The sequence below is a fragment of the Hordeum vulgare genome, chromosome 6H (genome assembly GCF_904849725.1).
Source record: "Hordeum vulgare subsp. vulgare chromosome 6H, MorexV3_pseudomolecules_assembly, whole genome shotgun sequence".
Lineage (NCBI taxonomy): Eukaryota > Viridiplantae > Streptophyta > Magnoliopsida > Poales > Poaceae > Hordeum > Hordeum vulgare.
Window position 1 is genome coordinate 449,217,289 of NC_058523.1, and position 72,089 is coordinate 449,289,377.

A 72,089-nucleotide genomic window follows, 5' to 3' on the forward strand; every position below is an offset into this window, starting at 1 on the left:
ACCCAACGTTCACATACAATGGGTGCAAAACAGTTGCGCACGCGGAACACTCGGGTTAAGCTTGACGAGCCTAGCATGTGCAGACATGGCCTCGGAACACATGAGACCGAAAGGTCGATCATGAATCATATAGATGATATGATTAGCATAGGGATGCTTACCACTGAAACTATACTCAACTCACGTGATGATCGGACTTGGGATAGTGTAAGTGGATCATGAACCACTCAAATGACTAGAGAGACGTACTTTTTGAGTGGGAGTTTAGCATATAATTTGATTAAGTTAAACTCTAATTATCTTGAACATAGTCTAAGTCCACTTTGAATATATTTGTGTTGTAGATCATGGCTCACGCGACAGTCATCCTGAATTTTAATACGTTCCTAGAGAAAGCTAAGTTGAAAGATGATGGAAGCAACTTTGTAGACTGGGCTCGTAATCTTAAGCTAATCTTACAAGCTGGGAAGAAGGATTATGTCCTTAATGCTGCGCTAGGAGATGAACCACCCGCTACGGCTGATCAGGATGTTAAGAACGCTTGGTTAGCACGTAAGGAGGACTACTCAATAGTTCAATGTGCAGTCTTGTATGGCTTAGAACAAGGACTTCAACGTCGCTTTGAGCATCATGGAGCATTTGAGATGTTCCAGGAGTTGGAGTTTATCTTTCAGAAGAACGCCCGGATCGAGAGGTATGAGACCTCCGATAAATTCTATGCTTGCAAGATGGAGGAAAACTCGTCTGTCAGTGAACATGTGCTCAAAATGTCTGGGTACTCAAACCGTCTAGCTGAGCTGGGGATTGAACTCCCGCAAGAAGCTATCACTGACAGAATCCTTCAATCACTGCCGCCAAGCTACAAAGGCTTTGTGTTGAACTACAACATGCAAGGGATGAACAAGTCTCCCGGCGAGTTGTTTGCGATGCTGAAAGTCGCAGAGTCTGAACTCCGTAAAGAGCATCAAGTGTTGATGGTGAATAAGACCACTAGTTTCAAGAGAAACGGCAAAGGCAAGAAGGGCAATTCGAAGAAGAGCGGCAAGCCTGTTGCCAATCCGCCGAAGAAACCCAAAGCTGGACCTAAGCCTGAAACGGAGTGTTTCTATTGCAAGGATATGGGTCACTGGAAGCGCAATTGCCCCAAGTATCTGGCAGATAAGAAGGCGGGCAAAGAAAAATCAGGTATATTTGATATACATGTTATTGATGTGTACTTAACCGGCTCTCGTAGTAGTGCCTGGGTATTCGATACCGGTTCTGTTGCTCATATTTGCAACTCGAAGCAGGAACTGCGGAATAGACGAAGGCTGGCGAAAGATGAAGTGACGATGCGCGTAGGAAATGGTTCCAAGGTGGATGCAATCGCCGTCGGCACAGTGTCACTTCAACTACCATCGGGATTAGTGATGAACTTAAATCATTGTTATTTAGTGCCTGCGTTGAGCATGAACATTATATCTGGATCTTGTTTATTGCGAGACGGTTACTCTTTTAAGTCAGAGAATAATGGTTGTTCTATTTCTATGAGTAACATATTTTATGTTCATGCACCGAATGTGAGAGGATTGTTCATATTGAATGTTGATAGCGATACGCATATACATAACATTGAGACCAAAAGAGTTAGAGTAAACAATGATAGCGCCATATTTCTGTGGCACTGCCGCTTAGGTCATATTGGTGTAAAGCGCATGAAGAAACTCCATGCTGATGGACTTTTGGAGTCAGTTGACTTTGATTCACTTGACACGTGCGAACCATGCCTCATGGGCAAGATGACTAAAACTCCGTTCTCCGAAACAATGGAGCGTGCAAGTGACTTATTGGAAATCATACATACCGATGTGTGTGGTCCGATGAGCGTGGAGGCACGCGGCGGATATCGTTATTTTCTCACCTTCACTGACGATTTGAGTAGGTATGGCTATGTCTACTTGATGAAGCACAAGTCTGAAACATTTGAAAAGTTCAAGCAATTTCAGAGTGAAGTGGAAAATCATCGTAACAAGAAGATCAAGTTCCTACGGTCTGATCGTGGGGGTGAATATCTGAGTTTCGAGTTTGGTGATCACTTAAGAAAATGTGGAATTGTTTCACAGTTGACACTGCCTGGAACACCACAGCGTAATGGTGTGTCCAAACGTCGTAATCCTACTTTGTTAGAGATGGTGCGATCTATGATGTCTCTTACTGATTTGCCATTATCATTTTGGGGTTATGCATTAGAAACAGCTGGATTCACTTTAAATAGGGCACCATTGAAATCCGTTGAGACGACACCATACGAACTGTATGGAAAAAGGCCAAAGTTGTCGTTTCTTAAAGTTTGGGGATGTGATGCTTATGTCAAAAAGCTTCAGCCTGAAAAGCTGGAACCCAAAGCGGAAAAGTGCGTCTTCATAGGTTACCCAAAAGAGACAGTTGGGTACACCTTCTATTTCAAATCCGAGGGCAAAGTGTTTGTTGCTAAGAACGGAGCTTTTCTCGAGAAGGAGTTTCTCTCAAGAGAATTGAGTGGGAGGAAGATAGAACTTGACGAGGTTATCGAACCTATCATCCATCTGGATGGTGGCGCAGGGCAAGGGGAAACGTCTGTCATTGCGACGCTGGTTGAGGAGGAAGTTAATGATGATGATCATGAAACTCCAGTTCAAGTTTCTGTTGAACCACGCAGGTCGACGAGATCACGTGCTGCTCCAGAGTGGTACGGTAATCCCGTCTTATCAATCATGTTGTTAGACAACAATGAACCTGCAAGTTATGAAGAAGCAATGGTGGGCCCAGATTCCAACAAATGGCTAGAAGCCATGAAATCCGAGATAGGATCCATGTATGAGAACAAAGTGTGGACTTTGGAGATACTACCTGAGGGCCGCAAGGCTATTCAGAACAAATGGATCTTTAAGAAGAAGACGGACGCTGACGGTAAAGTTACCGTTTATAAAGCTCGACTTGTGGCAAAGGGTTTTTTCACAAGTTCCAGGAGTTGACTACGATGAGACTTTCTCACCCGTAGCGATGCTTAAGTCCGTCAGAATCATGTTAGCAATAGCTGCATTTTTCGATTATGAAATCTGGCAGATGGATGTCAAAACGGCGTTCCTTAACGGTTTCCTTAAGGAAGAGTTGTATATGATGCAACCCGAAGGTTTTGTCGATCCTAAGAATGCTAACAAGGTATGCAAGCTCCAGCGATCCATTTATGGACTGGTGCAAGCATCTCGGAGTTGGAACAAACGTTTTGATGAGGTAATCAAAGCATTTGGGTTTATACAAGTGGTTGGAGAATCTTGTATTTACAAGAAAGTGAGTGGGAGCTCTGTGGCGTTTCTAATATTATATGTGGATGGCATATTACTGATTGGAAACAACGTAGAGCTTTTGGAGAGCATAAAAGGTTACTTGAATAAAAGTTTCTCTATGAAGGACCTAGGAGAAGCTGCTTACATTCTAGGCATTAAGATCTATAGGGATAGATCAAAACGCCTGATAGGAATTTCACAAAGCACATACCTTGATAAAGTTTTGAAAAGGTTCAAAATGGAACAGTCCAAGAAAGGGTTCTTGCCAGTTTTACAAGGTACAAGATTGAGTAAGACTCAGTGCCCAGCAACTGATGAAGATAGAGAGCATATGCGCTCCGTCCCCTATGCTTCAGCCATAGGTTCTATCATGTATGCGATGTTGTGCACTAGACCGGATGTTAGCCTGGCCATAAGTATGGCAGGCAGGTTCCAGACTAATCCAGGAGTGGATCACTGGACAGCGGTCAAGAATATCCTGAAGTACCTGAAAAGGACTAAGGAGATGTTTCTCGTGTATGGAGGTGATGAAGAGCTCGTTGTAAAAGGTTACGTCGATGCAAGCTTTGACACAGATCCGGACGACTCTAAGTCGCAAACCGGATACGTATTTATTCTTAATGGGGGTGCAGTAAGCTGGTGCATTTCCAAGCAAAGCGTCGTAGCAGATTCTACATGTGAAGCGGAGTACATGGCTGCCTCGGAGGCGGCTAAGGAGGGTGTCTGGATGAAGCAGTTCATGACGGATCTTGGAGTGGTGCCAAGCGCACTGAATCCAATAACCTTGTTCTGTGACAACACTGGTGCCATTGCCTTAGCAAAGGAACCACGGTTTCACAAGTAGACCAGACACATCAAACGACGCTTCAACCTCATCCGCGACTACGTCGAGGAAGAGGACGTAAATATATGCAAAGTGCACACGGATCTGAATGTAGCAGACCCGCTGACTAAACCTCTTCCACGGCCAAAACATGATCGACACCAGAACTGTATGGGTGTTAGATTTATTACAATGTAATTCACATGGTGATGTGAGGGCTAGATTATTGACTCTAGTGCAAGTGGGAGACTGTTGGAATTATGCCCTAGAGGCAATAATAAATATAGTTATTATTATAATTCCTGTATCAACATAATAGTTTATTATCCACGCTATAATTGTATTGAATGAAGACTCATTTACATGTGTGGATACATAGACAAAACACCGTCCCTAGCATGCCTCTAGTTGGCTAGCCAGTTGATCGATGATAGTCAGTGACTTCTGATTATGAACAAGGTGTTGTTGCTTGATAACTGGATCACGTCATTGGGAGAATCACGTGATGGACTAGACCCAAACTAATAGACGTAGCATGTTGATCGTGTCATTTTGTTGCTACTGTTTTCTGCGTGTCAAGTATTTATTCCTATGACCATGAGATCATATAACTCACTGACACCGGAGGAATGCTTTGTGTGTATCAAACGTCGCAACGTAACTGGGTGACTATAAAGATGCTCTACAGGTATCTCCGAAGGTGTTAGTTGAGTTAGTATGGATCAAGACTGGGATTTGTCACTCCGTGTGACGGAGAGGTATCTCGGGGCCCACTCGGTAATACAACATCACACACAAGCCTTGCAAGCAATGTAACTTAGTGTAAGTTGCGGGATCTTGTATTACGGAACGAGTAAAGAGACTTGCCGGTAAACAAGATTGAAATAGGTATGCGGATACTGACGATCGAATCTCGGGCAAGTAACATACCGAAGGACAAAGGGAATGACATACGGGATTATACGAATCCTTGGCACTGAGGTTCAAACGATAAGATCTTCGTAGAATATGTAGGATCCAATATGGGCATCCAGGTCCCGCTATTGGATATTGACCCAGGAGTCTCTCGGGTCATGTCTACATAGTTCTCGAACCCGCAGGGTCTGCACACTTAAGGTTCGACGTTGTTTTATGTGTATTTGAGTTATATGGTTGGTTACCGAATGTTGTTCGGAGTCTCGGATGAGATCACGGACGTCACGAGGGTTTCCGGAATGGTCCGGAAACGAAGATTGATATATAGGATGACCTCATTTGATTACCGGAAGGTTTTTGGAGTTACCGGGAATGTACCGGGAATGACGAATGGGTTCCGGGAGTTCACCGGGGGGGGGCAACCCACCCCGGGGAAGTCCATAGGCCTTGGGGGAGACACACCAGCCCTTAGTGGGCTGGTGGGACAGCCCACAAGTGCCCTATGCGCCAAGGAGAAGAAAATCAAGAGAGAAAGAAAAAAAAAAGGAGGAGGTGGGAAGGAAGGGGGACTCCCTCCCACCAAACCTAGTCCAACTCGGTTTGGGGGGGGAGAGTCCTCCCCCTTGGACTCGGCCGACCCCCTTGGGGCTCCTTGAGCCCCAAGGCAAGGCCCCCTCCCTCCCACCTATATATACGGAGGTTTTAGGGCTGATTTGAGACGACTTTTCCACGGCAGCCCGACCACATACCTCCACGGTTTTTCCTCTAGATCGCGTTTCTGCGGAGCTCGGGCGGAGCCCTGGTGAGACAAGGTCTTCACCAACCTCCGGAGCGTCGTCACGCTGCCGTAGAACTCTTCTACCTCTCCGTCTCTCTTGCTGGATCAAGAAGGTCGAGATCATCGTCGAGTTGTACGTGTGCTGAACGCGGAGGTGCCGTCCGTTCGGTACTAGATCGTGGGACTGATCGCGGGATTGTTCGCGGGGCGGATCGAGGGACGTGAGGACGTTCCACTACATCAACCGCGTTCTCTAACGCTTCTGCTGTACGGTCTACAAGGGTACGTAGATCACTCATCCCCTCTCATAGATGGACATCACCATGATAGGTCTTCGTGCGCGTAGGAAAATTTTTGTTTCCCATGCGACGTTCCCCAACAGAACATTATATCTGGATCTTGTTTATTGCGAGACGGTTACTCTTTTAAGTCAGAGAATAATGGTTGTTCTATTTCTATGAGTAACATCTTTTATGGTCATGCACCCAATGTGAGAGGATTGATCATATTGAATCTTGATAGCGATACACACATACATAACATTGAGACCAAAAGAGTTAGAGTTAACAATGATAGCGCCATATTTTTGTGGCACTGCCGCTTAGGTCATATTGGTGTAAAGCGCATGAAGAAACTCCATGCCGCTGGACTTTTGGAGTCACTTGAATTTGATTCACTTGACACGTGCGAACCATGCCTCATGGGCAAGATGACTAAAACTCCGTTCTTCGGAACAATGGAGCATGCAAGTGACTTCTTGGAAATCATACATACCGATGTGTGTGGTCCGATGAGCGTAGAGGCACGCGGCGGATATCGTTATTTTCTCACCTTCACTGAAGATTTGAGTAGATATGGTTATGTCTACTTAATGAAGCACAAGTCTGAAACATTTGAAAAGTTCAAGCAATTTCAGAGTGAAGTTGAAAATCATCGTAACAAGAAGCTCAAGTTCCTACGGTCTGATCGTGGGGGTGAATATCTGAGTTTCGAGTTTGGTGCTCACTTAAGACAATGTGGAATTTTTTCACAGTTGACACCGCCTGGAACACCACGGCGTAATGGTGTACCCGAACGCCGTAATCGTACTTTATTAGAGATGGTGCGATCTATGATGTCTCTTACCGATTTGCCGTTATCGTTCTGGGGTTATGCATTAGAAACAGCTGCATTCACTTTAAATAGGGCACCATCAAAATCCATTGAGACGACACCATACGAACTGTGGTATGGCAAAAGGCCAAAGTTGTCGTTTCTTAAAGTTTGGGGATATGATGCTTATGTCAAAAAGCTTCAGCCTGAAAAGCTGGAACCCAAAGCGGAAAAGTGCGTCTTCATAGGTTAACCAAAAGAGACAGTTGGGTACACCTTCTATCTCAAATCCGAGGGCAAAGTGTTTGTTGCTAAAAACGGAGCTTTTCTCGAGAAGGAGTTTCTCTAGAGAGAATTGAGTGGGAGGAAGATAGAACTTGACGAGGTTGTCGAACCTCTCATCCCTCTGGATGGTGGCGCAGGGCAAGGGGAAACCTCTGTCGTTGTGACACCGGTTGAGGAGGAAGTTAATGATAATGATCATGAAACTCCGGTTCAAGTTTCTGTCGAACCACGCAGGTTGACGAGACCACGTGCTGCTCCAGAATGGTACGGTAATCCCGTCTTATCAATCATGTTGTTGGAGAACTATGAACCTGCAAATTATGAAGAAGCAATGGTGGGCCCAGATTCCAACAAATGGCTAGAAGCCATGAAGTCCGAGATAGGATCCATGTATGAGAACAAAGTGTGGACTTTGGAAGTACTGCCTGAGGGCCGCAAGGCTATTCAGAACAAATGGATCTTTAAGAGGAAGACGGACGCTGACGGCAATGTGACCGTTTATAAAGCTCGACTTGTGGCAAAGGGTTTTTCACAAGTTCAAGGAGTTGACTATGATGAGACATTCTCACCCGTAGCGATGCTTAAATCCGTCAGAATCATGTTAGCAATAGCTACATTTTTCGATTATGAAATCTGGCAGATGGGTGTCAAAACGGCGTTCCTTAACGGTTTCCTTAAGGAAGAATTGTATATGATGCAACCTGAAGGTTTTGTCGATCCTAAGAATGCTAACAAGGTGTGCAAGCTCCAGCGATCCATTTATGGACTGGTGCAAGCATCTCGGAGTTGGAACAAGCGCTTTGATGAGGTGATCAAAGCATTTGGGTTTATACAAGTGGTTGGAGAATCTTGTATTTACAAGAAAGTGAGTGGGAGCTCTGTGGCGTTTCTAATATTATATGTGGATGACATATTGCTGATTGGAAACAACATAGAGTTTTTGGAGAGCATAAAGGATTACTTGAATAAAAGTTTCTCTATGAAGGACCTAGGAGAAGCTGCTTACATTCTAGGCATTAAGATCTATAGGGATAGATCAAAACGCCTGATAGGACTTTCACAAAGCACATACCTTGATAAAGTTTTGAAGAGGTTCAAAATGGAACAGTCCAAGAAATGGTTCTTGCCAGTTTTACAAGGTACGAGATTGAGTAAGACTCAGTGCCCAGCAACTGATGAAGATAGAGAGCATATGCGCTCCGTCCCCTATGCTTCAGCCATAGGTTCTATCATGTATGCAATGCTGTGCACTAGACCGGATGTTAGCCTGGCCATAAGTATGGCAGGTAGGTTCCAGAGTAATCCAGGAGTGGATCACTGGACGGCGGTCAAGAATATCCTGAAGTACCTGAAAAGTACTAAGGAGATGTTTCTCGTATATGGAGGTGACGAAGAGCTCGCCGTAAAAGGTTACGTCGATGCAAGCTTTGACACAGATCCAGATGACTCTAAGTCGCAAACCGGATACGTATTTATTCTTAATGGGGGTGCGGTAAGCTGGTGCACTTCCAAGCAGAGCGTCGTAGCAGATTCTACATGTGAAGCGGAGTACATGGCTGCCTCGGAGGCAGCTAAGGAGGGTGTCTGGATGAAGCAATTCATGACGGATCTTGGAGTGGTGCCAAGCGCACTGAATCCAATAACCTTGTTCTGTGACAACACGGGTGACATTGCCCTAGCAAAGGAACCACGGTTTCACAAGAAGTCCAGACACATCAAACGACGCTTCAACCTCATCCGCGACTACGTCGAAGGGGAGGACGTAAATATATGCAAAGTGCACACGGATCTGAATGTAGCAGACCCACCGACTAAATCTCTTCCACGGGCAAAGCATGATCAACACCAGAACTGTATGGGTGTTAGATTTATTACAATGTAATTCGCATGATGATGTGAGGGCTAGATTATTAACTCTAGTGCAAGTGGGAGACTGTTGGAATTATGCCCTAGAGGCAATAATGAATATATTTATTATTATAATTCCTGTATCAAGATAATCGTTTATTATCCATGCTATAATTGTATTGAATGAACACTCATTTACATGTGTGGATACATAGACAAAACACTGTCCCTAGCAAGCCTCTAGTTGGCTAGCCAGTTGATCAAAGATAGTCAGTGTCTTCTGATTATGAACAAGGTGTTGTTGCTTGATAACTGGATCACGTCATTAGGAGAATCACGTGATGGACTAGACCCAAACTAATAGACGTAGCATGTTGATCGTGTCATTTTGTTGCTACTGTTTTCTGCGTGTCAAGTATTTGTTCCTGTGACCATGAGATCATATAACTCACTAACACCGGAGGAATACTTTGTGTGTATCAAACGTGGCAACGCACCTAGGTGACTATAAAGATGCTCTACAAGTATCTCCGAAGGTGTTCGTTGAGTTAGTATGGATCAAGACTGGGATTTGTCACTCTGTGTGACGGAGAGGTATCTCGGGGCCCACTCGGTAATACAACATCACACACAAGCCTTGCAAGCAATGTGACTTAGTGTAAGTTGCGGGATCTTGTATTACGGAACGAGTAAAGAGACTTGCCGGTAAACGAGATTGAAATAGGTATGCGGATACCGACAATCGAATCTCGGGCAAGTAACATACCGAAGGAGAAAGGGATTGACATACGGGATTATATGAATCCTTGACACTGAGGTTCAAACGATAAGTTCTTCGTAGAATATGTAGGATCCAATATGGGCATCCAGGTCCCGCTATTGGATATTGACCGAGGAGTCTCTCGGGTCATGTCTACATAGTTCTCGAACCCGCAGGGTCTGCACACTTAAGGTTCGACGTTGTTTTATGCGTATTTGAGTTATATGGTTGGTTACCGAATGTTGTTCGGACACCCGGATGAGATCACGGACGTCGCGAGGGTTTCTGGAATGGTCCGAAAACGAAGATTGATATATAGGATGACCTCATTTGATTACCTGAAGGTTTTTCGGAGTTACCGGGAATGTACCGGGAATGACGAATGGGTTCCAGGAGTTCACCAGGGGGCCCACCCACCCCTTAGTGGGCTGGTGGGACAGCCCAAGGGAGGCCTATGCGCATTGGGAAGAAAATCAAAGAAGAAAGAAAAAAAAGGAGGAGGTGGGAAAGGGAAGAAGGACTCCACCTTCCAAACCAAGTAGGACTCGGTTTGGGAGGGGAATCCTTCCCCCCTTGGCTCGGCCGACCCCTTGGGGGTTCTTGGACCCCAAGGCAAGGCTCCCCCCTCCCTCTCCTATATATAGTGGGGTTTTAGGGCTGATTTGAGACAACTTTGCCACGGCAGCCCGACCACATATCTCCACGGTTTTACCTCTAGATCGCGTTTCTGCGGAGCTCGGGCGGAGCCCTGCTGAGACGAGATCATCACCAACCTCCGGAGCGCCGTCACGCTGCAGGAGAACTCTTCTACCTCTCCGTCTCTCTTGTTGGATCAAGAAGGGCGAGATCATCGTCGAGCTGTACGTGTGCTGAGCACGGAGGTGTTGTCCGTTCGGCACTAGATCGTGGGACTGATCGCGGGATAGTTCGCGGGGCGGATCGAGGGACGTGAGGACGTTCCACTACATCAACCGCGTTCACTAACGCTTCTGCTGTATGGTCTACAAGGGTACGTAGATCACACATCCCCTCTCGTAGATGGACATCACCATGATAGGTCTTCGTGCGCGTAGAAAAATTTTCGTTTCCCATGCGACGTTCCCCAACAGAGAGATCAGAAGAAACTAAAATAAGATTCATAGATAATCTGATCATAAATCCACAATTCATCGGATCTCGACAAACACACCGCAAAATAAGATTACATCGGATAGATCTCCATGAAGATCATGGAGAACTTTGTATTGAAGATCCAAGAGAGAGAAGAAGTCATCTAGCTACTAGCTATGGACCCGTAGGTCTATGGCGAACTACTCACGCATCATTGGAGAGGTCATGGTGTTGATGAAGAAGCCCTCCGTGTCCGAATCCCCCCTTCGACAGGGCACCAAGACGTGCCCCAGATGGGATCTTGCGGAGACAGAAGCTTGCGGCGGCGGAAAAGTGATTGCGATGATCTCCTGATTTTTTCTGGAATTTATCGGATTATATAGGCGAAAGACCTAGGTAAGGGGACCTCCAGGGGGCCCATAAGCCTAGATGGCGCGGCCCCCCTGGCCGCGGGGTGGGGGCTTGTGGAGCCCCTGGGGCTCTCCTGCCTTGGCTCCCAAGTTCTCCGATCGTCTTCCGTTCCAAAAAAAATCTTTTCGGGGATTTTCTTCCGTTTGGACTCCGTTTCAAAATCTTCTCTGAAAGGGGTCAAAAACATGGAAAAACAGGAACTGGCACTTGGCACTGAGTTAATAAGTTAGTTCCAATAAATATATAAAAGGCATACAAAACATCCAAAGTTTGACAAGATAATAGCATGAAACCATCAAAAATTATAGATACATTGGAGACGTATCAGGGATCAATCGTAGTCCTTTCGATAAGTAAGAGTGTCGAACCCAGCGAGGAGCAGAAGGATCTGACAAGTGGTTTTCAGCAAGGTAAAATCTGCACGCACTCAAATTGTCGGTAACAAGTGATTGTGTGGTGAGATGATTCGTAGCAAGCAACAAGTAACAAAAGTAGCAACGGTGCAGCAAAGTGGCCCAATCCCTTTTGTAGCAAGGGACAAGACTGGACAAAGTCTTATAGGAGGAAAAACGCTCCCGAGGACACACGGGAATTTCTGTCATGCTAGTTTCATCATGTTCAGATGATTCGCATTCGTTACTTTGATAGTTTGATATGTGGGTGGACCAGCGCTTGGGTACTGCCCTTACTTGGACAAGCATCCCACTTATGATTAACCCCTCTCGCAAGCATCGGCAACTACAAAAGAAGAATTAAGACAAAGTCTAACCATAGCGTTAAACTAGTGGATCCAAATCAGCCCCTTACGAAGTAACGCATAAACTAGGGTTTAAGCTTCTGTCACTCTAGCAACCCATCATCTACTTACTACTTCCCAATGCCTTCCTCTAGGCCCAAATAATGGTGAAGTGCTATGTAGTCGACGTTCACATAACACCACTAGAGGAAAAACAACATACAACATATCAAATTACCGAACGAATACCAAATTCACATGACTAATATTAGCATGACTTATCCCATGTCCCCAGGAACAAAAGTAACTACTCACAAAGCATAATCATATTCATGACCAGAGAGGTAATGAGTAGCATCAAGGATCTGAACATAAACTCTTCCACCAAGTAATCCAACTAGCATCAACTACAAAGAGTAATCAACACTACTAGCAACCTTACAAGTACCAATCGGAGTCGCGAGATGGAGATTGGTTACAAGTGATGAACTAGGGTTTGGAGATGAGATGGTGCTGATGAAGATGTTGATGGTGACGAGTCCCCACCGATGAGAGGAGTGTTGGTGATGACGATGGCGACGATTTCCCCCTCCGAGAGGGAAGTTTCCTCGGCAGGATCGTCCTGCCGGAGCTCTAGATTGATTCTGCTCAAGTTCTGCCTCGTGGCGGCGGCGAAACCACAAAAAAGCTCCTCCCTAATTTTTTCCTAGACGAAACCCTTCATATAGCAAAAGAGGGGGGCCAGTGGGCCAGTGGGCCAGTGGGCTGCCCAGAAGCCCTCATGGCGCGACCTGGGGGGGTGGCGGCGCCGTGCAGGCTTGTGGGCACCCTCTGGTGCCCCTCTGGCACTTCTTCGGCCCAGTATTTTTGATAAATCAGGAAAAAAATCCTCGTTGATTTTTATGTCGTTTGGAGTTGCGCAGAATAGGTATCTCAAACTTGCTGCACTTTCAGGCCAGGATTCCAGTTGTCGGTATTCTCCCTCGTCATGTAAACCTTGCAAAATAAGAGAGAAAAGTCATAAGAATAGTACCATGAAGTGAAATAACAGCCCAAGAAGCGATAATTATCTACATGAAAACATGATGCAAAATGGACGTATCAACTCCCCCAAGCTTAGACCTCGCTTGTCCTCAAGCGAAAGCCTAGCTCAATAAATATGTCCACATGTTTAGGGAGAGAGGTGTCGACAAAACAAGATACGAACATGCATGTATCATGATCATGATGAGAACAACAATACCAACATATAATCTGTCATGCTAAAGTGATAATTCCTTCACAAAGTAAAGCATGGATCAAGAACCTTACCGAGAAGTAACAACCGATAGCCTTTAGTCAATGAAGCAATTGCAATTTATCACAACATCAGAAGGATTCAAATAAGAGCTTGTAAAGCTAATCCAAATACTCAATCATTCTTTCGTTTTCTACAATTGCTACAACTCACGTGGTACTCATGAGATCAAAGTTTCAGCTGGACACAGAGAAAGATAGGGGCTTATAGTTTTGCCTCCCAACTTCTCACCTCAAGGGTAATGTCAACAATAATAATTCATGAATGCTTACCTCCAAGTTGACATATGAATATAGATCTTTCCCAAGCATATGACGATAGCCAAGACAAAGGAGAAATAAGGAATTGGTGAAGATCACCATGACTCTTTCAAGGGCAAAAAGTAAAGGTACAAGATAGGCCCTTCGCAGAGGGAAGCAGAGGTTGTCATGCGCTTTTGAGGTTTGGATGCGTGTCCTCTTAGTGCGGAGGAACGTCACTTTATATTGCCTCATGTGATAAGGAACTTTATTATGCAGTCTGTCGCTTTTATGTCTTCCTCATCACAGGTTCGTATAAAGCTTATTTTCCACACACTAATAGATCATACATATTAGAGAGCAATTTTTATTGCTTGCACCGATGACAACTTACTTGAGGGATCTTATTCAATCAATAGGTAGGTATGGTGGACACTCATGGCAAAACTGGTTTGAAGGTTTATGGATGCACAAGTAGTATCTCTACTTAGTGCGGGAGTTTTGGCTATTGTGAGGTGGAAGCAATCGTCACATGCTAAGGGATCTCTAATCATATAACATTGTTCGGAACCAAGCAATCACAATTCATTATGTTGTCTTCCTTGTCTAACATCTACTTCTAGGCATGCAATAGTTCAGTGAGTGTTCACAATCATAGATGGTGTCAGAGATGATATATTTATATGTGAACCTCTCCTTCTTTATCACTTCCTATTAATTGCAACAATGACCAAGGTCTACATTTGCCTACCCTCAACAAGTTTCATCCTCATTCTTTTTATATGTGAAGCCATCACTTCCCATAAGATCATTACATGATCTTTCATGCTTTTGTTCTATTCTCACTCTTTTGATCATGACAAGAGGCAAAGCCCTTCAACTAAGACACTCTTTATTATATGTCTCACGAGCAAGAATACATCGGGGGTGACACAAAGAAAAACTCAAGACTAAAACACTAAGACTTTTATTCTACTAGAGAAAGAGAAAACTGAAAAGGAACAAACTAAAACAAAGGTAAAGGCAAAAGATGTGATGGTGATACGATACTGGGGCAACTCCCCCAAGCTTGGCACAAGCCAAGGGGATTGCCCATACCAATGCTCAGTTGTCTTCCTTCGGTGGTGATGGTGGAGTTGTTGCAACCTTTGATTCCAAGAGGGCCATCAGTCTTTGATTTATACCTTGGAGATCTGTGGTATGTTTCTCCAGCAAAACAACTTCACGAGTGAGACAAGTATTGCGAGCACGAGTTGTTTCACAAAACATCAAGAGTTCAATCCAAGATGGAGACAGTAGGTGGAGGTAAGGTTGGAGGAAATCCACTTCTTCAACTTCTTCCTTGTTGAGCACAGATTGCATTTCGTCCCATGCCTGATCCTTCTCCTTAGCTTTGCCTTGGTTTCTTTAGGTAGCCTATCCTTAGCCTCCATGACCTCCATCCTTTTCAGATCAGCATGAACTTCTCCATAGATTAGACAGAGGTTGTTCTCCCCCACAGATTCCTGGGACGACATCTTGACCTAGATCTGCGGCAGAAAACAGGCTCGAAACAAAAAACAGAGGAAATCTGCGTGATACAGGGGGCAGACCAAACGGGAGTATATATAATTATTTTTTCCAGACCAGAAGGAGTACCCTGCATGAAAACGAAGTCCGGGGGGTGCACGAGGTGGCCACAAGCCCTCACAGCGCGGCCAGGGGTGGGCTCACGCCATGCAGGCTTGTCGCCTCCTCGCGCACTTTCCGGACTACTTCCAATTTTTTTATTTTTTCAAATATTCCAAAACGGAGAAAAATTCCTACTGGAAAAGTGTTGGAGTCTGTTTTCTTACCGAATCACATGCCTCTTCGTTTTCAGAGTCTAAAACAGGCTGATAAATATCCCTTAGGTATTCTTCCGGAGTTATGGTATTAATGATATTGCTTTCAACATTTATGGGAGTACGTGAGATATAATGCTTGATTCTCTGCCCATTTACCATTCTCGGACAATTACCTTCCATGTTGTTGATCTTGATAGCACCGGAACGATATACTTCCTCAACAACATAGGGACCTCCCCATTTAGAGAGAAGCTTGCGTGCGAAGAATCATAAACGGGAGTTATATAGCAAGACATAATCACCTATATTGAACTCATGCTTTTGTATCCTCTTATCATGCCACCTCTTAACCTTCTCTTTGAACAGCTTGGCATTCTCATATGCCTGAGTTCTCCACTCATCAAGCGAGCTAATATCAAATAACCTCTTCTCACCGTCAAGTTTGAAATCAAAGTTGAGCTCTTTGATTGCCCAATAAGCTTTATGCTCTAACTCAAGAGGTAAGTGACATGCTTTCCCATACACCATTTTGTATGGAGACATGCCCATGGGATTCTTATAGGCAGTTCTATAAGCCCATAGTGCATCATCGAGCTTCTTAGACCAATTCTTTCTAGACCTGTTGACAGTCTTTTGCAGAATCAGTTTAATTTCTCTATTACTTAGCTCTACTTGACCACTGGACTGAGGGTGATAGGGAGTCGCAATTCTATGATTGACATCGTACTTAGAAAGTGTTTTACGGAAAGCACCATGAATGAAGTGTGAACCACCGTTGGTCATTAGATATCTAGGGACTCCAAATCTAGGGAAGATAACTTCTTTCAGCATCTCGATAGAGGTGTTGTGATCAGCACTACTAGTGGGGATAGCTTCTACCCACTTAGTGACGTAATCAACAGCAACTAAGATATGCGTATACCCGTTGTATTTTGGAAAAGGTCCCATATAATCAAAGCCCCAAACATCAAATGGTTCAATGACAAGTGAATAGTTCATAGGCATTTCCTGACGTTTGCTAATATTACCTACTCTTTGACATTCGTCACAAGACAAGACAAACTTACGGGCATCCTTGAAGAGAGTGGGCCAATAGAAACCTGATTGCAATACCTTATGTGCAGTTCTATCTCCCGCATGGTGTCCTCCGTAGGCCTCGGAGTGACACTTCTGTAGGATCTGTCCCTGTTCATGTTCAGGTACACAACGTCTAATAACACCATCTACTCCTTCCTTATAAAGGTGATGATCATCCCAAAAGTAATGTCTCAAGTCAAAGAAGAATTTCTTCTTTTGCTGGTACGTGAAACTAGGTGGTATGTATTTGGCAACAATATAGTTTGCACAATCAGTATACCACGGTGCACTACGTGAAGCATTGATGACATTCAGTTGCTCACCAGGAAAGCTATCATCAATAGGTTGTGGGTCATCAAGAACGTTATCCAACATAGACAAGTTATCTGCTACTGGGTTATGAGCACCCTTTTTGTCGACAACATGCAAATCAAATTCTTGTAGCAAGAGAACCCATTTCATAAGTCTAGGTTTAGCGTCCTTCTTCTCCATGAGGTACTTAATAGCAGCGTGATTAGTGTGAATAATGACTTTGGAATCAACTATGTAAGACTTGAACTTTTCACATGCAACACACGACTGCTAAAAACTCCTTCTCCGTAGTAGCATAGTTTCTTTAGGCACTGTCTAGAGTTTTACTAGCATAGTGAATAACATTCAACTTCTTATCGACTCTTTGCCCTAGAACAACACCAACATCATAATCACTAGCGTCACACATGATTTCAAAAGGCAAGTTCCAATCAGGTGGTTGAACAATAGGTGCAGTTATCAAAGCCCTCTTAAGTATTTCGAAGGCTTCCTCACAATCATCGTCAAAGACAAAAGGAATATCCTTTTGCAAGAGATTGGTAAGAGGCCTAGAAATCTTAGAGAAGTCTTTGATGAACCTTCTATAGAAACCAGCATGACCAAGGAAACTTCTTATACCTTTGATATTTGTGGGGTATGGCATTTTCTCGATTGCATCAACCTTAGCCTTATCGACTTCAATACCTCTTTCAGAAATTTTATGTCCTAAGACTATGCCTTCATTAACCATAAAGTGGCACTTCTCCCAATTCAAGACAAGATTGGTGTATGTACATCTCTGTAAGACTCGGTCAAGATTGCTGAGGCAATCATCAAAGGAAGACCCGTTAACAGAAAAGTCATCCACGAAAACCTCGACAATCTTTTCACAAAAGTCAGACAATATAGCCATCATACATCTTTGAAAGGTGGCAGGTGCATTACATAAGCCAAAAGGCATACGTCTATAAGCAAAGGTACCGAAAGGACAGGTGAAAGTGGTTTTCTCCTGATCAGATTGTGCAACTAGTATTTGGGAGAAACCAGAATAACCGTCTAGGAAGCAAAAGTGTGTGTGTTTAGACACCCTTTCTAGCATTTGGCCGATAAAAGGCAAAGGGTAATGATCTTTCCTAGTGTCTTTATTTAATTTCCTAAAATCGATCACCATCCTATAGCCAATAATAATCCTATGTGGGATCAACTCATCCTTATCATTAGGGACAACGGTAATGCCTCCCTTCTTAGGAACGCAATGCACCAGACTCACCCAATCGCTATGAGCAACAGGATAGATAATACCTGCTTCCAGGAGCTTTAGTATTTCTTTTCTTACTACTTCTTTCATCTTAGGATTCAATCTCCTTTGCTGATCAGCAACTGGTTTGAAATCAGGATCGGTTTTAATCTTGTGCTGGCATAGAGTGGGACTAATGCCCTTAAGATCATCAAGAGTATATCCAATAACAGCACGGTGCTTCTCAGAGTTTTTAGTAACTTCTTTTCTTCCTGCTCTGAGAGGCTAGCACTAATGATAACATGATATATCTCCTTTTCATCAAGATAGGCATACTTAAGAGTATCAGGCAACTGTTTAAGCTCGAACACAGAATCACCCTTTGGTGAAGGTGGATCCCCAAGCAGTTCAACAGGCATATTATTCTTAAGGATAGGATATTGTTCTAAGACAACTCTATCTATCTCATCCCTTTCATCCATATGCATATCATTTTCATGCTCAAGCAAGTATTGCTCTAAGGGATCAGTAGGAGGCACGGCAATAGAAGCTAAGGCAATAGTTTCATCCTTACTAGGCAACTCCTTTTCATGAGGTTGTCTACCAAACTTAGAGAAATTGAACTCATGTGACACACCCTCAAAGCCAACAGTGACAGTTTGCTTCTCACAGTCAATATGAGCATAGACGGTATTGAGGAAGGGTCTGCCAAATATGATGGGACAAAAGCTATCTTGTGCGGTAGCAAGAACGAGGAAATCAGCAGGATACTTTGTTTTACCACACAAGACTTCAACATCCCTAACAATTCCCACAGGGCAGATAGTATCTCCATTGGCAAGCTGAATAATAACATCAATAGGCTCTATCTCAACAGGTGCAACCTCATCTTTGATTTCATCATATAAGGATTGAGGTATTGCACTAACACTAGCACCCACGTCACATAAACCATGATAACAATGATCTCCTATCTTAACAGAAACCACATGCATTCCAACAACAAGCCTATGTTTGTCTCTAGCGCGAGGTTTAGCAATTCTAGCAGCATCTTCACAGAAGTGAATATTATGTCCCTCAACATCGTCGGACAGAAGATCTTTGATAATATCAATGCTAGGTTCAACTCTAATTTGCTCAGGGGGTGTAGGTGTTCTAATATAGCGTCTACGTATCACAGTTGAAGGTTTAGAATGATCCTTTATCCTAATAGGGAAAGGTGGTTTCTCAATGTAAGCACTGGGAACCACGGGATCATTATAGGCAATGACTTTCTCTTCAACTGGAGTGGGTTTAACTACATTGACTTATAAAGGAGGATGATATTTAAACCACTTCTCTTTGGGGAGATCAATATGGGCAGCAAAGGATTCACACAATGAAGCTACTATCTCAGAGTCAAGTCCATACTTAGCGCTAAAGTCACAAACAGTATTTGTCTCAACAAAGGATTTAACGCAATCAAAAGTGAAATTCATACCTGACTCCTTACCTTCTTCAAGCTCCCAATCTTCAGAGTTGCGTTTAATTCTCTCCAATAAATTACATTTGAAGTTAATATCTCTCTTCATAAAAGAACCGGTACAAGAAGTGTCAAGCATGGTGCGATCATCATGAGAAAGCCGAGCATAGAAGTTCTGAATGATAATTTCTCTCGAGAGCTCATGATTGGGGCATGAATATAGCATTGATTTAAGCCTCCCCCAAGCTTGAGCGATGCTTTCTCTGTCACGAGGCCAAAAATTATAAATATAATTCCAATCACGATGTACTAAATGCATAGGAAAAAACTTTTGATGAAATTCCAATTTCAACCGATTGTAGTCCCATGATCCAGTATCATCACATAGCCTATACCATGTCAACGCATTATCCTTCAAAGATAAAGGAAAGACCTTCTTCTTGACCTCATCCTCGGGCACACCTGCAAGCTTAAATAAACCACAAACCTCATCTACATAGATCAGATGCAAGTCTGGATGTGATGTTCCATCTCGTGTAAAAGGATTAGCCAGCACTTTCTCAAGCATACCCGAAGGAAATTCAAAGAAAATATTTTCAGTAGGTGCAGAAGGTTGAGGAGCAACTCTTTGTGCTTTCGTTCGAGGTGAAGATACCCCGAACAAGCCCCTCAAAGGATTAGTATCCATAGTGACAAGTGATAACAAATTTTAGCACACTATATGAATGTTTCCTTACCAAGTTCCACTTACCAAAGGCGCTTCACTCCCTGGCAACGGCGCCAGAAAAGAGTCTTGATGACCCACATGTATAGGGGATCAATCGTAGTCCTTTCGATAAGTAAGAGTGTCGAACCCAACGAGGAGCAGAAGGATCCGACAAGTGGTTTTCAGCAAGGTAAAATCTGCACGCACTGAAATTGTCGGTAACAAGTGATTGCGTGGTGAGATGATTCGTAGCAAGCAACAAGTAACAAAAGTAGCAAAGGTGCAGCAAAGTGGCCCAATCCTTTTTTAGCAAGGGACAAGCCTGTACAAAGTCTTATAGGAGGAAAAACGCTCCCGAGGACACACGGGAATTTCTGTCATGCTAGTTTCATCATGTTCATATGATTCGCATTCGTTACTTTGATAGTTTGATATGTGGGTGGACCAGCTCTTGGGTACTGCCCTTACATGGACAAGCATCCCACTTATGATTAACCCCTCTCGCAAGCATCCGCAACTATGAAAGAAGAATTAAGACAAAGTCTAACCATATCATTAAACTAGTGGATCCAAATTAGCCCCTTACGAAGTAACACATAAACTAGGGTTTAAGCTTCTGTCACTCTAGCAACCCATCATCTACTTACCACTTCCCAATGCCTTCCTCTAGGCCAAAATAATGGTGAAGTGTTATGTAGTCGACGTTCACATAACACCACTAGAGGAAAAACAACATACAACATATCAAATTACCGAACGAATACCAAATTCACATGACTAATATTAGCATGACTTATCCCATGTCCTCAGGAACAAAAGTAACTACTCACAAAGCATAATCATATTCATGACCAGAGAGGTAATGAGTAGCATCAAGGATCTGAACATAAACTCTTCCACCAAGTAATCCAACTAGCATCAACTACAAAGAGTAATCAACACTACTAGCAACCTTACAAGTACTAATCGGAGTCGCGAGACGGAGATTGGTTACAAGTGATGAACTAGGGTTTGGAGATGAGATGGTGCTAATGATGATGTTGATGGTGATGAGTCCCCTCCGATGAGGGGAGTGTTGGTGATGACGATGGCGACGATTTCCCCCTCCGGGAGGGAAGTTTCCCCGACAGGATCGTCCTGCCGGAGCTCTAGATTGGTTATGCTCAAGTTCCGCCTCGTGGCGGCGGCGAAACCACGAAAAAGCTCCTCCCTGATTTTTTTTCCGTGATGAAACCCTTCATATAGCAAAAGAGGGGGGGGGGCAGTGGGCCAGTGGGCTGCCCACAAGCCCTCATGGCGCGGCCTGGGGGGTGGCCGCGCCATGCAGGCTTGTGGGCACCCCCTGGTGCCCCTCTGGCACTTCTTCGGCCCAGTATTTTTGATAAATCAGGAAAAAAAATCCTCGTTGATTTTTACGGCATTTGGAGTTGCGCAGAATAGGTATCTCAAACTTGCTCCACTTTCAGGCCAGAATTCCAGTTGCCGGTATTCTCCCTCTTCATGTAAACCTTGCAAAATAAGAGAGAAAAGGCATAAGAATAGTACCATGAAGTGAAATAATAGCCCAAGAAGCGATAAATATCAACATGAAAACATGATGTAAAATGGACGTATCACCCGCCTAAGTGGATGATAGGCGGGGCCTACCGGGCATGCGTAGTAAATACTGGCGGTGGGAGGTAGGTGGCTGCGTGCCACACGTTCCTGACACGGATGAGAGGAGCGCTTGAGCGCGTCCGCTCGCTGTCCGCTAGGGGCCAACTACAGCGCACGACCCCACCCAGTCTGGCCCTGTACGTTCGGGGCAAAACAGACAAACCCCACGGCCCAGCGCGCATCGCCCTTGACGCATCTTGTATGTTTTGTGTTCGGACCGACCCATTTCCGGCGCAAACATGCGTCCGGTTTGGGTCGTGCCGCACAGCGAGCGGACACGTTCGAGCCCTCCTATCGTCCGCGTCGGGGACGTGTGGCAGGCGGCCACCTACCTCCCATCTCCCGTATTTACTATGCACGCCCGGTAGGCCCCGCCTGTCATCCACTCAGGCGGGCAGTCGCCGTCCTTTTTAAGAAGTGGACCGACAGAGTGCACGCGCCCACTCCACTCGTGGTGCCTCCTCTTGACCGACACCAAACTCTAGGTTTCTCCCCCTTCCTCGAGCTCTCCGGCCGCCGCCACCACCACCTCCTCGCATGACCAAAGAGGAGGAGGCCCGGCTCGTCCAGCGTGTCATGGAAGATTCCATGAACACGTACGATGAGCGCCAGTGGGTGGGGCTGGAGGAGATGCTAGCCCTCTCCGTGGCTGGCGACATGGCCATCCTGGAGCTGGAGATGGCCGACGCCATCGAGGATCAGCCCGTGGCGGTGAAGGAGGAGGTGCACGAGGAACAGCCAGTGGCTGCGCTCCCCCAAATCTGGTGGGCCAACGCTGGACGTGGTCGTGCACGGCAATGGAGATGGCCCAGGAAGCGGGGACCGAGCCTTGGTGCCCCGCGTTGCCGCGGTCACCGAGCGCGAGTCGTCACCGCGCGGGGAGGTGGTGTAGGCGCCGCTAGCGGCGCCAACCATCCAGGGGCCGCCGGCCCACCTCTGGACGATGCCGCCGTACATCGACCTCGTTGGCGACGATGATGATGATGACGACGCCTCAGGACGGCGACAGGCACGGTAGTAGCGCGGGGCGGTTCATTTTATTTGTTTTTGAATTATGTTAATTAAGGATTATGGGTCGTGGGCCTGTTGAACAATGTTTTGTTAATGAATAATTATTAATGTTTGCATTTTATTTACATTTTTCTAGAATTTTTTGTTTATTCCAAAAAAAATGTTGTATCCGCCCCGGACGATTTGGGGTGCGGCCGCGCGTTGGGCGCACCGACCCGGCCATGGACCGATCCGGACATAGGCAGCCCCATTGTCGCCCCAAACGGACAAAATCCGGGCCAAACAGATGTTCAGATGGGGTCGTGCGCTGGAGCTGGCCTAACCCACTTGGTCCTAGTTAATTTGGTGGGAATAACTAGACATCCTGCCAGAACTTTCACAAATTATGTGGGACAAGTGGGATCCCACTTAGCAAATGCGGGCGAGCTGCAACGGTTCTCGGGTGCTCTGCAAGGGCTGCGCCGACGACTACACCATCTGCCCCTGCCTGGCATGGATGAGGAGCCCCTACGCGCAGGCCAACACCACCATCTTCCTCGCCAAGTTCTACGGTCGCGCGGGGCTGATCAACCTGCTCGCCGCCGCCCACGACGATGCCCATCACCTGGCACTCTTCAGGTCGCTGCTCTACGAGGCGTGCGGCCAGGCGACAACCCCATATATGGCGCCTCCCAGCTGTTCTCGACGGGGAACTGGGAGTCCTGCCACGCCGTCGTCCAGGCCGTGCTCGAGGGCCGCCCCTGTTAGGTTGATCTCTCCACGTGGGCCCAACGGCCCACCGGACCCTTGATCCATATGTGCCCTGATCGGGGGCTCCCAAGCCGTTATGGTTGGTGGCCCCTGCGACCCATGCTATATTAACAGAGGTGGGGGCCGGGGCACGAGATATGAGGTTCGCCGCCGCCACTTTCCCCACCTACACGCCCTACCGATCTAGGGTTAGCATGGTGCTCACGAGAAGCACCACTGCCACCGCATCTCTCTGTTGCCGTCGCCGTCACCACCTCTCTGATGAACGCCGGCGCGAGCTCCTCAAGTGTGGGGCAAGGTAGTAACTACTGCTCCTACCGGACTCATCTAGCCTAGAAGATCCACGGGATCTATCAATGGTTTAAGAGCCACTAGGCATCAGATTTGTTTCGGTAGAAAGAATCAAAGGAAAAGTTTTTCCCCTCCCCAGGAACTCTAGAATAGGGTTCAAAGAAAAGAACCCTCACCGGAAAAGTTGTGTCGCCGCAAGGCCGCGCTGTTCCTCTCGATCCGAACGGGCATCGGCAAGCCGAGCCGTTTGGAAGAAGAACACCACCCCTCATCGGGGCAAAGATTCTACCCCTCCGGGGGCAAAGCACAGATCGGATTGGATCTGCAGGACAAACAAAATAAAGGCAAAGAGAAGGTATCACCCCACCGGGCAAAGTGCTCCATCACCAAACCGCTCAACAACGGCCTACTCATCGCAAGGCGGACGCGCAGCCGACGAGGGGGGTGGAAACGGAGCAAAGGAGGGCACGTCTCCCTCAGCCACATCTCTCTGCCTCTCTCTCTCTCGCATCTAAGTTGGGAGGTGGAAGGCATGGAGGAAAGAAAATAGAGAAGGAGAAAGAGGGAACCGCAGCCAAACCGCTCGACAGGTGCGCGCCCACCGCAAGGTGGGTGCGCAGCCGGCGAGGGGAAGGCCACGGCTCCGGCGTGTGAACCTCCGCCAAGTGCAGATCTGCCACGGGATAGAGCATAGGAGGGGATCGCGCCTCGTGTTCCCTGGAACAAAGAAACGAGGAGGAGGAGGTCCCGGAGTAGGGGAAAGGAGGGGCTGCGAGTGCAGCGCTGCGGTGGCCCTCGTGGCCATCGCCGGCGGCCAGAGTAGGCTCGCTAGTGGCCTGGAGTTGTAGACGCTCGAGAGAGCGGCCACGAGCGAGAGAGAGGCCACGAGCAGCGCGCAGGGGAGGGGCTGAATGAGTTAGGGTTTCCCCCTGCGTCTGGAGCCCATTTTTTATTAGCCGAAAGGGGTGGGTTACCTTCAGATCCAATCTAACGGCCCAGATCTCCACCGACGCCACACACTTCTGTGTCACCACCGCTGTCACCACCACACCGATGGAGGCCGGCGGGATTCCTCGAGTGCAGGACCAGGAGGCTTCCACTTGATGAGTTGCCTAAAGGACGTTCTGACACTCAGAGGTGATAATTACACTGAGTGGAGGAAGAAAGTTGACATAGCTTTTGTCTGTGCTGAGGTGGACTGGGTTCTGGAGGAACCACAACCCATTAAAACTCCAGGGCCAGTCAGAGATGCAAAAGACAATGATGCTGCATGGGAGGAAAACCAGAGGGATTACACTCCAGTGGAGATGTCCTACTCCCTCAGCAACCAAAAGTGGGTAAATGGCAACAAAAAGTGTTTGGCATTAATAAAGAATACAATTGAGAACACCATTGTGGGCTCAGTTGCAGAGTGCACTTCCGTAGGGGAGTAGCTTCAAGATAAAGAGTCAGTTCACTATCTCTTCGAAGACATATGCCACCCAGTTGATAAAACAACTGGTTACAGAGAACTACACTGGAGGTGGCCATGGCATTAGAGAGCACATCCTTCGGATGAGCAACATGGCAGCAAAGCTAAAGCCCATGGACGCGGATCTGGAGATCAAACCAGCTCTCCTCGTCCACCTGGTCATGGCTTCTCTTCCAAAGGAGTTTGAAACTTTTGTTGTGAACTACAACATGCAGCCTGATACATGGGACATAGAAAAGGTAATAGCAATGTGTGCCTAAGAAGAGGAGAGAATTAAAGCCTTACATAGTGGCTCCGTGAACTATGTGAGGAAAAGAAAAAGAATTTCCAACCCAACATCAAAGGTTCTCCTTCAAAGCCACATGGTAAAGGCCCCACGCATTTTCAGCATCAGCAAAAGCCTCTTCTAGTGGACAAGGACACTTGTCTCCACTGCAAGAAAACAGGGCACTACAAAAAGGATTGCCCTGACTTGCTAAAGGCCTTCATGGCAAAGAGAGGTAACGACATCGTTTCCTTTGTTAATGAATCCATGTATTCACAGTTTTCAAAATCTACTTGGTGGATTGACTCAGGAGCAACTGTTCATGTTGCAAACTCTTTACACGGATTCAGTTTGACGAGAATTATGCAAAGAAAAGAAATAAGTATTGAAGTCGCAAATGGTGTCCAAGCAGAAGTTGAAGCTGTCGGTGACGTCTCCTTGGAGCTAGCTGAAGGATTCAAGCTTTTTCTTAGAGATGTTCTATTTGTTCCTTCATGTAATATAAATTTAATTAGCGTTTCATGTTCGGATAAAGAGAATTATGAATGCTATTTTGGACATGGTAAATGTGCCATTTGGTATAATAATGCTTATGTGGGTGATGCTTTCCTTCACAATGAGCTTTATTTATTATCACTTTGTGAAAAAATGCATTATGTGTGTAATGTGAATGAGCAAAGTTCCTCATCGAACAAAGAACAAAAGAAAAGAAAGAGAACTCACGACTCATCGAAATTATGGCACTGTCGCTTGGGCCATATTTCCAAGGGGAGAATAGAAAGATTAGTCAAAAGTGAAATTCTTCCTCTGTTGGAGTTCTCTGACTTAGAACAATGCATACATTGCGTTAAAGGAAAGTATGTAAAACAAATCAAAAAGGGTGCAAACCGAAGCACAGGAACACTGGAAATTATTCACACTAACATTTGTGGACCATTTCTTGTGAAAAGTGTGGATGGATATGATTCGTTCATAACATTCACGGATGATTACTCCCGCTTCGGTTATATTTATCCAATCAAAGAAAGAAATGAAGCAGTGGATAAATTCAAAATATTCAAAGCTGAAGTTGAAACTCAGCTTGACAATAGAATAAAGATAGTGAGGTTTGACCGTGGGGGGAGTACTACGGTCGACACACTCCATATGGCCAAGTCCCTAGACCTTTTGCAAAGTTCTTGCAGGAGACTGGCATAGCATCCCAGTATTCAATGTCGGGCAAGCCTCAACAAAATGGAGTAGCTGAAAGGCATAACCGTACCCTTATGGATATGGTGCGCAACATGATGTGTTACTCCAACCTGCCATTGGGATTATGGATGGAGGCGCTTAAAAACGCCATTCACATTCTCAATAGAGTACCAAGAAAGTCGGTGCCCAAAACACCATATGAGCCGTGGACAGGAAAAGTACCATGCTTGCAACACTTCAAAGTGTGGGAATGTGTAACGCCCCGGACACACCCGCCGGCGGTCGTTACTCCTGGCGGGATCTAGACTGGCCCCACATATCAATACTAGTCTTTTCTGCGCACTTCGTCCTCACTCATGCACACCCGCGATCAACTTCTCGGTCGGTCACCCATCCTAGAACTACTCCAAGCCAAGCATGCTTAACCTGGGAGTTCTGTTCGAATGGGCTCCCGGAAAAGAAGGAATTCCTTATTGATATGAGTAGTCTATCATCCCTAATAAGCCGGGCTATCACACACACCACCACTCAGAGGAACCGACGTCCTCGTCGGGCCACGGGAGCGTTCCCTCTTGGCACAAACGTTTGTGCATCCAGTCCAGTACATGTGACATGTCGTGTGCTACGACGGGTCACAAACGTCATGAACAACATGACTGCGCACCTGTCCGCAAACATCCGTGTAACCGCGAGGGTCGGCTCTGATACCAAACTTGTAACGCCCCAGACCCACCCACCGGCAGTCGTTACTCCTGGCGGGATCTAGACTAGCCCCACATATCAATACTAGTATTTTCTGCGCACTTTGTCCTCACTCATGCGCACCCGGGATCAACTTCGCGGTCGGTCACCCATCCTAGAACTACTCCAAGCCAAGCATGCTTAACCTGGGAGTTCTGTTCGAATGGGCTCCCGGAAAAGAAGGAATTCCTTATTGATATTAGTAGTCTATCATCCCTAATAAGCCAGGCTATCATAGGATGTCCAGCTCAGGCCAAAATGTTTAATCCAAATATTGCAAAGCTAGATCCCAACACTGAGTTGCCACTTCAGTGGCTATCCTGATAGATCAAAAGGTTTTCGTTTCTACTATCCAGAAAGATACACAAAGTTTGTAGAAACGAGACACGCGGTCTTCTTATAGGACGAAATGATGAGGGGGGTCCTGGTAGCTCGGAAAATTGATCTTGAGGAGAAGAGGGTGCATGCACCTAATCCGATGATTCAAGAGCCATTTTTCGCACTACATGTTGTAAATCCAACCATGACAACTATGGGAGAAGATCCGGAACATGTCCTTCAGGATCTGACTGTACGTGTTGTTGAGCATGAAAGGTGTTGGAAATATGCCCTAGAGGCAATAATAAATTAGTTATTATTATATTTCCTTGTTCATAATAATCGTTTATTATCCATGCTAGAATTGTATTGATTGGAAACTCAAATACATGTGTGGATACATAGACAACACACTGTCCCTAGTGAGCCTCTAGTTTACTAGTTCGTTGATCAAAGATGGTCAAGGTTTCCTGGCCATAGGAAAGTGTTGTCACTTGATAATGGGATCACATCATTGGGAGAATGATGTGATGGACAAGACCCAAACTATAAACGTAGTATATGATCGTGTCAGTTTATTGCTACTGTTTTATGCATGTGAATGTATCTGTTCCTAAGACCATGGGATCATGCAACTCCCGAACACCGGAGGAATACCTTGTGGGTTATCAAACGTCGCAACGTAACTGGGTGACTATAAAGGTGCTCTACAGGTATCTCCAAAGGTGTCTGTTGGGTTGGCATGGATCAAGAGTGGGATTTGTCACTCCGTGTGACGGAGAGGTATCTCGGGGCCCACTCGGTAATGCAAGAAATATGACTAAGTGTAAGTCACGGGATCTTGTATTACGTAACGAGTAAATAGACTTGCTGGTAACGAAGATTGAACTAGGTATAGAGATACCGACGATCGAATCTCGGGCAAGTAACATACCGAAGGACAAAGGGAATAGTATACGGGATTATATGAATCCTTGACATAGAGGTTCAACCGATAGAGATCTTCGTAGAATATGTAGGAACCAATATGGACATCCAGGTCCCGCTGTTGGTTATTGACCAGAGAGTGTCTTGGGTCATATCTGCATAGTTCGCGAACCCGCAGGGTCTGCACACTTAAGGTTCGGTTTCGTTTCGGTATAGTTGAGTTATAGGTGTTGGTGACCAAAGGTTGTTTGGAGTCCCGGATGAGATCACGGACGTCACGAGGGTTTCCGGAATGGTCCGGAAATTAATATTGATATATAGGATGGTTTCATTTGGTCTCCGGAAAGATTTCGGGCATTGTCGGCAGTGTACCGGGAGTGACGAATGGGTTCTGGGTTTTCACCGGGAGGGGCCCACCCACCCGGGTGTGAGCCCAATAGTCCAAGGGTGGCGCACCAGCCCTTAGTGGGCTGGTGAGGCCAGCCCAAGTGGGCTATGGCGCTAGGAAAAGAAAACCAAAAGAAAAGGAAAAAAATGAGGGAGGTGGGAAGGAAGAGGAGGACTCCTCTTTCCCCCAAACCGAATTGGAGTTGGAGTCCTCCTCCTCCTTTCGGCCGACACCCTTGGGGCTCTCTTGAACCCCAAGGCTAGCCCCTCCCCTCCTCCTATATATACTAGAGGTTTTAGGGTTTTTGAGACACAACTTTGTCACGTGCAACTCAAACCTCTACTTTGTAGTTCTTCCTCTAGATTAGTTTTCTGCGGGACGCGGAGGTGCCGTCCATTCGGCACTTGATCGGGACGGATCGTGGGACGGATCGCGAGACGGTTCGTGGGACGGATCGTGGGACGGTTCGTGGGACGGATCGTGAAGACGTACCACTACATCAACCGCGTTTAACAACGCTTCTGCTTAGCGATCTACAAGGGTATGTGGCTCCAATCTCCCTCTCGTAGATGAACATCACCATGATAGGTCTTCCTGTGCGTAGGAAATTTTTTGTTTCCCATGCAACGTTCCCCAACAAAAGGGAGGTACATCAGCCAATTTTAGAGGATGTGCTAGAGAATGAGGCACTTAGAAGATCTAATAGAACAAGAAGATCGGCTATTTCTGCTGATTAAGGTTTATAGCACAAAATTGGTTAATATGGAAGGTGATCCCACTTCATATGAAGAAGCGATGAGAAGCCCTCATTCATCGAAGTGGCTGGAGGCAATGGAAGATGAGATGAAATCGATGAGTTCCAACGATGTTTGGGACTTAGAAATTATTCCTAAAGGAGCCAAAGCAGTAGGCTATAAATGGGCCTACAAAAAAAGTATGACTCTAATGAGAATATAGAAAAGTATAAAGCACGACTCATCGCAAAAGGATTTACAGAAAGAGAAGGGATAGACTACAATGAGACTTTTTCCCCAGTCTCATGTAAGGATTCCTTCAGAATCATAATGGCATTAGTTGCACATTTTGATTTAGAGTTGCATCAAATGGATGTAAAGAAGACATTTCTAAACGGAGATTCAGAAGAAAATGTCTACATGAAACAACCCAAGGGTTTTATCACGGAAGGCAAGGAAGATATGGGATGCCGCCTAAAGAAATCCATTTATGGACTAAGGCAAGCCTCTAGACAGTGGTATCTAAAGTTTAGCGATACTATCAAAAGATTTGGATTTCAAGAAAACGTTGAGGATAATTGCGTTTATGCAAAATTTAAAAATGGGAAATACATTTTCCTAATCTTGTATGTGGATTATATCTTACTTGCAAGCAATGGTATTAGTTTACTAGAAGAGACAAAGAAGTTTTTATCCTCAAACTTTGATATGAAAGACCTTGGTGATGATGCATATGTTTTGGGCATTGAAATTCACCGAGATAGGAAAAATGGAGTCTTAGTACTGTCGCAGAAAGCACATTTAGAGAAGGTTCTCAAAATGTACAATATGCATGCGAGTAAGGCCACACCTGCTCCTACAGTCAAGGGTGATAGTTTTGGGAATTACCAATGTCCCAAGAACCAGTACGAGCTCGATCAGATGAAAATAGTGCCATATACTTCGGTTGTTGGAACTTTACAGTACGCATAAGTGTGCACACGCCCCGACTTAGCTTTTCTCACAGGCCTAGAGCACTGGAAGATGGCAAAGAAAGCATTGCATTATGCGCAAGGCAGAAAGGATATCATGCTAACATACAGAAGATCTGATTCCCTAGAGATAAAAGGGTATTCAGACGCAAATTTTACGGGAGATAGAGATGATAGAAAATCCATGTCAGGATACGTGTTCACTCTCGCTGGAGGGGCTATTTCATGGAAAAGCTCCAAACAGGCCATAGTTGCATCGTTCACGATGCAAGCAGAGTTCATAGCATGTTTTGAAGCCACTGAGCAGGTGATATGGTTAAAGAAATTTATACCCGACTTGAACGTGGTAGATTGTATTCACAAGCCACTAAAGATATATTGTGACAACGAGCCCGCAGTATTTTATGCTCACAACAACAAGTCGAGTAATGCTTCGAAGACAATAGATATAAAGTACTATGTTGTGAAATATAAAATCCAGGATCACACTATAAGTCTCGAGCATATAAGTACAAAGAATATGCTTGCGGATCCGCTAACGAAAGGCTTACCACCCAATGTGTTCAAGGAACACTTAACCAGCATGGGGTTAATGGAAAGCCCATGATTCCTGGATCATAAGAGGCCCAAAAGTAACAGAATTTGTTTCAAAATAAAACGTATGTTGTGTTTGTATGATTCTATCGGCAATTAAGTTGTGACGATGAGACATGCTCTACGTGCCAATATGTGACGGAACAAATAAACTAGAAAGTATAAAGTTAAAGTAAAAGTTGAGATGAAGGGGGAGAATGTTAGGTTGATCTCTCCGCATGGGCCCAACGGCCCACCGGACCCTTGATCCATATGCGCCCTGATCGGGGGCGCCCAACCCGTTATGGTTGGTGGGCCCCTGTGACCCGTGCTATATTAACAGAGGTGGGGGCCGGGGCACGAGATAAGAGGTTCGCCGCCGCCACTTTCCCCACCTACACGCCCTACCGATCTAGGATTAGCGCGGTGCTCACGGGAAGCACCACTGCCACCGCATCTCTCCGTCGCCGCCGCCGTCACCACCTCTTCGATGAACATTGGCGTGAGCTCCTCAAGTGCGGGGCAAGGTAATAACTACTACTCCTACCACTCTCATCTATCCTAGAAGATCCATAGGATCTATAAGCCCCATCCCCCAGGTCGACGCCGACCAAGCCACCCCGCATCCCAGTCTCACGGCGGCTTACGGCGTTCGCCATCTCCCCAGTGACAACATCAACTGTGTGCGTGCCACACTCCGCATCTCGCGCGCCGGCTTCAAGTGCGCAGCCTCCTCCTCTTCCACCGCGAGACCCAAACCCAAGCTCCACTGCGAGCCGAGCCACGAGGGGGAGTTGGCCGGCAGCCACGACAACGCTGTTCCAGACGAAATGAATCTTAAACTCCTGGTGGTGATATTGAGCAGTAGCAACAACCTGGGTGTCGGGTGAGTTTGGCAGGGGTAGAGGGAGGAGAAGCTGCAAGACGGGGATGGGCTAGGTACGAGAAGGAATACACGAATGTGCGGCGTCGGCGTGGATCGATCGGCAACGGCATGGAGAGTGCGTGTGCGCCGTGACGGCTCCTGTGTCAGGACTCAGGAGAGAAACATATCCGGAAAAGATCCTCGTGGGTGATGTGGGTTCTCAATAAAACAATAGGGCTAGCCCACTTATTTTTTTCTACTATCAAATAAGATCACATTAAAGCATTTTAAGTGGGATGCCTTTATTATTCCCATTTAACCCCACCCCACCTGCATCCTGACACAGAACATTCGGCCTGGCTAGGCTGCTACCCAATGCGTGTTTTATTTGGACGCAACTATGTCTCGCTTATAGCAAGACCAGCACAGCCTCGCTACAAGCAGACGTCCAGAATGGGCCGGCCTAGCAGGGACCACATGCATTTAACTTTATATTTCGGGGTTTTCACATTTGTGCTTTTGTTTTTTGTTTTTTACTTTTTATTATATTCCAACATATTATATATATATCTCCCCAATAATAATAAAGCAAATAGGGTTTCTGGTCGTCCGTCGTGGCATTTTTGCAAAAAAGTCCCTCTGTTTTATGTTAATAAACCCGCAGTCCTTTCTTAAGTGAGGAAAACGTTTCACTTTTATGAAAAAGACCCTACATGTTCCGAGGCGAGGAGTCACGGCGGCAATAGACGGTGCGCTCGCCAGATCCAATCGGCCGCCGGATTTCTTCCGCCCGTCGCCATGTCCGCCGCGGGGGACCTCTCTCACCGGCGAGAGGAAGGCCACGCTTCGATCCGCGCCCGGTACGCTCGGAAATAACCGCCATCACACCCTCTCCCTCCTTCTCCACCGATCCCCTGGCCTTTGTCCGTGTTTCCCCAGGGCTCTCCCGAGCGGGCCGCCGGCGGGGAGGCTAATCGACGACATCCTGGTGGAGATCATCTCACGCGTGCCCGCCAAGGCGCTCTACCTTTGCAAGTGCGTCTCGAAGTACTGGCTGGGCCTCATCCACCACCCCGACCACCGCAAGAGGCTCCCTCAAACCCTCGCCGGCTTCTTCTACGGAAGCAGCGCCAGCACCACGGGCCAGCGGCGCCTAGAGCTGCCCTTCCGCTACACCAGCCTCTCGGGGGACCGCCACCACGCTCCGTTCGGCGCCTCCTTCACCTTCCTGCCCAACCACCACCTGCCCGTCGATCTACTCGACTCCTGCAACGGCCTCCTCCTCTGCCGCTGCTACCACGTCTCCCACGGGGTCGGCGCGTTCCGTTACATCGTGTGCAACCCCGCCACCGACAAGTGGGCCGTGTTGCCCAACTCCAGCAAGGACAGCAACGAGGTCGCCACCACGTCTCTGGGCTTCGACCCAGCGATGCAAGGTGGATGGAAAAGAAGCAGAGTGGCAACTTCATAGGGTTAACAAAAGAGTGAAAAGCGAGTAGCTGTAAAAAGTAATTGCATGATACAAGTATAGAGTTGTGGCGAATAAGTCCGCTGAAAATATGGACTTCTGTGTTATTTTCTGCTCATATATTATGAATTTGAGACACTGATTTTCAAAAGTGAACAATATCTGTTGATCTTAATATTAAAACTTAAGAGATGCGATTTTATATTAGCCTTTTCATTTTATGAGATTAGTTGATAACTGATTTGGTTGCCTCTGTATATCTGAAGTGACCGCCCTTAACTTCTGCTTTATAATCTGTACTTGTACATTATACAACAGTTCTTTACAACGAAGCCTTATGCTTGTGATCCATCAAGTCTGCCGAAATATCCTCCAAGCAAGGAATATGACGCTAAGCTTCGAGATGAAGAAGCTAGGAGGTAATATTCTCTGTAGCACCTAATATAAGTATTATGCAATCTGCAAGTTGAAGTTTTGAACAGATGGGTTTTATCATTGGCATTTCTGTATTTAACTAATTATATGTGTTTTGGTCCACACGCAAAGAGCAGCTGCAGCCAAAGGACATGAATCTGAAACTGGACGCAGGAAGCAACTTGCAACACAAAATGGCACTAACGAATCACAGGTATTGCAGAATTAATCCGATCTTAGTATAGTCTGATAATTGTCATACCAAGGGTCTCCTAAGGGGATTTTTTTTCTGGTGCCACAGTCTGCACTTTTGAGCTTTGAAACATGTCATTCAATAGCTGATGCTAGCAGTTCGGTGAATGCATTATATGCATGATCCATTATCGTGATGCAATGCAATTGCTTCTCTATTTGTTTGGAACTTAATTTATACAACTGTTTTATTGTACTGCACACACATTGTTTCCAGCTCCAGAGGCAACTATACTGAATATGACAACTAATTTTGATGCCATGTTGTTAAATATAAACAGTTCACTGTTTCATATTACTCAAATCTCTCTTTTTTCATGGCTTTGCAGCAACGGCAAGTTACGGTTAATCCTAAAAGCAGTAGTAACAAGTTTACTCCAAAGGAGGATGTTGTTACCGGCTTTCCAATGGATCCTCTGGTAGTAGACAATGGCCATGCTCGCCGTGTTCCTTTGATGAATGCTGGTCGTTCATCCTCCACTTTGGGTCGATCAAGTGGCACAGATCCAAACGCCCAAAGATTCTACACCTCTCAGATTGCTGCTGCCGAGATGTCTAACCCATCTACAGCAACTGGGCAGCGAGGCAATACTCGTAAGCTATCTAACCTTGGGGACAGTGCCAGGAAACAGTATTTAAGAGAGCATCGGTCGAGTTCAAGGTACAATCAACTCGCTGCTGCTAACCAGTCTGACAAACCCGAATGGTTGCAATCACATCAATTCCAAGAAAGACCGCCATCTTCCCATCAGAAGGATGAAGTGGTGGCAGATAAGGAGCCTGCAGGGCGAGTTACTTAATTGTTCTAATTAGCTCCAGGTGGTTTTAGTTCCTAACATTTATAGAGAGCAATGCAAAGCATGATCTAGCCCTTAAGAGCCGGGATCAGTTTCAATAAATTCCGAAAAATCTATGTGTTAGCATTTCTGGTTGGTTCTTATTGGGTCTAGACTTCGGAGCGGATGTTCGGCAAATAATGTGCTGATAATTTCCCGTCTATATATTATCTTCAGTCAGTTATGCTCATAATTTCTCGCCTATATATTCATTTAGGTGAATGGCACAAGGAAGAACCGAATCTATTACTCAGGACCATTGATGCCTCCCGGGGTAAACATGGAAGAGATCCTTAAAGAGCACGAGCGGCAGATCCAACAAGCCGTGCGAAGGGCTTGTCTGGACAAGGGAAAGGGCAAGCATGCCGAGAGAGACCAGTCGGAGTCACTGCTGTATGTTGCCCAGAGAGTGGATTTACAAGGAGAAGAGATGGAATAGAGCTACTCGGGACTCCGCCGCCACAGTCTTTCTCGATGGCCTTCTGTTTTTTCGTACCCTTGACCTTGAATATCATGATTACATAGCTGCGGTGGACACCAAGGGAGAGACATGCCTGATATTCAGGGTCCCTGGTGGTCAGGATCATGATTTTGGCCAGGCTGATGGTTTTGTTCAACATGTGTTATTCAAGGTTCCTGGTGGTCGGTTTGATTATTTTGGTCTGGCTCATGGTCTTATTCAGCGTTCGCAGGGCTCCTTGCATTTTGCCAATTTTCAAAGGGATCAAGATGGTGTCGCCATTCGATTGGTAGTTCATGTTCTCAAGGACTATCAAGGCGAACAATGGAAATTGAAGCATAGCATTAAAACCTCACACATATGTGGATGGACAAATTTATGGCTTGATGTGGATTTTGATTTCGTTGCGATTCATCCAGAGTGCAACTTGATGTTCTTCATTGCGGGGGGTGTCACATTAATGTGCTGTAATATTGATAATCGGCAGGGTAAAGTGATCTTCTATCTTGGAGGTGCCAAGCCGCTATCTTATGTGCGGTAGTCACCATCATTGCACACCTTACATCAATATGAAACTACTGGTGCCTTTATAAGAAGTGGATATCTTATCGGAGTCGATTCCTTTATGCTATGGAGGAGATGGCTTGGTATGTCTGCTTGAATATGGCTGTCCTTTTCTCTGACTGATGGATGCATCTTTTTCCGATTTGGAGCAATGGTGGTTCAGTATGGAAGGAATTTGACTGATTTCTCTATGATCAGTAGTTATCCAAATTTGCTCTAAACTTTCTATCATTCCTAGTGTCTGGTTTAGTGAACTTCTACCTTCATGCATTGCTTAACCTTGTGTACTGTTTGCTTAAGGTACTATGACCCATTATGTGAAAGACATGGGCAATGGTTATCATGCAGCAAAACTTTTCTTGAACATCATCCCGAGGCTTAAACGTTTATCTTTGATTTGTAGCCATGGGAATTATAAGCATCTTCTTCACAGTTATTTTAGTATACGACCACTTGTCTGCTAACGATATGGTGTGTTAAATTCTGCTGATGATCTGATGCGGCAAATCATATATATTTTTTTCTTTCCTGTCAATGGTTTGAAAAGTAAAATCCTTGCTGCTATTTGTTAGTATAACACTTGGATGAATACATGTCACTTCTTTTCAGTGTTTTGTTAGATGTTTTCTGTGTAGAACACAAAAGTGGTCTCTGTTTGTCGGTATTGTTCTGTTAAGTAGCTTAAAAGAGTTTGAACTAAGCACTGACATGTGCCTTTTATTGTCCTGAGGAGGGATTAGGGGCGAGCGGGAGGAGTGCGGCGCGGCTCTCGGGGCAAGGGCAAGTGGCGCCGCGTGGCGTGATGGGCTCGGCGGGCCTCGCGCGGGCAACCAGCCATGGCGTGCAGCGGATAAGAGAGGGAGAGGGAGGAAGATGGGGATGGAGGAAGCGATGTTGTGGATAAGGGACAAGCAGTACACATAAAAGGGACAAGCAGTGCACATAAAAGAATGTAAAATGCTAGAATTAGTCTATGCATTAGAATTATAATCGTTAATAACGAATTACCTCATAAAGTGTTAACGTGTTTATCTACAATCGTATATCGATTAGATATGAGACGGTCAAAATCTTCATGTACTCAACACTCATTGTAATAATAAATGGTCAATACATAGTTTTATTATCCCGTTGCAACGCACGGGCCCTTTTGCTAATAACTATAAAATAAATTTACGTACATAATTCAAAGTAATAACATTATATCCAAAAGACATGTATAAAAATGTTACCGAGTGCATGTTTTATTTGGACGCAACTATGTCTCGCTTATAGCAAGACCAGCATAACCAAGAGCAACCAGTTAGCGAGTGCTTGTTCGGAAGCCACCTAGCGAGCGCTCTCACGCGTCGCCACTTGGCACGTTTTCAATCGCCGCCTTGTATCGCGCTATGAGCTTTCCTTTCGGATTTTATTTTTTTATTTTTTTCCGAACGTGTTTTTGGTTTTTAAATTGATTTTTTTTATTTTTTTAGTGTTTCGGTTTTTCACCGATCTTTTTTAGTTTTTTGACAAAAAAATCAATTTTTATTTACGTGAAAAAACGTGTTCTTTATGAGAGGCACAATTTAACCTTCGTGAAAGGCGCGGCGGTCGCCGCACTATTGAAGGACTCCGCTATGCACATTCGCGTCTTTTTGGATGGGCTGCTTTTCCTTCTTGTCTTTCTTAGAACATTCGGCCTGCTGGGCAGTCACCGAGTGCGCGTTTTATTTGGAGGCAACTCTGTCTTGCTTATAGCAAGACCAGCGGGTTTTCTATTTAACGCTGTAGGCGTTCGTTCGTGTGCATTTTCATTAAAAACAATTTGAGGGGTGAAAACTGCTTTATTGATCACTATTGCGGATTACAGGAATAATAGTAGTATCAAAGGGTTCGAGTCGCCACACATGGCGTCCCTCCCCTAAATACAGAGCATATCTAACTAAGTGGTGAGCTTCCATGTTGGATAATCTTCCTTCATGGGTAAACAAAATATGTTGAAAGTCACTCCTTCCATCAGATATTTCCTTGATAATAGGGCCGATTATTCCTTCAGATCCCGAGTTGATTTCTTCGATAGCATTCAGACAATCAGAAGCCACTGCAACCTTCTGCAGTAATAAGTCTCGTCCCAAAGCTTGAGCTTCGCGGCACGCAAGGGTTTCCAAAATTAGAGGATCAGTTAAACCGTGGAAGACAACGGCTAATGAGCCCAGATAAGCTCCCTGCTCGTCCCTGCAGACTGCACTAATCGCTCCTATGGGAGGAGCTTTGCAAACTGCACCGTCGACATTGATCTTTGTCCAACCCGCAGGGGGCTTGATCCATCGCCGAGTATTGGAGTGAACTGGTGTAGGGGTTGATCTTGATGCTGGCTTGTTCGGTTCCAACTCTGCTATATAGCGGTTGACGAAGGCAAGTGTAGATCCTGGGCTTTGATGCTCTACTTCATGAATAAGCTTGCGTCGGCGAACCAGATCGCCCAGAGTGTTACCGTGATGTTGGTCATCTCGGTCGCAGAAACTGATGATCGCATGGAGAATAGCCAAGACTTCGCGTATGGTTCCGCAGTAGCCAACATGTGCTGCACTACCTATGAATTGTGTAGTACCCAGACACAGCGAGCCATGGTGCATGTAAGCAGGGAGTGGATCCAAGAATCCTCTGCCCCGCATATCGCGCATGCCCGGGAAGGTGCCATATTGCGGTGGTGTCGAACATATGCTGTAGGTAGAGAAGTCCGGGCCAATCTCCATAAGAAGATCTTGATTTTCGAAGGGATCTGGATCCGCCACACCTCATCCCAACATTTCCTCTCTCTGGTGACGTCCGCCGGGCCGCCATTGCCTTCGAGCCAGGCTTCCCTTCGGAGCTTAGTAGTAATGAGCATGGGATAACAAGAGTTGACGGAAAACAAGCCTTTCTTATCCTGTGACCATGACCAGTAATCTTCATAGTGTCTAGTGATTAGAGGGATGTTAAGAATCACGTCTGCATCAATCGGTAGAAAAGTTGAGGTGATCAACTCCCGGTTCCACCTGCTGATGTGTGATCGATAAGCTCGGCAACCATGGTGGGACGTTGGGCCGTAAGGAATGCAATAGGTCGCATGGAAACTTCTTTAGGGAGCCAGTTGTGGTTCCATATCTCTGTGGTTGAGCCGTCCCCGATCCGTTTGACCAGTCCTAACTTGAGAATCTCCTTCCCCTCGATGATTGCTCGCCATATTTGTGATGGGTTATTCCCAAGCTCAGAATCCAGGAAGCAAGTAGAGGGGTAGTATCGTGCCTTTAGGATCCTGCCACTTAAGGATTCCGGAGCCTTGAGCAGGTGCCAAGCTTGTCTAGCAAGTAAGGTGAGGTTAAATAGTTCAATGTCTTTAAAACCCAATCCACCTTCATACTTAGGCCGTGTCATCACCTCCCACGATACCCAGCTCGTCTTCCTTTCACCGTTCGTACTACCCCACCAGAACTTCCTTATGAGGGAGTTGATGTGGAGGCACAAACCGCGGGGAAGTTTAAAGCACGCCATAGAGAAGACCGGGACTGCTTGCGCAATGGACTTTATAAGAACTTCCTTCCCTCCTGAGGATAATATCTTTTCCATCCATCCTTTCACTTTATCCCAAACCCTATCTTTCAGATATTTAAACGCCCCATTTTTGCTGCTACCAACATCTGTGGGCATGCCCAAATATTTGTCATTCAGACTCTCATTGTGCACATTGATAATGTTTTTTATACTCTCCTTCTCTACATCTGAATAACCTTTACTAAAGAAAACGGAGGACTTAGATTGGTTAATTCTCTGTCCCGAAGCGTTGCAATAGGTTTCCAGCAAAGAAGATACCATAGTAGCTCCCTGACAACTCGACTTGAAAAACAGCACGCTATCATCAGCAAACAGTATGTGACTTACTGGCGGAGCCGTTGGTGCCACTTTAATTCTGTGAATATGTGATGACTCATTGTGGTTTTTGAGGAGGCACGAGAGGCCCTTTGCTGCCAACAAGAAGAGATAGGGTGATAGTGGATCTCCCTGTCAAATCCCTCTCGTAGGAGTGAATTGTACCAGTTTCTTCCCGTTAAATAAGACCAAAAACGTAACTGAGCTAACCATCCTCATGATAAGATCAACCCAGGCTGGTGCAAAACCTAGTCTGGTCATCATAGCGCTCAGATATGTCCATTCCAAACGGTCATATGCTTTCATCATGTCTAGTTTCAAGGCACAGAATCCATTCCTCTTTGATTTGCTTCGTTTCATAAAGTGCAGACATTCATAGGCAGATATTATGTTGTCTGTAATAATTCTTCCTCCAACAAAAGTTGATTGTTCTTCTGATATGATCTCAGGGAGGATGGATTTCAATCTATTTGTTATGACATTGGATGCTATTTTATAAAGAACATTACAAAGACTTATCGGATGGAATTGTGTGAGGAGTGTGGGGCTTGTTACCTTTGGTATCAACACCAGAATAGTATCGTTCAAGATAGCCACTTCATCTTCTCCCTTCAGAATTTTTAAGGTGACTGCAGTGATCATTGCCACATACATCCAGTAGCGTTGGAAAAAATGGGCGGGAAACCCATCAGACCCTGGCGCTTTTGTGGGTGCCATTTGAAATAAAGCTTCCTTCACCTCTTCTTGAGTAAAGTCCGATGTAAGAAGATTATTCATCTCAGTGGTAACTTTACGTGGAACCCTGTTAAGTACTTCCTCCATATTGGGTGTACCTTCGGATGTGTAGAGATGTTTATAGAAATCGGTGACCATGTGTTCTAGCTCAACAGCATTATCAACTGTAGTACCATCCTCACGTACCAGAGACTGGATTTTTTTTTGCGTCGACGCTTGCTTGCCCGTAGATGAAAGAACTTTGTATTTCTGTCGCCCTCTTTGAGCCATGTTACCCGGGACCTTTGACGCCACATCACCTCCTCTCTGTAATAGAGCTCGGACAGTCTATCCCCGATCTTTATTTCAACCCTAGAAGGTTGGGTGCGCATTTGGTCTGCCCGTAGATTTGCCAGATCTCCGTTCAGCCGTTTGATCTCCTTCCTCACATTACCGAAGGTATTGTTATCCCAGCGCCCGAGGCCTTTTGCTAGAGCATCTATCTTCCCTTTCAAATCTGCTATTGTATCCACTCCAGGGCCCTGCCAATGTTGTTGCACCTACTCTTGGAAACCATCATGTGATTCCCACATCATCTCATACTTAAAAGTTTGCTTTACGAGCCTGCCCAGTTGGCCTTCGGTTTCAAGCAAGATGGGGCTATGATCAGATGTGGCAGCCACTTTGTGCACTAATCTTGCATTTGGGAATATAGACAGCCACTCCGCAATAGCTAAGGCTCTGTCTAATCGGACGCGGGTATAGGTTCCTCCTGCGACCCTTCTTTCGAAGGTCCATCTCGGTCTAGTGAATCCCAGATCAGAGAATCCGCAAACATCGACGGCATCACGAAACCCATTGACCTGTGTCATGCTGCGGTGGCTTGATCCCTCGTACTCGTCCAAACACAAGACTTCGTTGAAGTCCCCCCAACACAACCAAGGACGATCCGTCGCCGAAGCTAATGATCGAAGTAGATCCCATGTTATACCTCTTTCCTCCACCCTTGCTTCCCCATAAACCACCGTCAATCTCCATTGTTCCACCCCCGGCATGGTGATGAGTGCATCAATGTGATATTCCGAGTAACCAAAAATCTCAAGCTTTATTGAATCATTCCAAAAGATCCCTAAACCTCCACTTCTACCAGAGCTACTAACAGCGAAACAAAGATCGAACCCTATTGAACTTGCCAAGCTTTCTACTCTTCCTCCAGGGAGTTGAGTTTCCACAATGCATGCCACCATTGGAGTATATTGCCTCACAAGATTGCGAAGCTCACGAACTGTCTCGGGTCTACCAGCCCCTCGACAGTTCCAGCAAAGAAGACTCATTGAGCCCGACGGCGCTCCTCGCAGGAGCCCGCCAAATCGCTCATAGTATTTGTTATTTTATGTGGTGAAGAACTTGCCTTGTACTTCTTTCGATCCCTTGGTGCAACATACGCCTGCGGAGGTGGTGGAGTATGCTCTGGGAGTTCAGATGCCTCCCTCATACTGGTCGTGGACTGGTGATCACCCCCTTGATCCATCGGCCCTGCTGTAGTAGCATTGGACATGTCTAGCCTCTTCTTTGCAGAAGATTCCATCTCGGGTGGTTCCCTATCGTCCTGCTCCATCTGCATTGGTTTCATTGGGCTCTCAGCCGTGTCCTCAACATTCTCGTCCTCGCTCATCCCTGCCTCCTGCGAAAAGTGTTTCTTTGCTGCATTCTCTGTTCGACTGTTGGAAGTAGCCTGTCCCTGCGGTCCTCCACCCCTACCGCGACGGCCCCGAGTACGTGGGGGGTTTGAGCTACGCTGGGGGTATTGATTTGCCACTAATGACCGTCTGATAGCTACCATCCATTGGCCATACTGTACCTCATCAGGGCCGTGGACGCCATCTCCACACTCCTCCAGAACATGTCCCATGACACCACAAACCTCGCAGAAAAATCCAACTTTCTCATATTTCACCGGTACGAGGAGGGCTTCCTCTCCTCTGATCTTCAGCGGAGTAAAACGAACAAGGGGTTCATCTATTTTGATTTTGACTCGAACCCTTACATAATTCCCTTCAAAGAATCTGTTAGGGTTCATCTCCACGCTCTTCACCTGCCCAATGCGCCGAGCAAGTTGGTCTAGTATCCCTTCTCTCCGATACAATTCAGGAGTGTCATGTATTTGTGCCCAAACTTGCACCCGATCCAGAGCAACCGTATGCGGTTTGCCCTTGCCATCGTATTCCTCTATCACCACCATTAAACCCCTGAAGATCCAGGGTCCTTGGTGCATCACCCTGTTCCAATCCCCAACACAGAACATCTGAATAATGAAGAGATTATCGTCCGCTTCTCGTATCCCCGGATCATATGCCAAGCGCCACACGAACTTCATCGTGGTTTTGAAAGACTCAGCGCTGAAGGGTTTGGTAGTATGCACTTTTGCCATCGTGTTTCCTCTGAGAACCTCGAGATTTCTTCTTCATCCACCATCACTGCATCTAGCTCCGCCCCCTTAAGCTTCATATTCCTCATGGGTGCCTCCAGATCAACCGACGCTTTCCCCGTTCCACCACCCTGACGAGGGGCACCAGACGAGGACGCCATTGCAAGGGAGGGAGTCTCGCGGGGAGGATCCGTTGCGAGGAAAGTATCCAATCCTCAACAGCGATGGTGATCCGCCGGAGTAGAGACCCTAAACCCTAGTCGCCACTAGGGTTAGTCATGTGCATTTCCATAAATAGATGTCTACAACGTGCCATGATGGGCCAACCTATTATACAATGTATTTAAAAAAAATTATGAGCTAGCTAGGATTCGAACCAGGGACGATAACCACCCATCCAAGTACTTGGATGTGCTAGACAAGCTTATTAACGTTTTACTAGTTATTATTTTTTCAAAAATTTCTGCACAGTTTTCTCTTTTTCTTTTATCATTTATCATTTTTCTTTTTTCTCGTTCTTACTATTTTCTTGATCAATTATGATGAACTTTTTTGATATGAATGAATTTTCTCAATTTTGATGAATTTGTTTCACTCAAATTCAATTTTTATTTCAAAAAACCGATGATTCTTTTTCTTCAAAATTGGTAAACTATTTTTACTCAAATTCAATGATTTGTTTTCAGAAAAACGATGGTTTCTTTCTTCAAAATTGGTTTACATTTTATCAAAATCTGTGAACTTTTCCAAAATTTGAAAAGAACTTCTTTTCAAAGTCGGTGAATTTGTTTTCAAAATATGTGAAAGTTTTTCAAATATCATGAACTTTAAAAAAAATGAAGAACTTTTTCCAAATTTATTGAGTATTTTTTCAAAATCAGTGATTTTTTTCCAAAAAAGCAAACTTTATCAAATTTCAATTCAAATATTACTGATATTGGTGAATTTTTTTCAAATTATTAGTTTACTTTTCAAAACTACTAAAACGTTTCAAAAACATTGATGAGTTGATTTTCAAATATGATGAAATTTTTTAAAATTATTGAACTTTTTAGCAAATTTGATGGATTTTAGTATATTTAATGAACTTTTTTGAAATCCCAATTTTCTAATTCTTGTTTTTTTTATTTAATATTTTGTCTTTTCATAAAGTCAACCGTTGAAATAAGCCTGATCAACTAGGAGCGAGCCTGTCATACCAACCAGGGGTATTCGTCAAGGTGATCCAATCAGCCCCTACCTTTTTCTTCTTTGTACTGAAGGATTGTCATGTCTGCTTAAATAACAGAAAAACCAAGGAGTGCTACATGGTATTAAAAATGGTCGTCTTGGTCCTGCTATTTCTTATTTACTGTTCGCAGATGATAGTATTTTCTTTGCAAGAAGTGATAGGAGGAGTGTGGAGGCTTTGAAAGAAACACTTCAGTTATATTGTCAGGGGTCGGGTCAAAAGATAAATCTAGATAAATCTTCCATTTTCTTTGGTAATGGTTGTCCAGAGGAGATCAAGAATGAGGTTAAACATAGCCTGGGTGTTTTTAATGAGTCTCTCCAGGATTCATATCTTGGTATGCCAACTGAGGTTGGGCGATCACCTACAATGACTTTCAGATATTTGTATGATCGTATGTGGAAGCGCATCAATGGTATGTCTGTTCGACCTTTATCTAGAAAGGGAGTGGAGATCTTATTAAAGTCTGTGGTTCAGGCAATTCCTACATTTGTGATGAGTTGTTTCCGTTTACCTGTTGGTACATGTGAGCAAATGAGGAGAACTATCTCTGATCAGTGGTGGGGGTTTGCTGATGGTAAAAGGAAAATGCATTGGAAATCTTGGGATTGGTTGACATGTCCGAAGTCTATGGGTGGAATGGGGTTCAGAGATATGTGCATGTTTAATCAAGCAATGTTGGGCAAACAATGTTGGCGTTTACTTACAGATCCAGATTCTCTGTGTGCGAGGGTTCTTAAAGGCCGTTATTTCCCAAACACTGATTTCTGGGATGCAAAATGTCCACGATCTGCTTCCTACACATGGCGGAGTATTCTTCATGGTATGGAGTTGGTTAAATCTGGAATCCGTTGGGGTGTGGGAAATGGTTCTACAATCAAGATTCAAGAGGATAATTGGATCCCGGGAGTGAATTCTCAGGTCTTGCATTTGCTTTCTCCTCTTTCGGCCGGCCAGAAGGTTAGTTCTCTTTTTGCTGAAGATGGTTTGCATTGGAACGAACAGCTAGTTAGGTCAATTTTCGATGCTGCTGTGGCGGAACAAGTGCTTCAACTTCCTATCAGTCGTTTTGGTGACAGTGATTTTGTTTCCTGGCCTCATACTCGGTCTGGTACATTTTCGGTCCGTTCAACATATCACTTGGCTAGAATGACAAAGGTTTATTCATCCCATAGTATCACAGGCCGTGGTATGTCCTCTAATCTCCATTGTGAAACCAGTTCATGGAACAAACTCTGGGCGATCAAGGCACCGGGGAAAATGATAATTACTCTATGGAGGTTTTCTCATGATTGCCTCTCATCTGGGATGCAGCTTCATGGGAGAGATATTCCTGCATCTAAGGTTTGTGTTCATTGTTCTGTTGAGGAGCGTATTGAACATGCTTTGCTTTTTTGCCCATATGCACAAGCTGTTTGGTCTGATATCAAAGGTTATTTCGATGTGCATCTTTGTCGGAATGGATTTACAAATTGCAAATCATGGATTTTTGATTTCCTGGATCGATGCGATGACCTTGCAGCTACTGTTTTAGCAGTCACATGTTGGCATATTTGGGATGCTCGTAACAAACTCAGAGAAGAAAATATTCACCAGCACCCGTCTAGTCTTGCTCTCAAAATCAAAGCTTATGTTGATATGATTGTGGAGCACTTGTTCATTAACAGACCTAACCATAGGCGTGAACCTTTTTCAATAGCATCTTGGGTTCCGCCGCCGGCAGGTAAAGTGATGATTAATGTGGACGCTGCTCTCTTTTCCAATACCAGGAGCATGGGGGCATGTGTAGTGATGCGAGATCAGTTGGGAGCTTGTATTGTTTCCTACGGTATTGGTGTGCCTGACGTTTACAATCCTGAGTTGGTAGAGGCAATTGCTATCAAGAGAGGCTTGCTATTTGCTTTGGATGAAGGTATCCAGGAGATTGTTCTTGCTTCAGATTGTTTGACTGTGATTCAACGTATAAATTCTTTGGTCATGGATCGATCTCCTTGTAGTCCTGTGATTCAAGACATCAAGCATATTAGAGCTTCTTTCAGTAGTTGTTCTTTATTTCATGTGCGCCGAGAGCAAAATGTTTCTGCACATTTGTTTGCTAGATCTTGTAATCAGCTAGGGTATCGTGTTTGGCGTGGTGTGGCTTCCGAATGCATCCGGAAATGAATTTGTATGAACATTTTGCCATAATCTATAAAGTGGTGTGTTATAAAAAAAACTAGGAGCGAGCGAGCGGCCAGTGGGACGGGCGCTCGCCGTATGGGCCAGCCACTCATTTGGTGGCTGTGAGCGCCAGATTTCTTAGTTGGCGCCTGAAGCGCCAACAGGAGCCAACTAGGAGCGAGACCTGTGGAATATCCCATTCGTCGCTCTATAGGAAGTGGTGCCGGCGCTTCACACAGTGCGGGGAAGGTACCGATTTTAAATAGGCTGGCCTATTTGACGGGTTGCACAGTCTCAAATTTAGGAATTTTCATTTTTTTTTCGGTTTTGTGAAACTTCTAGAAGTTTTCTTCATCCAGATTTTTCTTTTTTCTTTTTTCTTTTATGTTTCTGTTTCAATAAATGTTCTGGATTTTTAAAAAATGTTCTTCATTTTATAAAAATGTTCTGTATTTTCCAACAAATTCTTTTCAGTTTCAAAATTTATTCTTAAGTTTCAAATTTATTCTCGGTTTCAAAATTAGTTTTTAAGATTCAAAAAATGTTCGTGCTTTAAACAATTGTTCGCGCTTCCAAAAAAATTCATTTTTTTTTTCAAATTGTTCTTCATTTCATAATTTTATTCTCAAGATTAAAAAATGTCGTTCTTTAAAAAATCGTCCGCGCTTCCAAATATGTTCAGAAATTTTCAAAATTGTTCTCGGCTTAAAAATTATTTCTCAAGATTCAAAAAATATTGGTGCTTTAAAAAATTATTCGCGCTTCCAGATTAGTTCTTTTTTACAAAAATGTTCTTCGTTTCAAATTTTTGTTCTCAAGATTCAAAAAAAATTCATGCTTTCAAAACTTCCTCGCGGTACCAAATTTGTTCAGCATTTTTGGAAATTGTTCTTGGTATCAAAATTTGTTCTCAAGATTCAAAAAATTTGTTCGCCCTTTCAAATTTTTCGAGGTTTTCAAAATTGTCCCCTTTTCAAAATTTGGTTCTCAAGATTGAAAAAATGCTTATGCGTTAAAAAATTGTTCGCACTCCCAAATTTGTTCATGTTTTTTCAAAATTGTTCTAGGTTTAAAATTTTATTCTCAGGATTCAAAAACTATTCATGCTTTAAAAGATTTCCTAAATTTCGAATGTTCTTGCTTTTAAAAAATGTTACAAATTTAGAAAAAATATCAGTTTTCAAACTTAGTTCATGAATTCAAAAAATGTTCTTCAAATTGGAAATTTATTTTTTTGCTTCAAATACGAAAAATATTGGAAAAAGTAAAGAAAGCGAACTAAAAAAGAAATAAAGAATATAAATAAGCAGAAAATAAAAGTAAAAGAAAAGTATATTCTATTTTTTTGAAACAATAAAAAAATAAGCTGGGTCGACCCAGTTGGGTGAGCCCCTGTGCGTTGCAAGATACGGCGGGTAGGAGCTCCCGTTGGAACCTCCAAGTCTATGCCTCGCTTCCTGTAAAACCGACTTGCGCCTTGCCTTAAGCACAGCGTGTAGTGGGCCAACGCAGTAGTTTTACTTTTATTTAGTTTCATTCGTTCATTAGATTCACCCGTTCTTTATGTGTCAATCTTACTTTCTTATTTTTTATAAGTCTAAAAATCCAAGTATACATATTTCAAAAAAATACTAACTGAAATTTTCAAAAACTTTGCCGCATGAAAAATTAATGTTCATGCAATTAAAATTGTGTTCATTCAAATTTACTATGTCTATGATATCTCATTTGTTACATTTTTATGAATCTTTTAAAAAAATCACATAATTTGTATAAATGTTGAAACCATTTGGAAAAAAATCATGAAATTTATTGAATCTTCACGGGTTTAAAGAATCATTTCATGACATTTCCAAAAAAAGGCGCTTTAAATGTAAAATTTGTCCGCTAACAAAAGCGGTGATTAAAAATATGTTCATAAAATGTCAAAAAAAATGCTCGAAGGCGACGGTTTGGAAGCTAATGTGCATTCAGAACTGTAAAGGGAAGGAGAGAGGCGAGCTACATGCTCTAGGGGAGGGGGCTGGCTTCCGGTGAAGAGATGGAGTAGTAGCGGCGGTAGCGGTGACAACAGATCCGCTTGGCCGGTGACACGAGTAAGAGGATGGGAAAAGGCTCTGGAGGGGGTCTGGGCTGTGAGGAGACCCCTGGTGCCCTCGGGCATCGTGAGGCCGGACGACGACGACGACAGAGGTAGTGTGTGTGCACATAGCGTTGTGGCATGTGAGTCGTGCGGTCATCACATGCACTAGCGCTCTAGTGCACGCATGGTTGCCAAAACTTTGTCCTACACGTTAGACTTAACAGATATCTTTAGGTCTCTAGGATGCCAATTATCAATGGTTAGTGGATGAGATCGAACTATTTAATACAAAATAAATTTTGACAGGGAGTTGTTTGCACCATGCCACTGATTTTTGGTGTTAGCTACAGGGCTGATTTTTTATGGGTGTTAGAGAGTTGCTATGGTGAGTAGACTTGTGAAGTTTTGAATCATTTGGATAAGACTTGATGGTACTTCCTTTAGAAAGGGACCCTCCTTAGATATATATATACCCTTCTATGTGGTATATAGAAATGATGAATATATATCTAGGAGAAGCTCTGCAAATTATTTGGGAGGCTAAAATTGTAGCTCCTTTAGAAATGGCCCACATGTGACATATTGGAGCTTATGAAGTAAACTTCATTTTTTCTCTTGGTCCCATATTTTAATAGAAGCTCAAGATAGATGCCAAGATCATCTCCAGAAAGTGTGTGGCACTTTCGAAATGTATAGCTATTTCTAAAGGTTGAATTCTCCTAGAGGGCAGAAAAAATAAATCTATTTTTAGATGAAAAATATTGCATATGACATGTCAATATTTTTGTGGATATGGAGTTAATAAACATAGGAGAGTGTCTATAAATTTTTGGGCATCCATCCAAGCAATGGGAATTAAGGTTCCTTTTTGTAATGGTGGAGTTAGGGTTTAGTTCCCGGCAACTGGAATGAGGGTTTTGGAGCAAAACCCCGAGATAAATATTTCTAGTGGAAATGAAAACTTGAGGAGGATATATGTAACGACTAAGATGCGGTCCTTTCCTATTTAGGGGGCGATGCCTCAAAATGGAAAGAAGCGCATCTATGCGTTTCGCAAGCAAGATAAACATAGCACATACATAATTAAAGAATGACAAATAGGGAATCATTTGCCATCTCACATAGATAATATCAGAGTTTACATCCACACATTTATTCAGACAAGGTAGTTCCGCTACGGACTACATAACATAAGAAAAGGCTATGCTATCCCGCATGGTTGCCCACGATCACGACCACGGCCTCAGTCTTCTGGATAGTTCACGTACAGGTGGTCGTTCTCCTCATCGAACTGCCACGCCAGCTGCGTGCCATCGGGATCACCTATGTCGGGCGTACCTGTACCTGTTGGGGTGTTGAAGTAATCTGTGAGTCACAGGGACTCAGCAATCTATGACGTTGGTACCGAAACTAGTCAAGTTATTAGGTGAGGAAGGTTCAGTGTTTAGGTTGCAGCATCCTAAGCATTTATGGTGGCTATCATACGGAGAACAGAGTTATAACTGTGGTGGTCTACGCGAGCGGTTGAAGACTAGGTGATCACTAAGTGATCCTGAACACCTACTTACATCAAACATAACCCCACCGTGTTCCCGATCGAAGAGAGGTCTTCGAAGGGGACAGTCACGGTTACGCACACGGTTGGCAATTTTATTAGATTAAGTTCAAGTTATCTATAACCGGATGTTAACAAATAATCCATGTTTCCACATAACCGCGGGCATGGCTTTCCGAAAGATTAAACCCTGCAGGGGTGCTCCAACTAGTTCATCACAAATGGTCACGGGTCGCAAAGTAATCCTCTATCAAAAATCTCGTGATCTCGTCGGATTCCTTAGAGGAAAACCTCAACTCTGGGGAGAACCAAAGCTTCACCAGGATTCCTATATGCAAGATATATCACAAAGGTAAGACAAGACTAGCAGGACCTCCCGTCGTGTCGACGACCCCGATAAGAGCCGCGTATCTCAGTCTCAGGACACGACGGATGAGCGACGCATACAGTGGTCTGATAGAAATCTCTGAAGTTGCCATGAGTTGGCCCCGCACAGTGCTCTGGTTTGGACCAACACTCATGAGGAGCACTAGCCAGGGTTGTTGATTAATTCCTCGGGGTAGCTATTCCCTATGCAAATTATTATTAGGTGATTAGCAAATTAAAACCAATGTTGGGTCCTGCCGGACAAGTTTTAACACTACACGATTTATCAAGGGGGTCCCCATAACAACCCCGAACGTGTTAGGAGCGACCAGTTATGGAATCAAACACCGGTAGCCGGAAACTAAGGCGACAATAACGGAAAAAATCACCCGGCAAAAGGCTAGGCCTTCCTTCATTAACCAAGTATATAGGTGCATTAATTAAATAGAAGATTTAAATATAATGATATCAAAACTCATGTTATCACATGAGACAGCTGTCACCTGCAACTAGCAAAGCTAACATTACAAGCTGAGCATGCCTGCTTAGGCATACAACATTAGCTAGGAGGGGAAGGTGTTTGGGTTTCATCGCAATATGAGGAGGCAATTATATCAAGTGGTAGGCAGCGAGCATATGACGAAGGAAACGTGAATCTAAGCATAACAAAGCTAGAGACAGTATCAAGTTCACGGTCATCTTGCCTGTGATGTCTTCAGCTTGGAACTACTCTTGTTCGTCCTGCACGTACTCTCCTGAATCCACGTACTTGCTTTCCGATCCCGGTGCTATCCAATATAAAAACAACAGCCAATGAACAACAACACAACATGATGCAACAAACACATGATGCATGAGATGAGAATGTAGCATGCATCTCTATTCTAGTCACTTGCATATGCATGAGAAGAAAAGACAAACTTCTGGACAGAACTTCACTCTAAGATATCTTGACATGCATGAAGATGACATGAACAGGTGCATCACGAGAAAACGATGCAAAAACATATAAAGAACTTTGAGAACGGAGCTATGGATCAACCGGAAACTACTAAACAAAATATGGAGTCCTACGGATCAAATCCACCACAAGCACACTCCAATGGCACACATCTGGTATTCCCAGGTTGCCACATGATCAAACAAACAAAAATAGGTGGGGTGGTGTGATACGAATCCATCGTATCTACTTTTCCAAACTCTATTGCCCTTGTTTTGGACTCTAATTTGCATGATTTGAATGGAACTAACTTGGACTCACGCTGTTTTCAGCACAATTGCCTTGGTGTTATTTTTGTGCAGAAATCAAAGTTCTCCAAACGTCCTGAAAATTTACGGGGAGCAGTTTTGGAAAATAAGAAAAATATATGCGCCAAGTTCCACCTCACGGGGTGGGCCAGTGGGCCACAAGCCCTGGCTCCGCCACCACCCCCTGGTGGCGGTGGGCAGGCGTGTGGGGCCCACACGGCTCTGCCGCCCCGAATTCCAGCTCTATAAGATCCCTTTCGTCCCAGAAAAAAATGAAAAGAGAAGTTTTCATCGCGTTTTCGATACGGAGGCGCCGCCAACACCTGTTCTTCATCTGGAGGGCAGATCTGGAGTCCGTCTTGGGCTCCGGAGAGGGAAAATCGTCGCCATCGTCATCATCAACCTTCTTCCCTCTCCAATTCCATGAAGCTCTTCGTCGTTTGTGAGTAATCTATTCGTAGGCTCGCTGGGCGGTGATGAGTAGGATGAGATCTATCATGTAATCGAGTTAGTTTTGATGGGGATTGATCCCTAGTATCCACTATGTTCTGAGATTGATGTTGCTACTACTTTGCCATGCTTAATGCTTGTCACTAGGGCCCGAGTGCCATGATTTCAGATCTGAAATTATTATGTTGTCACCAATATATGTGTGTTTTAGATCCGATCTTGCAAGTTGTAGTTAACTACTATGTGTTATGATCCGGCAACCCCGGAGTGACAATAACCGGAACCACTCCAGGTGATGACCATAGTTTGAGGAGTTCATGTGTTCACCAAGTGCTAATGCGTTGGTCCGGTTCTTTATCAAAAGGAGAACCTTAATATCCCGTAGTTTCCTTTTGGACCCCGCTGCCACGGGAGGGATGGACAATAGATGTCATGCAAGTTCTTTTCCCTAAGCACGTATGACGACAGACGGAATGCATGCCTACATCACATTGACGAACGGGAGCTAGCCACATATCTCTCCGTGTTATAGCTGTTGCATGATGAATATCATCCAAACAAAACACCGACCCATTGCCTACGAGTTTGTCCTACTGCTGTTACTTGTCTTGCTCTGCTGCTACTGGTACTACTGTTGCTACTGTTGTTACTTGTTTTTCTCTGCTGCTGCTGCTGCTACTGTTGCTATTACTGTCGCTTGCTACTGTTGCTACTTGCTACTGCTGTCACTACTGCTGTTCCTTACCGCTGCTATTGCTCGTTACACTGCTGCTACCTGCTACAATCTTGATTCGCTGATCGTTGACGGGAACTGACAATTTCCGTCAACGAGGCAACTTGGCGCCATTGATACAATCTTTAGGAATAGTCTGCCGTCAACAGATCGTTTCTGACACCGTTGTTATCATACTACTTTGCTACTGATACTTTGCTTGCAGATACTAATCTTTCAGGTGTGGTTGAATCTGACATATTCAGCTGCTAATACTTGAGAGTATCCTCTCACCTCCTATAGGCGAATCAACAAATTTGGGTCGAATACTCTACCCTCGAAAACTGCTGCGAACCCACACACTGGTGGTCCATCAAAAACATTCTTATAGTTTCGTTGCCGGGAGTGCTAGCAGCATTCTTCTGGTGCCGTTGCAGGGGAAGGTTTGTTGTCATCAGCATTCGTCTAGCCATCGCCAGAGATTGCAATCAGCATTTTTCTGGCGACGTTGCCGGAAAGGTATTGCTATATTCTCTGAGTTACTTGGGATTTATATCTACTGATCACTATGAAGAATCTAAAGGATCCGAAGAACAAAGTCTTGCCCTCAACTACGAGAGGAGGTAAGGAATTGCCATCTAGCTCTGCACTTGATTCACCTTCAGTTATGAGTAAGTTTGCGACATCACCTCCTGCTAGAAATCTTGATATGTCGCCTGTGCTTGATGATGCTTGTGATACTACTGCTAGAGATGCTATGCTTGATACTATGCCTGATACTGGTAGAGGTGCTATGCTTGATACTATGCCTGATGATACTATGCTTGATACTATGCCTGATACTGCTAGAGATGCTATGTTTGATACTGCTTTGCCTGATGATGCTAGAGATGCTATTTTGCCTGATGATGTTATGCTTGATACTGCTAGAGATACTCCTTTGCCTGATGTTCCACTAGGAGTGTTCCTTGATGCTCATATTGCTAGAGTTACTGCCAATGCTCGTCATGCTTCTGAAACTGCCGATACTATTGAGATAGAACCTGCTTTTGCTCCTCCTAGATCTAGCTCTCCTAGATATGAATTGCCTGATATACCTGAGGGTTACGTTATGGAGGGAGAGATAGCTGAGGATTTTCTTGCGTGTAAGGATGCCTATGACGCTGAGAAATTATTTCTCAAGTGGAAGGAAAAATCTCGGGAAGCTAAGATGAAATACGACCCAAAGTTTACCACTTCACCTATCTTTATCACCGATAAGGATTATGAATTCTCTGTCGATCCTGAGATAATCTCTCTAGTCGAATCTGATCCTTTTCACGGTTATGAGTATGAGACGGTCATAGCCCATCTTGCCAAACTACACGATATAGCCAACCTTTTCACTAATGAGGAGAAGATCCGCCACTACTATATCCTTAAGTTGTTTCCTTTCTCTCTAAAAGATGATGCTAAAGCCTGGTTCACCTCTCTTGCTCCTAGATGTGTGCGTAGTCCCCAGGAGATGGTCTATTACTTCTGTGAGAAATATTTCCCTGCCCATAAGAAGCAAGCTTCCTTGCAGGAAATATACAACTTTGCTCAACTCCAAGAAGAGAGTCTTCCACAAGCTTGGGGGAGGCTCGTCGAGCTACAGAATGCTTTGCCTGATCACCCTCTTAAGAAGAACGAGATACTTGATATCCTCTATAACGGACTTACCGATGCCTCTAGAGACCACCTAGATAGTTGTGACGGTTGTATTTTTAGGGAACGAACTGTAGAACAAGCTGAGACCCTACTGAATAACATCTTGATCAACGATAATGCTTGGACTATTCCCAAACCACCTCCTAAGCCAACTCCTAAGAAAAGAGGTATTCTATTCCTCAGTCCTGAAGATATGCAAGAAGCCAAGAAATCTATGCAAGAGAAAGGCATTAGATTTGAAGATGTCAAAAATCTACCACCTATCGAAGAGATCCATGGTCTCGATAACCCGATACAGGCAGTGGAAGTGAATTCTCTGCGTAGGTTTGATGAGAGTGATATTCCTTTTGATAAACCTGCTAGCCTATGCTTTGATGAATTTGACAACTTTGTTGCCAAACAACAGAGTTTCAATGATTATGTTAGCAGACATTTGGAACAAAGTACTCGTATGCTTAGCCATTTAAGTGCTTGTTTAGACAGAAATGTCAATGATCTGAAGCTTCTGAGTAAACATGCCTCTATGGTTACTACTCAGGTAGAACAAGTACTTAAAGATCAGAATGACCTGCTCAATGAATTAAATGACAACTCTGTCAGACTCATTACTAGAGGAGGCAAAATGACTCAGGAACCTTTGTATCCTGAAGGTCATCCTAAAATACACCCAGTCATCCTAAGGAGAAGAAGAAGGATGATAGAAACCTGCACGCCAGTTCACCAAATACTGTCACACCTGAAGAACCTAATGATATTTCTGCGTCTCATGCAGAAACACAATCAGGTGATGAACATGAACCTGGTGACAATGTGGACAGCGATGTTCATAATAATGCTCAACCTAGCAATGATGAGGATGTGGAGATTCAACCTACGGTTAATCCTGTTAATCCACAACCTAAGAGATACGACAAGAATGACTTCACTGCTAGGAAGCATGGTAAAGAAAGAGAGCCATGGGTTCAGAGACCTATGCCCTTTCCTCCTAAGCCATCCAAGAAAAAGGATGATGAAGATTTTGAGCGCTTCGTTGAGATGATAAGACCCGTCTTCCTGCAGATGCGGTTAACTGATATGCTCAAGATGTCTCCGTATGACAAGTATATGAAAGATATCGTGACTAATAAACGGAAGATACCAGATCTTGAGATCTCCACCATGCTTGCCAATTATACTTTCAAAGGTGGAACTCCTAAGAAACTTGGTGATCCCGGAGTGCCCACTATACCTTGCTCCATTAAACGAAACTATGTAAGAACTGCCTTATGTGACCTTGGAGCCGGTGTTAGTGTTATGCCGCTTTCTCTTTATCGTAGACTTGAATTGGATAAGTTGACACCCACTGAAATTTCTCTGCAAATGGCCGACAAATCAACTGCTTTCCCTATAGGCATTTGCGAGGATGTGCCTGTTGTGGTTGCTAACACCACTATCTTAACAGACTTTGTTATCTTGGATATTCCTGAGGACGATGCCATGGCTGTCATCCTCGAAAGACCCTTTTTAAACACTGCAGGGGCTGTTATAGATTGCAACAAAGGCAATGCCACTTTCCATGTCAACGGTAATGAGCACACAGTGCACTTTCCGAAGAAACGATATCCAATACATTGCATCAATGCTATCGAAAAGACTTCATCAATTCTCATTGGGAGCTTTGAATGCCCTATTCCTCATGTCAAGATGAAGTATGATTTGCTTGTTGGGGAGATACATATCCCCATTGAGGTGACTTAGTGGCTATCGAAAATTCTCCGTTCTCTCTTGCGATTCGAGAAGGTTTTGTCATAAGGACTTGATCAATCCCATTGACGGATTTCTTTCGATGACCATGAAATGGATGAATCAAGGAGTCACATACCTATGTTTTAAGCTTTCTTTTTATGTTGCTTAGAAGAATAATGATAGAATTAGTTTAGTTTTTCCTGTTTTCTGTTTTAGTGTCCTGGAGAAAAATACCTCGAAAATAAAAGTTCTCCGATGGTCCTGAAAATTTAGTATGATTTTTTCTGGAATTTTTGAAAATTTCTGGGCCTGAGAGCTGGCCTGGGGGCCTGACCAGTGGGCCACAAGCCCTCCCACCGCCACCTACCCCCCTGGTGGCGGGGTGCAAGCTTGTGGGGCCCACAGGCACCCCCTCCACTCATTCCAGCTCCCAGCCTCTTCTTCCACCTCCAGAAAAAATTGTTTCGCAGCTCAAACCCGTGTTCTTGCTCATTTCGCTGTGATTTTCGATCTCCTTGCTCAAAGCACCATTCTCCGAACCGTTTTGGGGAAATTACTCCTTGGTAAGTGACTCCTCCATTGGTCCAATTAGTTTTTGCTCTAGTGCTTTATCCTTCGCGTATTCTTGCTACCTTGGTGACCCTGTTCTTGAGCTAGAAATGTTGATTTTAGCTGGTTCCAAGTAGTTTTAGCGCGTGATACGGTCTCTAGGCACTAGTAGGACTAGTTGCTACAAGGTGTGGTGGGTCTTTATTCACTTTTTCTCTTGAACTTCAAAAATTTCAGCAAAAGGAAATTATGTTCAGGAGGAAGTTTCATGGTGGTTCCTCAAGTAAGAAGGGTCCTCGTCTCTCCTTTCGGGAGCCCAAACCTTTTCAACTAAGGGACGTACCGGTACAACCATGTGAATGGCCTTCCGATGAGTTCATGATCGAAGCAGGTTTCAAGGATGAGTTTGATACACTTGTCCGCAATACCGGGTTAGAAGAATTCCTCTCAGATAAATGTGAACAATATGCTATGCTCACTGCCTCTTTCGTGCGTAGAATTAAATTCTCAGTTGGTCGTGACTCATCCATACTGTTTGATCTGTACGATAAATCATATACCATGGATCTGGAGGATTTCAATAGGATTTGCAAGATACCCGATGGGGGTAGTGTTAATGATCCTCCTAAGTCCTTGGTCAGAGACTTTGTCTCTAGTATAACTGTTAGAGAAACCAGAGATATCACGCAAGCCACCATAGGAAGCATCCATTTACCTGCCTTGCACTACCTTGCCCTCTTCATAGGTAGGTGCATTAACGGCAAGGGTGCACATTGTCACCTATGCGCTTCCGACCTTAGTATCCTTAAGAGCGCAGTAACATGTGATATGAGCTTCAATATGGGAGCTATAATAGCAAGGAGGTTGAATAAAAATGCCAGTGAGGGAAATTTCTTTGGTGGATTTTATGCTACACGCTTAGAAAATTTTCTTGGAGTATCCATCCTCCCAGATGACCCTCCTCTCCATACAGCCTACCTTGATCGTGTCGCTCTAACACACTACGAGTTCCTTGAGAGAGATCATGGATCCCTCCTATACCGCTGATATTTAACCGACAGCGTGTTTTCCATATTACCCTTCCTGCTCCTGCTTTCTTTGACTTTCAGGTAAAACGAAGATACTACATAACCATAGGAGAGGCAGAGGAGTATGAGAGGGAGGCGACGGCTGCTCGACTTCGTGAGGCAGCTATTCAGGCAGTGGCTGCAGCACTCCCGTATAACACCCATTATGACTTTGGGTTTCGCCGGGATCATCCATGGGAGTAGACCAAGCTAGGCCCAAAGGCCTAAGCTTGGGGGAGTACGTGTTCTCACCGACTTTACATTCATGCTTATGCTTTCACTTTGTTAGCCGGTGTTTACACTTTGCCACTGTATTATCCATGCTAGTTTCTTTTCGTTTTCTTGTTTTGTGTCCTTTTGAGAAAACCCAAAAATATTTTTCTTTCTTCTTTTGCTTGTTGGGAGCTTTCCCGTGTAAATAGTTTTCTTTTTCTTTGTGTCAAGGTAGAAGATATTGGTTACAATGTTTAGTGGTTCTTACATGCTTACCTGTTTAGCTTTCAAAGAGACATATTATTTTGTCTTCTCCTTTGTGTTTGCCTGCAGATTCAGCTTAGTCCAATGCGCTTATTACCGTTTTCATCGTTCGATCGTGCAAATGAAAGGCAACAATGATGATATATGATGAAGTGACTGAGACTGAAAAGCTGGTATGAACTCTATCTATTTTTTTTTTGTAAATATGACTAGCTTGTCGACCCAGATTTAGCTTTGTTGTGAGAGAACCATGTTTGCAATGACAACTTAGAGATCATAGTTTCTGATGCCATGCTTATTTAGCTGAGAGCTTATAATGGTTTGTCTTGAATGCCAACATAGATTTTGAGATGACTATGATGTAGTATGATAGGATGGTATTCCCCTTTGAATGTTTCAAGTGGCTTGACTTGGCGCATGTTCATGCATGTAGTTGAAACAAAATCAACATAGCCTCTATGATGTTCGTGTTCATGGTGATTTATATCCTGTTCATGCTTGCATTCAATGTTAGTCAAACTCATTGCATCTTGATGACTGTTGTCGCTCTCTAGTTGGTCGCTTCCCAGTCTTTTGCTAGCCTTCACTTGTACTAAGCGGAATACTGCTTGTGCATCCACTTCCATAAACCCAAAAGTTTTTCCATGAGAGTCCACCATACCTACCTATTTGCGGTATCTACCTGCCGTTCCAAGTAAATTTGCATGTGCCATTCTCTAAACCTTCAAGAAATAATCTGTTTTGCATGCCCGAACCGCTCATGTGGTGACAGAGGGCTATTGGTATCTTCCATGCTAGGAGTGTTATCCTTGACATGTGTTTATTCACAGTCATTCACGAGAAAGGGGCCGGTAATTGGAATGCCCAGTTCCACGCTTAAATCGAAAACATAACTGTAAAACAAGACTCCCCCCGGATTGATGTTAGTATGGACGGTACCCGAGGATTCGGCTAGCCGTGGAGTGTGATTGATTGGTGGTGGGGGAGTTAAAACTTTACTTTTCTGTTTGGGAACCGCCTATAGCATGAGTAGCATGGAAGATATTGAGAACTCTTGGTCATTGCGTTAACAATGAAAGCATGCCACCCAAAATTATTATCTCTGTTTTCAAAGCTTGAGATCTGGCACCTCTGCAAATCAATGCTTCCCTCTGCGAAGGGCCTGTCTATTTATTTTCCTGTCAAGTCATCCTCCTCTTATATAAGCACCAATTAGAGAGCACCTCTGTCATTTTTATGCTTTGCTTTTGATTGATATTGAGTATGACTATGACTGGATCTTTGTTGCTATGAATTACAATGTTTAGTCAGCCCTTGATCTTTGAAAGTGCTCTGCATTTATGTTTTGGGGTCTCAAAAAGAGCTAGCGAGATACCACCTATTCATATTGCTTCATGCTCGTTTTGATTGAAGTGTTGGTATTTGAAACTCATTATTATTTGCTCGTTAGCTGATTATGCCATTGATATTAGTTTACCGTGAGACCTTTGTGTCATTTGCTTATGTGGTTAACTTGTGATCTTGCTGAAATTATGGTTATGAGTTAGACATAGTTGCAACAACAAGATCAAATAGAGTTTGTCAAAGTTTTTCTTTCTCTCTCAGTTTGTCAACTGAGTTGCTTGAGGACAAGCAAGGTTTTAAGCTTGGGGGAGTTGATACGTCTCCATCGTATCTACTTTTGCAAACTCTTTTGCACTTGTTTTGGATTCTAATTTGCATGATTTGAATGGAACTAACCTGGACTGACGCTGTTTTCAGCAGAATTGCCTTGGTGTTATTTTTGTGCAGAAATCAAAGTTCTCCAAACGTCCTGAAAATTTACGGGGAGCAGTTTTGGAAAATAAGAAAAATATCTGCGCCAAGTTCCACCTCAGGGGGTGGGCCAGTGGGCCACAAGCCCTGGTTCCGCCACCATCCCCCTGGTGGTGGTGGGCAGGCTTGTGGGGCCCACACGGCTCTGCCGCCCCGAATTCCAGCTCTATAAGATCCCTTTCATCCCAGAAAAAATGAAAAGAGAAGTTTTCGTCGCGTTTTCGATATGGAGGCGCCGCCACCACCTGTTCTTCATCTGGAGGGCAGATCTGGAGTCCGTCTTGGGCTCCGGAGAGGGGAAATCGTCGCCATCGTCATCATCGACCTTCTTCCCTCTCCAATTCCCTGAAGCTCTTCATCGTTCGTGAGTAATCTATTCGTAGGCTCGCTAGGCGGTGATGAGTAGGATGAGATCTATCATGTAATGGAGTTAGTTTTGATGGGGATTGATCCCTAGTATCCACTACGTTCTGAGATTGATGTTGCTACTACTTTGCCATGCTTAATGCTTGTCACTACGGCCCGGGTGCCATGATTTCAGATCTGAAATTATTATGTTGTCACCAATATATGTGTGTTTTAGATCCGATCTTGCAAGTTGTAGTTACCTACTATGTGTTATGATCCGGCAACCCCGGAGTGACAATAACCCGAACCACTCCCGGTGATGACCATAGTTTGAGGAGTTCATGTGTTCACCAAGTGCTAATGCGTTGGTCCGGTTCTTTATTAAAAGGAGAACCTTAATATCCCGTAGTTTCCTTTTGGACCCCGCTCCCACGGGAGGGATGGACAATAGATGTCATTTAAGTTCTTTTCCCTAAGCACGCATGACAACACACGGAATGCATGCCTACATCACATTGACGAAAGGGAGCTAGCCACATATCTCTCCGTGTTATAGCTGTTGCATGATGAATATAATCCAAACAAATCACCGACCCATTGCCTACGAGTTTGTCCTACTGATGTTACTTGTCTTGCTCTGCTGCTTCTACTACTAGTGTTGCTACTGTTGTTACTTGTTTTGCTCTGCTACTTCTGCTACTATTGCTATTACTGTCGCTTGCTACTGTTGCTACTTGCTACTGCTATCACTACTGCTGTTCCTTGCCGCTGCTATTGCTCGTTACACTGCTGCTACCTGCTACAATCTTGATTTGCTGATCGTTGAAGGGAACTGACAATTTCCGTCAACGAGGCAACTTGGCGCCATTGATACAATCGTTAGGAATAGTCTACACATGAACTTTTGCAACCACAACTACAAGGGAAGAAAATAACAGCAGTTTCTCAGACTTAGTGAAAATCACAGATTTTCACCAAGCTGACAATTTCAGCCACAAGCCTACTTTGACAAGACACAACTTGCACATACAAAGTCCTAAGCATAAAGAAAAACCAGCATGTTGTAGAGGGGTTCACCCACTACTGCCACATCAAGGAATCATCCTCTTAGGCTCATCACACCACATGGCACCAAGCTCTAAACAAAGCATCAAACTCAAAAATGACTTTTCCAGAAAGTGTCAAAAAGGGAAATCTGATTTCACCAATGGATTCCTGGGAAGATTCTACACCAAAAACACTTATAATACCTAGGTACTTGCGTAGAACAAATAGGCACAAAGTTGAAAGGAAAAACTACATGGAATTACATAGATGCAAATAGTGCCATATCATATGTGATACTCACTAGTTCATTACCTACACATGCACTTGCACACACTCACAACTCCAATTGTGCACATGAGGGGTAGTCCTCATGTTCGTGTGCCTTAGCACACCACCACACACACACATACATCAAGCATACACACACTAGCACCTACACATGCTAATGAGCTCACACTCACATCACATCAAGCATATACACACTCACACATGGTTGTGCTTGCAACCACAACAACACTCTACTCCTACACATGCACTAGTGCACATATGCACACATACACATACACACACTCACACACATGGACACATACACCCACACATGCACTTGGGTACTTGCACCACACAAGCACACACCTCATACATCACCTACACAAACATACTAGCAAAATAAAAGATGCAAACCTACCCATGTGAGGTATGAACACCTCCACTTGCTGCTCAAGCAAGGTAACAAGTACTAAATGGAAAACAACAAAAGAAACACAAGAAAAAAAAATACAAAGGGGGACAGAGGGGATTCGAACCCATGCCCTTATGTGCACATCACAACACGCTACCACTGTGCTGCACCTCTTGGCTTGACAGAGAGGGGAGAGGAAGCAGGATAAGTCTACCTCTGATGCTACTGTGCCACAAAATGAAATAAGCAAAAGGGGTGCGCTGCGGGGGCTCGAACCCACGACCTACGCTAAGGTAAAATCCACTGCTACCACTGCGCTGCTTGATCGACACTTAACACAGAGGGGGGCTTTGCTCTTTTGAGCAACCCCCTCTGGATCTACTACAGCCCGACGGTGGCGGGAACAGGGGAGGGTCACCATCGGCGCTACACTTCAAATTGGACATGGGCTCGTTGCTGGAAGGAAGAAGGAACTCCCACGGTTCCATTCCACACCTAAACTCAATGAGAGAAGCCCTACAGCTACTGCTCCACGAGCACGCGGCGGCGTCGGCGACAGAGAGAAACATGCCGGCGCTGCTACGGGTCTACGCGCGATCTGCCGACAGGGGAAGGGGGAGGAGTGCATCTGCTCACCCACTGGTCGAGGAGGGCGCGCCTGTCGGAGAGGAAGAAGGTGTCGTCAAGGAAGAAGCCGTTGCGGAGGTGGTCATCCGAGCGGAAGGGGTCGTCGTCGAAGTAGTGGAAGTAGGGTTGATCGGCGACGATTAGCTGCGGGAACTGACTCCCCTGAGGTCCCGCGTGCTCTTAGGCTGCTTGGAGAGGAAGGAGAGGCGTGCTGTCGACGGTGACGAGCTCATCACTGATTGGCCATGGCGGAGAAGTAGCTCGCTTACCTACTGTCGACGAGGGAGAGGGAGGAGGAAGATGGGAAAGGAGGTGGCGGCGGCTTGGAGGAACCCTACCAGGACACGCACGCCAAGGATTAAATAGAGGGCGAGGGAGGCTGCCTCGACGTCCGTGAGCCACGGCGTCAGCTCTCTCTCTCGCACTCTCTCTGACGAACTGACGGAAAGGAGGGGGAAGAAGAAGACGATGTCAACAGGAGAGCGCTGCCGCGCGAGGAGGGTACTGGGCCAGCGAGGAGGAGGAGGCCCACTTGGAGGCGCCAGGTAAGAAAGGAAAAACCCACTGGGGTTTTTCTATTTGAAAACAAAACATATACAAATAAAAACACACATGCAACACTGTTGACCCTAAAATAAAACAAAAATGCCCCTGGTCATAAGGGAATTATGACCCAATAAAATAAAATGAAAAGAGGATATTTGGAGCAATTAAATATTTACAAAACAAAATTAAATAGTCTGTTTTGTGAATAAACACCCCTCTCAAACATAGTTTCAAAACACATTAGTCCTAGCACGACATCCACCACAGAACACTCTAAATGATCTACATTTTTGAACCAGGGTTAGAGTAAGTAAATCTTGAGCTTGATAAATAAGAAGGGTGGTTTTGAAACCTAGTTGAAATCTAACATAGATGAAACCCACTTTCAAACACCACTCCACATCACATAGCACATCACCACATACCACATCCATGGATCAACACAACAACAAACACAATGAAGGCATGAATGATATAGATGCATGAATGCAAAAAGGGAGACAAGGTATGATCACATGAAATAACACATGGCAATATATCTCACAAATCAATGACATGATGGACCCACATACATGAAGCTTCCAAATATGGCAAGTTACACTCTGTGGCATTACAAACTCTCCCACTCTACAAAAAGATCATGCCCCGAGATCTAGGAATGAAAGAACTCTGGTAATTCGCAACAGAGGTGATCCTCACGTTCCCAAGTGGCCTCTTTATCGGATGATGTGACCACTGCACCTTGAGAAATTAGATAGACTTGTTGCGGGTCTTGCGCTCAGTCGCCTCGAGAACCGCAAATGGATGCCCATGATAGGATAGGTCGGGTTGAAGGTCGATGTCTAGAAGATCAACTGTGCGCTCGGGAGTCTTGAAGCATCTCCGGAGCTGAGAGATATGGAACACGTCATGCACATTTGCAAAGTTTGAAGGGAGCTCAAGTTGATACGCAAGGTCACCTCTCTTGCCAACAACTCTGAAAGGACCAACGATGCCAAAGCGTTGTGTGCCCTTCATAGGAGACACTTTGAGATAGATGAAGTCATCGAGCTCATAAGACATGTCATGATGCTTGCTATCATAATAGCTCTTCTGGCGGGACTGTGCTGCTCTGAGATTATCCCGAATGACCCGACACATCTCTTCAGCTTCTTCGATCAAGTCATTCCCAAGAATCTGACGCTCACCAGTCTCGGACCAGTTGAGTGGGGTACGACACTTCCTGCCATAGAGAATCTCAAACGGAGCTTTGCCTGAAGTAGATTGATAACTGTTGTTATACGAGAACTCAGCGAAAGGCAGGCAGTCTTCCCACTTCATGCCAAAAGAAATGACACAGGCTCTTAGCATATCCTCAAGGGCCTGATTGACTCTCTCCACTTGCCCACTAGTCTGAGGATGAAAAGCTGTGTTGAATCGTATCTTCGTACCCATCACAGACTGGAAACAGTCCCATAACTTGGAAGTGAAGATACTTCCGCGATCCAAAGAAATCAACATAGGCACACCATGCAAAGACACTATCCTGGAAGTGTACAGCTCTGCAACCTGAGCTGCCGAGATGGATTCCTTGACTGGAAGAAAATGAGCCACTTTACTCAACTTGTCGATGACGACGAAGATGGCATCGTTACCCTTCTTGGACTTCGGAAACCCGGTGATGAAATCCATCTCAATATGGTCGAACTTCCACTCGGGAATGGGCAATGGATGCAAAAGACCTGCTGGACGTTGATGCTCTTCTTTCACGCTTCGACATACATCACATTCATTTACGAACTGAGCAATCTCACGCTTCATGCGAGTCCACCAGAAGGTCTGTTTCAAGTCCTAATACATCTTGGAACTTCCTGGATGTATTGAGAGCATAGAGTTATGAGCTTCTTCCATGATAACCTTTCTGAGATCACCTTTTGGAAAGACAAGACGATCCTCAAAGAATAATGTGTCTCTGGCATCAACACTGAAGCACTTATATTTGGGCACTCCCTTTGCCAAGCCAATCTTAACTTTCTTCACCATTGCATCAAGAAGTTGTGCTGCTCGGACCTGATATTCCAAGGTAGGAAAGATCTGAAGATTTGCAAGAAATCCCTGAGGTACTAACTGAAGGTTGAGCTTTCTGAAAGATTCACAAAGGTCAGGCTGGAGAGGCTTCAGAATGAGACTGTTGTAGTAAGCCTTCCTGCTCAAAGCATCTGCCACGACATTAGCTTTGCCTGGAGTGTACTCAACGCTCGAATTAAATCTTGGAGCATTTCCACCCAACGAGTTTGCTGAAGATTCAGGTTAGGCTGGGTGAAGATGTACTTGAGACTCTTGTGATCGGTGAACACTTCAACCTTTCGTTCCAACAAGAGGTGTCTCCAGGTCATCAGAGCATGTACCACTGCCGCCAACTCAAGATCATGCACAAGATAATTCTCCTCACTTGGCTTCAACTGCCTCGAGGTATAATCTACCACTTTCTTGTCTTGCATCAACACAGCACCAAGAGCTTGAAGAGAGGCGTCGCATAACACTTGGTAAGGTTTGGAGTCATCAGGAGGAACCAAGACTGGAGTAGAGGTGAGCTTCTCTTTGAGTGTGTCGAAGGCCAACTGACACTCTGGAGACCAGACATACTTCACACCCTTCTGAAGAAGACTTGAGAGAGGCTTAGCAATCTTGGAGAAGTTCTCAACGAATCTTCTACAATAGCTTGCAAGCCCGAGAAAGCTTCGAAGCTGCTTCACATTTTGCGGAGGCTCCCACTCAACAATGGCCTGCACCTTCGACGAATCAACTTTGATGCCCTCAGTAGAGATGATGTGCCCAAGGTAGACAACTTCTTTCAACCAGAACTCACATTTGGAAAACTTGGCGTAGAACTTATGCTCTCTCAGCTTATCAAGCACTAGTCTGAGATGTTCTTCATGCTCTTCCTCAGTTTCCGAAAAGACCAGAATATCATCGAGATACAGCAAGACGAATTCATTCTTGAAGGGAGAGAATATGTAGTTCATCATTCGACAAAATGTCGGTGGAGCATTTGCCAGACCAAAAGACATGACCGTATACTCATACGAGCCAAAACTTGTCCCAAAAGCAGTGTTTGGAATATCCTCTTCGCGAATGTGAATTTGATGATAGCCGATCCTGAGATCGAGCTTAGAGAAGACCTTAGCCCCTTTCAACTGCTCGAACAACTCATTAATGTTAGGAAATGGATACTTGTTTCTGATTGTCTTCTTGTTCAATGGATGGTAATCGGCACACAATCGGTCCGTGCCATCCTTCTTCTTGACAAACAACACTCCACAGCCCCAAGGAGAAGAGCTTGGTTTGATCAGACCCAGACGCTCATGCTCATCGAGTTGCCTCTTAAGTTCCTTCAGCTTTTCTGGACCCAACTAATACGGCCATTTCCACACAGGCGCAGTACCCGATTCAAGCTCAATAACGAATTCAACTTCTCGGTGCGGAGGCATTCCTGGCAGTTCTTCTGGAAACACATCTTCATATTCGCAGACCACTGGGACTTGCGAAATTGGGGAAATCTCACCCTTCCCATTTAAGGAAAACAGACGGATTGTGTCATCGCACGCCGCGAAGATAATCATGTCCTCCGAAGAGTGAGTTAGCTTCACTTCTTTAGCTTCACAATCAATCGATGCCTTGTTCATAGCCAACCAGTCTATACCAAGGAAGAAATCAATGTCAAAATTTCCCAAGACAATAGGATACGCCAGAAAAGCATAATCCCCCATCTTGACAGTGACATCCTGAACCACTTTGTTGGCGCTCATAAGAGTACCGGGTGACACCACACATGACGCCTTGCTCAAATACTTAGAATCAGAATCATGCTCGGTAAAGAACATGTTGGGGAACGTCGCATGGAAAACAAAAATTTTCCTACGCGCACGAAGACCTATCATGGTGATGTCCATCTACGAGAGGGGATTTCCGATCTACGTACCCTTGTAGATCGCACAGCAGAAGCGTTAGTGAACGCGGTTGATGTAGTGGAACGTCCTCACGTCCCTCGATCCGCCCCGCGAACCGTCCCGCGATCAGTCCCACGATCTAGTAGCGAACGGACGACACCTCCGCGTTCAGCACACGTACAGCTCGACGATGATCTCGGCCTTCTTGATCCAGCAAGAGAGACGGAGAGGTAGAAGAGTTCTCCGGCAGCGTGACGGCGCTCCGGAGGTTGGTGATGACCTTGTCTCAGCAGGGCTCCGCCCGAGCTCCGCAGAAACGCGATCTAGAGGAAAAACCGTGGAGGTATGTGGTCGGGCTGCCGTGGAAAAGTCGTCTCAAATCAGCCCTAAAACCTCCGTATATATAGGTGGGAGGGAGGGGAGGAGTCAGCCTCAAAACCTAAAGGTTTGGCCGAAATTGGAGGTGGAGGAGTCCTACTCCAATCCTACTTGGAGTAGGATTCCACCTTCCCACTTGGAAACTCTTTCCACCTTGTGTTTTTTCCTTCTCAAACCTTATGGGCCTTAGTGGGAACTTATTCCAGCCCACTAGGGGCTGGTTTATCTCTTCCCATAGCCCATGAGACCCCTTGGGGCGTGACACCCCTCCCGATGGTCCCCGGCACCCCTCCCGGCACTCCCGGTACACTACCGATGAGCCCGAAACTTTTCCGGTAATGCACGAAAACCTTCCGGTAACCAAATGAGGTCATCCTATATATCAATCTTCATTTCCGGACCATTCCGGAAACCCTCGTGACGTCCGTGATCTCATCTGGGACTCCGAACAACATTCGGTAACCAACCATATAACTCAAATACGCATAAAACAACGTCGAACCTTAAGTGTGCAGACCCTGCGGGTTCGAGAACTATGTAGACATGACGCGAGAGACTCCTCGGTCAATATCCAATAGTGGGACCTGGATGCCCATATTGGATCCTACATATTCTACGAAGATCTTATCGTTTGAACCTCAGTGCCAAGGATTCATATAATCCCGTACGTCATTCCCTTTGTCCTTTGGTATGTTACTTGCCCGAGATTCGATCGTTAGTATCCGCATACCTATTTCAATCTCGTTTACCGGCAAGTCTCTTTACTCGTTCCGTAATACAAGATCCCGCAACTTACATTAAGTTACATTGCTTGCAAGGCTTGTGTCTGATGTTGTATTACCGAGTGGGCCCCGAGATACCTCTCCGTCACACGGAGTGACAAATCCCAGTCTCGATCTATACTAACTCAACGAACACCTTCGGAGATACCTGTAGAGCATCTTTATAGTCACCCAGTTACGTTGCGACGTTTGATACACACAAAGCATTCCTCCGGTGTCCGTGAGTTATATGATCTCATGGTCATAGGAACAAATACTTGACACGCAGAAAACAGTAGCAACAAAATGACACGATCAACATGCTACGTCTATTAGTTTGGGTCTAGTCCATCACATGATTCTCCTAATGATGTGATCCCGTTATCAAGTGACAACACTTGCCTATGGCCAGGAAACCTTGACCATCTTTGATCAACGAGCTAGTCAACTAGAGGCTTACTAGGGACAGTGTTTTGTCTATGTATCCACACAAGTATTGTGTTTCCAATCAATACAATTATAACATGGATAATAAACGATTATCATGAACTAAGAAATATAATAATAACTAATTTATTATTTCCTCTAGGGCATATTTCCAACAGAACATTCTAGACATGAACGAATGGGAAGCACCAGAATCAAACAACACTTTAGCAGGAATATCATTAACGAGGAGGTTACCCATAATCACATCTGACGAGTTCTCTGCTTCAGCTGCATTCACCATATTGACTCTAGCAGACCTGGGGTTGAACTTCACAATAGCATTGCTTGGAGGTTTTCCTGGAGGAGGAGGCGGAAGACGCAGCTGAGAAGTGCACTTGTTGGCACAGTGACCCTTCTGCCCACACTTGTGACAAGTAACATCTGCGGGCTGACGGTACTGTGTCTAAGGAGGCCCTTGATTCTGCTGCTGAAACCTCTGCTGTAAAGCTGGGTTGGGTGGGTGGGAAGAACCACGGCCACCTGAATGCTTGAACTGCTGCGTGTGCCGAGGAGGAGGAGGAGACACCCAATATTTCTGTTGCTTCTGAACCACCTGAGTTGAGGAAGACGAGATGGAATATCTGAAGCGCTTCTTTGAATTCTCCACCCTGAGCAAAGCTGCCTCAGCCCTGAGAGCCCTATCAAACTCCTCAGGATCGTGCAAAGCGAGGGCTAGCTGCAAATCCTCTTTCAAACCACCTCTGAACTAATAGATCTTGCTCTTCTGATCAGCAATGTCCTGCAAGGCATATCGGGCTAGCTCATGGAACTCGACGTTGTACTTGTACACGGAGTTACCACCTTGCTTCAAGCGCCTGAACTTCTCACGCATCTCCTCCACAAAGCTAGACGCGATGTAGTGGGACCTGAAGTCTCTGCAGAACTCATCCCAAGTGATCACTCTAGCACCCCTGCAATCCTTCAACTGGTGCAACCAGATCGATGCTTGCCCCTTCAGCTGGAATGTTGCAAACTTGACAAAATCCTCTGGACGGACATTGCTACACTCAAAGTGCTTGTTCATGTCGCGAATCCAATCCTCAGCATCAAACGGCTGGTCACACGACGTGAAGGTCTTCGGCTGATTTGACAGGAACTGACTCAGATTAGCAAACTGATTGCCACCATGGTTGAAGTTGCCTTGCTGCTGATTAGTCCTGTCTTGCAACAAACGTATCAGCATCTGAGTGTTTGCATTTGTAGCAGCCATCACCGCTTGCCAAGCCTGTGCAGGAGGAGGCGGCAGCGGAGGAGGATTCTCTGGAGGAGGGGGTGATGGCGGCATCTCAGCACCCTCACGACCTGGATTCTGACGAGTTGGTGGAGCCATCCTGAAGATGGACAACACATTAGCCCACAGAATAAATTGAAGGTAAAGATGAATCAAAAAGGCAGGAATATCTGAACAGGAATATAGCAATTGCACTCGAACAAAATAGTAAGAATGCTTCCTCAAAGTGACTCTCGACAAAATTCTAATTAAGCCCACTTGCAAACAAGTATGAGCTAGAACTGCTCGGAACAAACGTATGATTGAGATTTCATCCGATATCTTCATGGAAAAGATCGCACGGGCTCGAATTTACAGTAGCCATCCTGTGCAAGGTAGTGCACACGACTTACGAAGCATCCCCGAGTCGTAGCAAGCTACAAGTACTCTTTAGGACACAACGAGAACTGCTGTAAGACCACCGTGAACAAATGTACCCACTGAATGTCGAATCCCAACCTCACATCATGCATCTGTAGGAAGATTGTCCTATAAGTCACTACTTGATATCCCACCTATGAATTCCCGAAATATCTGGTCATGCAATCTGGTACACGGATACAAGGAGTAATATTCACACAACTCCTACACTAACCCGTCCAATGTATCACATTCGTCAACACATAACCAGAATCTCGGACCTTCATCTACTACAGACCCTTGTGATCACAATGATACAAAGTATGGTAGTACTCCCGAACAATCTGCACCAGTACTGGGGACATCGGGGTTATCTCGCCACTACTAGTATTGAAGCAATTACGAACATCCTTCATTCTGAGATACTCAGAAATATGAATGATGGCGATGTGCACAAGAATCCCCTTGAGCTCAACTCCCCGGAAGAAATCAAGGCAGACAGGAGGCACCAAGACAGAACTCCGTCACATCGATATCATATAGATTTCAAAATACCCGCGTGATCCTACATTTTTTTAGCGAGAAGAGGAGTAGAATTAAGATTTCCTAAGACGAGAACCTCACCACACCATGGAAGAGGAGAAAAAATAAACCTAATCTCCGATATAACTAAGACTCAAAACATTTTACTAGACTCGACTCGGCCAAGTACGATCACACAAAGGCTCCTATGGTCGTAAGGCTCTGATTACCAACTTGTAACGACTAAGATGCGGTCCTTTCCTATTTAGGGTGCGATGCCCCAAAATGGAAAGAAGCGCATCTATGTGTTTCACAAGCAAGATAAACATAGCACATACATAATTAAAGAATGACAAATAGGGAATCGTTTGCCATCTCACATACATAATATCAGAGTTTACATCCACACATTTATTCAGACAAGGTAGTTCTGCTACGGACTACATAACATAAGAAAAGGCTATGCTATCCCGCATGCTTGCCCACGATCTCGACCACTACCTCAGTCTTCTGGATAGTTCACGTACAGGCGGTCGTTCTCCTCATCGTACTGCCATGCCAGCTGCGTGCCATCGGGATCACCTGTGTCGGGCGTACATGTACCTGTTGGGGTGTTGAAGTAATCTGTG

At 44.9% G+C, this 72,089-nt stretch overlaps 1 protein-coding gene across 1 annotated transcript; it reads left to right on the forward strand.

The window, feature by feature from the left end:
• Positions 1 to 33,148: 33,148 nt before the first annotated feature.
• Positions 33,149 to 36,321, forward strand: LOC123405586. Its single transcript, XM_045099221.1, has 6 exons — positions 33,149 to 33,210; positions 33,290 to 33,809; positions 34,137 to 34,237; positions 34,365 to 34,446; positions 34,814 to 35,145; positions 35,727 to 36,321. The coding sequence occupies exons 1-6, from the start codon at positions 33,149 to 33,151 to the stop codon at positions 36,319 to 36,321; spliced, it is 1,692 nt and encodes a 563-aa protein (XP_044955156.1).
• Positions 36,322 to 72,089: the final 35,768 nt, after the last annotated feature.

Excerpts from the sequence above, each read along its gene's own strand:
- LOC123405586 (XM_045099221.1), top strand. The coding sequence starts at position 33,149 with ATGTCCGCCGCGGGGGACCTCTCTCACCGGCGAGAGGAAGGCCACGCT. Across the intron at positions 33,211-33,289 it reads CACGCTTCGATCCGCGCCCG|GGCTCTCCCGAGCGGGCCGC; the intron begins GTACGCTCGGAA and ends GTGTTTCCCCAG. Across the intron at positions 33,810-34,136 it reads GATGGAAAAGAAGCAGAGTG|TTCTTTACAACGAAGCCTTA; the intron begins GCAACTTCATAG and ends ATTATACAACAG.